General features: G+C 37.4%; 3 protein-coding genes and 2 pseudogenes across 7 annotated transcripts; 1 reads left to right on the top strand and 4 right to left on the bottom strand.

Moving 5' to 3' along the window:
- Positions 1-24,108: 24,108 nt before the first annotated feature.
- Positions 24,109-24,543, bottom strand: LOC113325047 (uncharacterized mitochondrial protein AtMg00240-like). Its single transcript, XM_026573287.1, has one exon. It carries the CDS (start codon positions 24,541-24,543, stop codon positions 24,109-24,111), a length of 435 nt encoding a protein of 144 aa, XP_026429072.1.
- A 5,721-nt stretch (positions 24,544-30,264) lies between these two features.
- LOC113325046 lies at positions 30,265-44,818 on the bottom strand (annotated as a pseudogene).
- Positions 44,819-45,068: 250 nt separating this feature from the next.
- On the top strand, positions 45,069-50,605 carry LOC113320852 (DNA-binding protein BIN4-like). Of its 5 annotated transcripts, XR_003346320.1 has the most exons (14): positions 45,069-45,254; positions 45,774-46,002; positions 46,090-46,212; positions 46,313-46,374; positions 46,480-46,530; positions 46,998-47,115; positions 47,612-47,658; positions 48,022-48,048; positions 48,570-48,645; positions 48,813-48,940; positions 49,058-49,167; positions 49,691-49,749; positions 49,883-49,952; positions 50,387-50,605. XR_003346320.1 is itself a non-coding variant. In XM_026568749.1 (13 exons), the coding sequence occupies exons 1-11, from the start codon at positions 45,096-45,098 to the stop codon at positions 49,154-49,156; spliced, it is 1,119 nt and encodes a 372-aa protein (XP_026424534.1). In that variant the 5' UTR covers positions 45,069-45,095; the 3' UTR covers positions 49,157-49,167; positions 49,691-49,717; positions 50,387-50,605. The 5 variants fall into 5 exon arrangements, 2 of the variants coding, with proteins under 2 accessions (XP_026424534.1, XP_026424533.1); XR_003346318.1 differs by lacking the exon at positions 49,883-49,952; XR_003346319.1 differs by having other exon boundaries at positions 49,883-50,605.
- A 120-nt stretch (positions 50,606-50,725) lies between these two features.
- LOC113320853 lies at positions 50,726-51,768 on the bottom strand (annotated as a pseudogene).
- Positions 51,769-52,035: 267 nt separating this feature from the next.
- LOC113320854 (30S ribosomal protein S16-2, chloroplastic/mitochondrial) lies at positions 52,036-54,173 on the bottom strand. Its single transcript, XM_026568750.1, has 4 exons — positions 53,887-54,173; positions 53,672-53,717; positions 52,566-52,708; positions 52,036-52,359 (listed from the first exon to the last, which is right to left on the bottom strand). The coding sequence occupies exons 1-4, from the start codon at positions 54,017-54,019 to the stop codon at positions 52,349-52,351; spliced, it is 333 nt and encodes a 110-aa protein (XP_026424535.1). The 5' UTR covers positions 54,020-54,173; the 3' UTR covers positions 52,036-52,348.
- Positions 54,174-72,089: the final 17,916 nt, after the last annotated feature.

Raw genomic sequence — 72,089 nt, 5'->3', positions numbered from 1 at the left:
TGACAACCTACCACCCAACTCCATCGATTCCTACAGCTAGCTCACTGAGAAATTATTGAGAACTTACATGTATAACAAGGCTGTCAACACCGGGATAGACAAGCTCTTTTCGCTGGCAAAAGTTTACAAGGAAACGATCAGGGAATACACTGACATATGGCACAAGATTTATCAAGCTATAGGGAACGTAGACCTAGTGGTCAACATCAATTGTTACAAATGGGGTTTAGATAGGATGAGCCCACTATTCATCTAGATCCATGGAAGTGTACCAACAACCGAAGGAGATCTTCGAATCATCATCGAAAAACACGCCCGTTTGGAAGAGATTCAACGAGAAAATCTGAGGGCTCAAACGCAGAGATCCCATCGAACCAACTCGGTGGAACAAGCCAGCGGGTCAACAAGGAGTAACTCAGCGGAACGCCCACATGAAGATAGAATAGAAAGAAGAGATGATCGTCGACGTGATGATCGGAAATTCGAAGACCAAGTCCTCAAAAAATTGAGTACCAACTACACTCGCATCCTACGAGAAATCAAGGATCGAGAAGTCTTGGAATGGCTTTAGTCTAAATGAAAGAATCCCCCGAGGTCAGAGAAATCAAGGGATTACTGCGAGTACCGCTGGTTCAACGGGCACCAGACCGAGAAGTCCAAGAACCTCAAGATAATGATCCAAAAGTTGATTGACGCTGGAGACTTCAAGAAATACGTATACAGGTAAGAAACCGGAGAGAGGACTAAACGAAGCAAGCAAGTTCAACTTCCCGAAGGAAACCGAAGCATCAACACCATCTTATGGTCCGAAGTTACTAGACCTTTGTTGACCGCAAAAATATGAAAGAGATTAAGAAAGAAATTCGAAGATTATTGTGAGTTGTACAAGATCGAAGTGGTAGAAGTAGAGGAGCACGAAGAATGGATGAACGCACCTATGACATTCGATGCCGAAGATATCGAGGAAGACATGGAAGACCACAACGATCCTTTGGTCCTTACCCTACCAGTAGCTGGGTGAAACATCAGGAAGATCCTCATTGACAGAGGAAGTTCTGTTTTATGACACGTTCAAGCGCATGGAGTTGAATGACGAACAACTCATGCCTTCGTATTACACCATCCACGGATTTAATGGGGCACCAACGAAGCCCTTAGGGGATATAATGCTTCAAGTAGATGCAGGACCAATGAAGGTGGATACTCGATTCAGCGTAGTGGATGCTCCTTCCCCTGCAACGCTATTATCGACCGAAGAAGGGTACACAATCTCAAAGGAGTAGAAACGACCTACCATCAATATTTTAGATTTCCAACATCCAAAGGGGTAATGGAAATAAAGGGAGATCAAGTTACCCCCCGGGAATGTCAAAATCTACAAAACCAAATCAATAACGAACAAGAGGAGCAGCGAAAGTCCCGAAGAGATAAAAACAAGGCGGCTGCCAAGGAAAAGGCGATTGATTTTTATCTCGAAGAAACCTCAGGAAAAGTCCTGACGAAGGAAGTATTGTTCTAAATACCGAAGCAGGTACCTCCAAAGCTAAGGGGACTGAACATCCCACCAAATAGACGTCCCTCTCCTGGGGGAACCGAAGCCTACCTTCACACCTATAGAACCCACGAAGGAGATCAGTGTAGGGACTCGAGAGAACCCGAAGATGATCAAAATAGGCACCCTGATGGACAAGCAATGAGAAACGGCCTTAATGGAGCTACTAACATAGTATAAAGACATTTTCGCTTGGAAACTGGGAGACATGCCAGGAATCGATCCGAAAATAATCCAACACGAGCTCCGCATAAAGCCAGGGACGATCCCCTTCAGACAGAAGATACGAAATGTGGCACCAGAATACCACCGAGATATCGAGAAAGAACTCTACAAACTACTGGAGACCGGATTTATTAAAGAAGTAAAATACCCAACCTGGATTTCGAACATGGTAATCGTACCAAAGAAGAACGGAGGTGTGAGGATATGCATCGACTTCACCAACCTCAACAAAGCATGCCCAAAGGATAGTTATCCACTCCCGAGCAACGACCAATTGGTGGAGGCTGTTGAAGGATACGAAGAGCTATCATTTATGGATGGATATTTTGTTTATAATAAGGTAGCTCTGGCAGAAGAAGATCAACAACATACAACGCTCTATACCCCTCACGGCCTCTATTGATATACACGAATGCCTTTCGGATTAAGAAACGCAGGGGCAACATACCAGAGAATGGTCGATGCTATCTTCAAACCATGGATAGGGAATACTTTAGAAGTCCATGTCGATGACATGCTCGTCAAGAGTAAGCTGCGCAAGGACCACCATCAAAATTTGAGAGATATCTTTGAATCCATGAGAAAGCACAACATGAAAGTGTACCCAGATAAGTGCACATTCGGCGTGACATCAGGAAAGTTCCTCGGATACCTTGTAACGAAGAGAGGCATCGAAGTTGATCTTGCCAAGATCCTGGACATCGTTGAAATTCCATCTCCAAAGAACCCGAAAGAAGTTCAAAAGATCAACGGATCAATGGCAGCGCTAGGGAGGTTAATTTCTAGATCATCAGACAAATGCAAGCACTTTTTCAACATCCTCAAGAAAGGAAGTAAATTTGCATGGACCGCCGAATGCGAAGAAGCCTTCCAGAAGATTAAAGAATACCTGGCCACGATACCGATCATCCAGAAACCTGACCCCGAAGAAGTATTGTCCCTTTACATAGAAGCAACCAAAGATGCAGTCAGCGCAGTCCTAGTCAAGACCAATACGAAGGTTGATCAACCAATCTACTACGTCAGCAAGACTCTCAACCCGGCGGAAAGAAACTACACGAAGATTGAACAACTTATACTAGCACTTGTATGGGCAACTCAAAAGCTGAAAACCTACTTCTTAACTCATCATGTTCGGGTCCCATGCAAGGCACCGTTGGAAGAAGTCCTCAAAGGCGCGAGGAAGGTAGGAAGAATAGAAAAATGAAACACTCATCTTGATCAATTCAACATTATCCATGAGATCCAAACCGCCCAGAAGTCACAGGTCTTGGCGGATTTTTTAGCAGACCTACCCTTGGACAACGATGAAGAAGTAAAGGATATCCCGGAAACAAAAAAAGACAATAAAGATTCGATCGACGTACTCGAACCGTCCAGTCAGAGACGATGGGAGGTATTCGTTGATGGATCAAGGAACAAAGAAGGAGCAGGCATATGCATCGTTATTACCACCCCAACCGGAGACAGGATCGTGCATGCACTAAGGATAGAATTCAAAGGGCACACCAAAAATATCTTGGAATACGAAGCCGTGGTGCATGCCCTTCAGCTGATAATAGAAATGGGAATAACAGATGTAGATTAACAACTGATTCAAAACTAGTCACTCGACAAGTGGAGCTGAAATATAATGTTTATGATGAGACTCTCTCAGCGTATATGGCCCTGGTCCAGACCCTTGCATCGTAGATTTCCAACATCAAATTCCGACATCTATGTAGAAGGGACCTTAGGCACGTCGACGCTCTTGCATACATATCATCAATGCTAAGAGACAAAAGCATCTGGGAAATCAAGGTAACAAGCGTATACGAACCTTCAATTACTCAGCAACAATCCTTCGCTACCAATCATGAAGACGATGTAGGGGAGGATATCGAAGATGATGTTGGGGAGGATATCAACAATGACTTCGACGAAGAAGAAATCTTATCAAAAGCAAATCAAGACAAAGACTTCACCAACGAAGAAGACTGAAGATATGATCTTCCGGACGGAATTATTTACAAGAAGTCTTTCCTCGGACCGCTATTACGGTGCTTATCCATGAAAGAGGGTCATTGTATCCTAAACGACATCCATTATGGAGACGCAAGGAACCACAACGGAATGAGATCCTTAGCGTACAAAGCTAAGATGCAAGTCTATTACTGGCCATCGATGATACAAGACGCATCCAGGATGTCTCGAAAATGTGAGGAATGCCAGAGGTTTGCTAAGAAGATTCATGCTCCAACAAAAAAGCTGAATTCTGTAGATAGTCGTTGGCCAATATCGAAATGGGGCATAGACATTATAGGACCCCTGATCGAAGGTTCAGGGAAAAGAAGATTCTTAATTGTATCCACAGACTTTTTCAACAAATGGGTTGATGCCAAAGCCTTATCTAGAATCCGAGATGTGGATGTATTCACATTTATATTTCAGAACATCATTTGCAGATTTGGCATTCCCGCAGAAATTGTCTCTGACAACCGCAAGCAATTACAGGGGAAGAACGTAGATATGTTCTTTTATACTTTCAAAATCATAAAGAACAAATCAACCCCCATTTATCCCCAAAGTAACGGCCAGGCGGAGGCTACAAATAAGACCCTTGGTCTTATCCTCAATAAACAATTGGACGAACACAAAGGACGATGGTGCGAACAATTGCACAACGTGCTATGGGCATAAAGAACAACACAAAGATCCGCCACAGGTGAATCACCGTTCCTCCTCACTTACGTGGCCGAAGCCGTTTTACCGACAGAAATTATCATGCCAACAATGAAGACTGAAGCTTGGGAGAAAAACCTCACAATAGATATGATGCTGGAAAAGCTTGATGACCTAGAAGAAAGAAGGGAGACAACGTTACAAAGAATGGAGAATTATCAACGAAGATTAGCAAGAGAGTATAACAAGAAGGTCAAGCTTAGAAATTTCGTAAAAGGACAGTATATGCTAAGAACCATACCACAATACCAACGAGAGAAAAAGTGGGGCAAATTAGCACCATCGTGGGGAGGGCCATTTATAATACATGACATTGCAGGAAACGGGTTCTACTACTTGCGTAATCTAAAAGGAGAAGTCCTCAGGCACCCGTGGAGTGCAAAATATCTAAATCCATACTACCCATAAGGCAACGCAGCTCTGCATCTGCGTGAAGAACACTAGAAGAACAAGAAGGCAGCGTATCCGCTCAGCATGTTTCTATCTCTGGACAAGGACTTGCAGGCCTCACTCTATCAATCAAACAAACATTTTGCGGAATTGCCATTGGGGAAAGTTATCATATACAATCTCTAGGGACTCCTTATCAGCGTCTATAAGTGGAGGACCATGGGGAAGGCTTCCAGCAGAAAGACATACCCAACCAAGCAACAAAATAATGATTCAGCGGAGCGGGTGCATATAAATATTTCCATAACGCATCACACGCCCGGGAACACTGCATTAACCCTCACCGCCCGGTAATCCTCTGTCCAAGGGTTAACCGGCGGTGTGACAGGTCCAAAGTCAATGACGAAGGTGCTTACCTTAGGCATTGCCATCAAGCACTTTTTGTCCCTTTATTTACGCTTTTTAGTCAGTATTCACTAATTATCTAAAAGCATAACTGAACTGATAATGCAGGAAGAAATCAAAGTTGTACACACCCAAATCAACGATGATCTATTCCATAAAAGTTGATTACAAGTACGGGGAATCAAACAAGGAAAACAATCTAAAGAAAAAAATGTCCCGAAGCCGAGTAATCAACGAAGATCACCTCCATAACATACATGGAAGTCTAATTTCCCTTGGAAGATTCGACGCGATCAACGGAATTCTTCGGTTGATACTAAAGGACACTTCCTCCTGAAGAAGGATCAAAGTGATAGGTTATAGGATCAGGTACAAGACGACGTGTATACTTCTTGACAATACCGTGTTCCTTCAGAAGGACTTGCTCAATATTGGTCAACGTCTTGTTGATATCCTCGACAAGATGACGACGAGATGCGTGCGCGACCACAACGACTTTAAGCTTAGATTTCGATAACGAAGACTTCAATTGAGATACTTCCTGAGCTGCCTCCTTTACTGCTTCGTCACGAGACCCATCTAGCCCTTCATAATACTTAGCTTGACCCTGCTGGTGCACTAAGTCAGATTGAGCCTTTTCAAGCCTTTCATTTGCAAGGTTAAGCTATCCCTCGAGCTCTGAAAAAGAAAGTACAAATGAGTTAGGAGATTAGAATGAGGAAAGGTCTCACGACCAAACAAATGTATACCTTAGACATTAGCCGAAGCTATTTCATACTCATTTACTACAGCGTCCCGGGAATCATCAAGAAAATCATACTCGTCGGAAATTTTCTTACAATCCAATTGAAGATTTGTGAGAGCAAACTGATACTCATCCAACTCTACCTGCTTCATGGAATCTAAATGTCGAAGGTGGTTGACTTCGTCATTAATTTCCTCTATCCCTTTATTAATCCTGTACATGTTAATCTCAAGATTTTTCTCGAGCCAACTAAGCGACAAATATCGGCCCGAGAAGCAGTTAAAGCATTACTAAGAGCATGAGCCTCATCCCTAGCTTCGTCCCTCTCCCGGACAAACCTCTGTATATAATCCTGAACCTCAGGATCGATAGATGAACGAGTCTGACACAGCTCCTCTTCTAACTTCATTATCTTGGTTTCTAAACGGTAAATAATCTCCCGAGCTTCGTTTAGACTTTTTTGGGTCCGTTCTAGGGTCTCCGTGAACTGCTGACGATCAACATTATAACGTTTTTGCATGTAAACGGCCAGCTTCCGCTGCTATTGATAATAAGCCATAAATTTATTATGTTCATCTTCTCGAGCATTCCACTTATCAGCCTCTTTTTTGATTTTCTCCACTAATTACTTAATTAGAGAAGCTTGGCGAGTTCTCTCATTCCGAAGCCAGGCGAACTCCCGGATATCGACCGCTGAAGATAGGGCTGGGAGACTCAGACAGAACACTAAGAAGACAAAAGATAGATACGAAGGAAAGAAATAAGACGAAGACGAACCTTTAAAATATGAAGCATCTTTATGGGCCTTCTCTAACTCACTCCGGACAAGAGCCAGTTCGTATGAAGAATCTCCTCGTTAGGACCAAGCTGCTCATTCCTCTTCAACCGATCCTTCAATTCCAGAATCTCCTTATCCTTAGTAGCAATAAGAGCCTCAGCAGAAGTCATCTCCTCCTCCATATGACGCAACTTACCCTCCATCTTAAAAGCCTTCACCTTCAAAAACTGATAGAGAGTATGATTACAATGCTCACTCCTCACCAGTTGCGTAAAAAACGATCGTATAAAAATCACTAAGAAACGAACATCAAATCCCATGATGCCGAAATCACCTACCTCAAGCATACGTTGCTGAGGATAACCATACTGATACCCATCGGCTATAGCCATCATCTGAACAATATAATAAGGAGGATCCACCAGAAGACTAGAAAAAGCGGTCCCAAAATCTTTCTTCCAAACCTCAGAAACCTCGTCAGAGGAGGCCAACTGCATCTTTCGACGAGTAAAGGTATCAAAGTCTTTTTCATCAGGTATCACAGGGGAAGGATTGGACACAAACATTAAAACCTTCTTCATCAGCCACTCACAGGTTGCATCATCCCCATCATGCATCACATCCATCTCAAAGCTATCGGAATAGGCCCTTGCAGAGACGCCATCACCGGCAGTGACACCAGAGTTAATAACGTTCTCCTTAGCCCTGGCCTCCTTAATAGCACGAACCTCAGCATCTTCACTTTCAGCATCTTCATTTCCCTCAGCCACTTTTTCACACTCAGCTACTTTCTCACACTCCCCCCAGAAAGAACATCTCAGTCATCGTTGGGCGAGCGTATGGAGAAGTCCGAAGCCATCCCCATAGAAGCGGCCATATCGATCGGGTCTCCAACAGAACAAACTTTGCCAAAAAATAACTCTTGATTCGATCCAGTAAGGACGATGGATTGTAAAGCATCATCAGGAATATCTCTTCCACCACCAGGGGAAACCTCCTCTCCAACGACCAAGTTACCAACATTCTCAACACCATCGTGATTCTGCGAAGACGTACCAGTACGTTCCTCACCATCGGTAAACTCCTCTTCTTCCTCAGCATAATCATCATTCACAAGACTAATAACTTCATTAGGAATCTCAGTTTCCTCGACAACTACGGTGGAAGATTGAACCAGACCTATCTTTTTATTCTTCGTTATCTAAAGACATAGTATGGTGTTATCACAAAGGTAATTATCACGGAGGTATTACCAATAAAATAATAAACGAGGATAATTCTCCACACTCTGATCAAATCAAACTTAGAAGAAAATGGGAAAATATACACATTACAATCTTACAAAAAGTCATACCTTGATAGCAACATCCTTCGGAGGAAGAGGAGCGTTGAAGCTTTATTCTTCGTATGCATCAGCGGCACCGAAGGCATACTCAAAATTCATACCATCAAAATTCAACTGCCAAGGGCAGAAGTTACCATAACGATCCGAGCACTGCTACGAGGCTGACTACCTACAACATGACGCCATCCATGAGGACCAGGTACCCAACCATAAGGCCACGGACCGATGACCTCAATAACGGTGGCGTGCAACTCATAATCATGATCACGCTTGAGCCGCTCACGAGCAGGGAAAAGTTTTCGCTGAGAAGCTCCTTCAGTACCAGGTACGTATGGAAGCTTCTAATCACTCAACTCATTTAAGAGACGAACCTCACAATGAGGAGCAGGAATAGTACGAAGACCGACACTCCATGGTTTACGATTCATACTATTAATGTAGTCACCAAAGGAAATATTGAAGTTTTCAGGAGTGTACCAACTTCTCTCAGCCAGATTAGGAGCGTAGTAGGTCATCATCGTCTCCCCCTTGCTCCGAAGGTAACACTCTTTAAGCGTCCGAAGATAATTCTCGGTCAGCTGAACCACCGAACGGCTATGGGTATGTGGAGTTGATCCCTCACGATGATCCAAGACATCATAATAGAAGGAGTCACGGGATTTGTATAGGGGCAACATGAGGCCAGCTTCGAAGGCTCCCACGGTTGTCAGCAGGTGAAAATCATCGTACTTATAATTCTTGATCAAATCATAAGTAAGATCATATTCAGGAGCATAAAACTTAACATCGAAAGCTTCGAGCTCATGCTTTACCTTAAATGCCTCGAGGTCTATGTGCTTGAAAGTAACCTTCTTTTTACCAACCGTGACGCTTCGTATAACTGGGGAAGCGTCAGAGTCATCAACTTTATCCAACGAAGGACTCTCCGGGGGACTCAAATCCGAAGCCTTCCTCTTAGTAGAAGGATTTCTCGATGGGTCAGCCTTCGGCACAGTACCTTTGAAAGATTTCCCCTTCGCTGGAGCAGTAGATGACGAGACCGAAGACTTCTGAGAAGGCTTCGTGATAGGGGCAAGAGAACGAAGAGGTTGTGCAATTAGCGACTCAGAACGCTGAAAAGAAGGTGATGGCACAGTCGTTGGCTCAGCATGTTGATAAGCAGAAGGGCGATTAATGGCATACCGAGAACCCTTCGGTGGATCCCCCCTACTCGTAGGTATAACCCGAGAACCCGACGCAGACAGAGTCTTATGGGCTCGAGGATCTGGCTGGGAAAACCGAGGAGGACCACCCTTCGGTGGAGATACATCAGGACTCTTGGGCGGAGGAGATCTATAAGGGTTCGATGGGGGAGTTCGGTACGGGATTCAATGACGATCACCCATATCTGCAAGGGGTAGCGGAAAGAGCGAAGGTCAGAAGACAGATCCTTCAAAATCATGCCTCATCGGGAAACTCATCAAACCACGGGAAAAAGATCCAGGATAAAGCTCGTAAAGTTCCAAAAACCTAATTTATTCATGACCACTAAAGAGAGATTCTAACAATCAATAGAGAAGGTATATGTTTTATAATCAAGAATAGGGGTAAGTATATATATTGTCGTGTTCTGTGTTCTTCATCACAAAACCTATAAACAGTAACAGAAAAAGAGAATTGATCAAGAATGACCAAAAGATGGAAGAATACCATACCTGAATCAGAAGCGTTACGGTGGAAGCAAAGTTGATCCGCGAACGCCCGATGAACAGCAACAACTGAAGACTTCAGATGTTTATGATTCTGAACATCACCAGCAAGAGTTAATGGCTAAAGAACAAAAAAAGAAGAGAGAAAATAGGAAGGAGTTCAGAGAATGAACTGACAAGAAAATGAAGGAGGAATAAAAGTTATTTCAACAGCATCCTCTCCCCTATTTATAGCATGCAGGAAGCTGAAACCGTCCCATGATTCAAGAAATTATTACTAATAGTGGGAAACATACCCTAAAATCTAGGGGAAGTTATTAAGGAGAGATGAAGAATATAAGAAGATAGTTTTCTTCTAGCTTTGACCGACACCCAAATCAGAAGAAAAGGAGAAAATTGTATACACATAATTCATCACTCGCCACGTGTCTAAAGGATTGCACGTGGAAGACGCATGTCTAAAGACATCAAGGAACGATGCCACGTATCCACACCCAAGGGGCATCTGTGATCTATACATTGTCATCATCGAACTGATCCAATGGCTAAGAATCATGGAGCACCAAAAGAACGAGCCACCGCGAAGTACTGAAGAGCACCCAAAGATCTGCTTTATCCCATCTCGAGGAAGATCCAAGATCAACGGTAAGGATTGGTCTAACTGACATGGATGGGACAAGGGAATCCGACATCTATCTGACGCGTGCGGACCTTCCCAACCACCCACATTAAATACCCTAAACATAGGATATGTGTCAACTAACCCATGGAGGAGACAGAGGCGACCCATCGTTACCTTATGTGACCTCTGGGGGCATCGGTCAAGAGCGAAGACACCAGCAGGATCGACACGAAGAACGAGAAGACAGGGTTGCAACGGTCTCTGACAGTGGACCCCATGTTCATCCCTATAAATACCCCCTCCACTGAGAGGAAAAAGGGATACTTTTCGAGTGAGTAAGAAAGATTAGGAGAGATAAATTGTGAGAGTAAGTATGAGTTCCATTTCTTCCCAGCTTTGTTGAACACTCAAAGTCATTGGACTATCCTTGTAACCTCTGAATACATAATGAAACCCCAACCCTGTGGATGTACGCCTCAGTGCTGAACCACGTAAATCATAGTCTCATTTACATTCAACACTTTACTTTCTGTTTTGTCATTTTATTTCGATTATATGCGTCGTTTCATTTTCCTCCCATGGCCAGATAATGACGATATCGAAGGCTCATAATCTGATAGCCTTCGCATTTATCATAATTCTCATATTTCACCATTTTTATTGATTCATTACGAAACGCGGATGCTATTTGTGAACACGTAGATCCCATCGTAATAAGCACAACTCTTGAGACATGATGCATATTATCGTAATAAAGTTAAGAGACTTACCATATCCATGGAAGCTGGGAATATTGCAATGTCCAATCCTAAAGCCTCATTCTCAAACCTTTCAGAAGCAGAAGGACAATCTTTCACTATATGAAGTACCGCAGAACCATAAACATAATAACCCAATTTCTTCTCATCCTGTAAAATTTTAATCATTGCCTCGACTCCTACGGCATTGATAAAATGCACTTTATTCTCCAGATTTTCTAACAAATAAAACAAACAATCAAACAAAGAATGTTGGTTGTTACTGTCGGCAATTGTTGCTACTGCTGCTGCTCCTTCAAAAACCATCTGCGCAATAACTTGTACTGCTGGAACATCATCGCTTTCAGAAAACTTACCAAGTAATTCTAAAGCTCCCATGTTCTTCAGTAGAGATTGATTCAATAAGGTAACTTGTCTTCTTTCTTGAACAAGAGCTGAAAAATCCACATGAATTAGCTCTAAGAATGTTGAAAGAATACAACTAGCTAAACGCTTTCCACAATTATCATCTTTTAATAATTCAATCATCGATGGAAAAGCCCCCTTAAGATTTACTAACTGGGTAAATTCTTTAGTTTTGACCTTTCTGAACTGTCTGATTACTTTAATAAGATTCTGTGTACAATCGGCGAATTCAGGTACCCAATCCTCCTTATTATTACGAGATGCTGCTTCGGTGTAATCTTTGAATATTTTCATGAAGGATGTCTCGAGTTCATCTGGTGTTTTAGCTTTAGGAGGATATGTAGTTGCAGGAAATCCTACAACCACACCCTTGATGAAATCTATAGAACAATTCAAGTAATCATCATAACATTCATAAGAACATCTACTGGATCTTTATTTGAATACAAAATAACAAGAAAACTCCAACTTGGAGAACAAAAAATCTTTCTCTCTCCTAAATTTCTTGTCTAAATTCTCCAAAAAGATCCCTCTCACTACGAGGTCGCCCGGTCCCTTATATATGGTTTTACATAGTGGATGACAGGTAATAAATCCTTCATTTTCGGATCTGGTGTGCGTCATTAACGCACGCTTACATTGACTCTTTTCTCACGTGCTCTATAACATCGCATGGCTCTTCACACTTTTCTTGTGACTAGGTTGATGTCATCTGCTGCGTCATTCTGGATACACTGTATGTGGTTGCCTTCGCTCAGTCTTGATGGTCGTTACTTCGCATGACTAATAGGTGTAGTATTTTACTCCTATATTTTGCCTATTCTCATGTCGTTTCTTTGAAAAAGAGTGTGATATGAGAAATTTCAATTTATTCTATCGCACCCATTCACCCTTTCATATTCTTGTGTACCGACATATCTCTGTGATTTCAGTATAACCGTCTACACGTGCTAATTTTATCTCCTTTTTACTGGCACGTTCGAATTTAACCGGTCACCTTTTTCATCTATTTATTAACCAAGCTTGAAGAGATATAATTTTTTCCTTTTTATTTCGTCTTCCCTTTTCGTTTCTGTGATTCCTCTGCAAATCTTCATCTTCTTCAAATTTCTTCATCTTCAACTTTTGATATCTCAGATTTGATTTTGCTGCTGTTTCTATGGATTCTCATCAAAGGTTTGATTTTGATTTTACTGATCTTATCTCTCTTTCTGTTCTGATTCTGCTGAAACTGATCTTATCTTTCTTTCTATTAAAATCATAGTGCTAAGAGCAACCACAGTCACGACCAAATTTGGGGACTAAACCCAAATTTGGTCTCAAAATGTGGCGCAACGGAAGGGACCAAACCCAAAATTGGTCGCCAAAATTAGGGTTTGAGACCAAGTGCGGTCGTCAACCCAGACTAAACGAAGATATAGTGGGACGAAAGTATTAATATCGTATGAAAGCAGGCGAGATTTTAGTGACCGTATGAAATCATACGAGAGTATAATTACCGTTTGAAGATGGGGCGTTGATACAATTAGCGTATGAATCAGGCGCATCTATAAACTCCGCCTAACCGAACGCATGTAATACATACGCCCCAACATAGGCGTAGTTATATTGTACGCCCCAATGGGACGTTGGTATATTGTATGCCCCAATGGGACGTTTTTTTAATGTACGCCCCAATGGGACGTTGGTATATTCACTCGTTTAGTGGGATAATACGTTATTAGAAGAAGATTAGTGGGCTAATACGTTATTAGAAGAAGACTAGTGGGATAATATTTCTGTAAATTCACTAATCAGGCGGTCATTAAAGTGCACCTGAATCAGGCGGTCATTAAAAGTGCGCCTGAACTGGGGCGTTTGTTATACTTCCGCCTGAATAAAAAATAGTCTTCTATGACTGTGCTTGCTCACTATAAATGCCAAATTTTTTTTTAGCTTTTGGTCTGCTATTTGGCATTTGGTCGACTTCATGACTGTGGATGCTCTAATCTGTTATATTAATTCCATATTGGTTCTGTTTCAGCAAAATTTTTTCCTCTGGCCATACCAAATTTACAATTCCAAATCCTAATTCTTCTTCAACTTTGAAAGACAAAGAGTCTCTCAAGATAAAATCATTGCATAACAAAGGAGTAAGAAATACTTTTTCTTCTATGAAACAATATTGTTTCCTCTGTTTCTTATCTGCGTTGTTATTCACAGGATTTCGAATGCGAGACGGTTGGTGGTAAGAAGTTGAAGATTAAAAGAGTTTGCAAATCCCCCACGCTCAACAAGAGTCTCATCATTCTTGAGTTTGGCCATTAGGAAATCAAGGTCCCTTCTCGCGTTAATATTGACACTCGTCCACAAGGCTTGATTGCCTCTGCTACTTTACATATAACTGCTTCTCCAAACGAAGTTTTCGCTGCCAAGGAAAACGTGTCGATTGATCATGTGTTGAAGGAAATTTCTGCTCCTTCAGCTATGACCGCACCATCAGTTAATCAAGCTTTCTATACCTTTGTGAAGGTTTCGTTGTTTTCGAACATTCCCGCTTCTGTGGAGAACATCACACCTGTGGAAAATATTACTCTTGTGAAGAGTATTACTGCCCCTGCATCTATGAGTATCGCTTCCTTTGCTTATATTTCTTGTTCTTATAAATTTATCTCCCCTTCGCTTGAGTCCATCTCTATTTATAAGGGAGTCTTGGAGGGAGTAGATCCTGCTTATCAAGCTTTGTCTGATATTATCAATGTCGCTCAGTTGTCCATTACCGACCCCTTTAAACTTCATATCTGTGATGCTCTGAGTAAGTTATTATGCGGTTTTCCGCCTAACAAGGAAACAAGGAGCGGGATCTTCTCTTATTGACCCAAGTGTCCATATCGCTCTTGGGCTCCTGGTGAATGTTCTTGTCCATATATATATATATATATATATATATATATATATATATTGCTTAGATCGTTTTACTACATATTCACGTTTGACTTGTTTCCCTTCCAGGAATCTCATCGTCAGATGATCTTAACTGGGGGATATTTTGAATCTAACAATTCTGCGCTACAACTCGCTTTAGAGAAAGAAGTTAATAAGTTGAAAGGGGAACTCCATACTGTAACTATAGAATGTGAAAGTCTTCATAGCAAGAATCAAGAACTTATAAGTGCAATTCTCTTCACTCTTACATCCTCTTTAAAAGTAATTTATATTTTTTGTCTATGTTTTTTGAATTTCCTCGTTCGCACTTTAAGATTTAAATCAGAAGCGCGTTTTGAAGAGATATGATTTTCAGTTTTCCGCTGAAGATGCTTGTGCTGATAATGAGAAGTTGTTGAACCAAATAAACCAGTTAAATAACGAGCATTCATATTCGCTTGACCATATTGAAAATCTAACAAATGAGGATGTCCATTTATCTCAACAGTGTGAGACATTGAGTTTCCAGATTTCCCATCTATCTAAATTGTTGTGTACCGTTGATTTAAGGCATCAAACTTTGTCAAATGACAAGGTCTATCCATGGAGAAGTGGTCTTTCTTAAAGAAAGAAGCGATGTTTTCACATCAATATATTGTTCTTCAGAAAATTTGTGATAACCAAGAGAAATCTCTTCACACATTAAGGAATCAGCTCGATGAATCAACAAAGACATTGACCGTTCAAAATGAAAAAAATATTCAAAGTAAGATAAATTTGACGTGAAGATGAACCAACTTCAAGATTAGCATGCCCAGTTAAAAAAATCTCATGATTTCCTTATGAAAGAGAAGGCTCTTCTTTCTTTGGATTAGAAGAAAATTCGGTCTCATCTTAAAGGTTTAGATGGTGATGATTTTCATAAGGCTATGGAAAATATGAAGAATAATGGTTTTGCATTAGCTCAATATCTCATTTCGCAGAGGGAAGGTAGTCACATGGAGATGGATGCCTCAATTTATTTGCCCTTTATTATTTAAATATTTTCTTTACGAAAACTTCGCTATGGTTATAATTATGAAAACTTCGCTCTTGCAGAGTCTGAGAAGTTGCATCAATATACCATCTCTCGGTTGAGATCCGATCAGGCTAAGGCTCACAAAGAACGTACGAAATTCTCAATTGTTGTTACTTATTCTCGTGATCGATCAGAGATGAGATGCTCGTATCTTCAAAGCTTCATGGAAATTGGTACAAGAAATTGTGAGAAGGCTATCGCTCGTGACGCTCATATTACGGCTCAAACTCTTGTGAACAACATTCTTCTTGAGAAATCACTTCCTTTGGTGACTGTTCCACCTCTTGATAGAAGCGATGACGAGCAGCTTCTTGATCTGACAGTAATTATGAGCATGTGAGCGATGAGGAGGAAGATCTTGAAGTTCCCCTTCAAGAAAATCAACTTGAAAAGGATGGATATGATGAAGGTTTTTCAAAGATCCTAACAACGAGATCCACGCTGAAGCTTTTGTGGTTTATCAAGGTGTGCCTTCCAATGATGCTTAAGTTTTTCTTTTACGTCTTTACAAGTGTATTTTGGTGCGCTCGAAACATGTCCCCTTTTTTATCGTTCATTTCTTAATAAGGAAGATAATATATTATTTAAGTTAATTCCCATACTTTCCTCTTATTATATTCCTTGCAAGAAATGTGTAAGTGATTCTGTGCGTCTTACTTATTTTTTAATTTGTCCGCAAAACAATGTTAGTGCGAAATATAATTTTCTCATGAGGTCTTATCTTGCCTTCCTAATTAAAGGTCTTATCTTGCCTTCCTAATTTGTCCTGCAGGTTTTATTCCCGCGTAAATACGACAAACCGTAATACTCCCGTGAGTAAAAAGCCTCATGATATTTGCGTCTTTTGACACAATTCAGCTCCCTAATGAAGGGTGTCGTCCTTATATTTCCCCTGATTCCCTTTCAAGGAGGCTTACCCCTACCGGGTTAGGGTGGACTCCTCCCATCCAGTGATGCAACAACCAATTGTGTTCGCGGCCTCTTATCCATCTGCCAATATGAATTATGGTTACAAGACCGCACCCTAAGTGGGTTTTCTTCGGACTGATTGCATCATAGTCAAGAGTTGTCAAGAGCGGCCAAGTACGCTCCAGACGCCCCAGGCACTCTTGACTCAACCGTGTACCTCGCCGCCTTGATAGAGTTTATGCACTCCTTAGAAGAGACCTTATCACCTTAATATTTCGACTTAGGCACATCTCCTGGATGGGCTTTTATTTCATCCCAAATCTCCATGACTCAAGCTCCAGGGTCGATGTAGCTTTCACTTGAGCCATGCTAACTAGGTTTTCCCAATTGTTATGCGCGTTAGGTCTTATTATTGCCTCTTGATGTATGCGAACTAAGGTGCACGCCACAATTGGATACCTAGCCTCCCTAATTGGAGTCTTTACTTCTGATGCCTTCTATTAAGGTCTTATTTTTTCCTTTTTGAGAATTATATTTAAAAGAACGAAATCTTCAAATTTATTCATATGTTTGAATATCATAATTCTGTAGAATCTTTATAAATTCGCATCTTTCATTTCGTACACTCTACTCTCAGTTACATTGGATTGCTTTCTGCTTGTGTGCGACCATTACCGCATGATTTATGGATAGTATTTCTTTAAATATAATGTGTTCCATGGATGTTCAAGCTTGAGACAAGTATTCTTCCCTTCAGGGTCCATCAACTTGTACGCTCCATTCCCAACTATTCTTTTTATTATTACGGTCCATCCCATCTTTTTTCCATCTTTCCATCTCTTCCTTTCTGATAAGGCGGTATTTCTCGCAACACTAGCTCTCCTGGTTGAAATTCTCTTTCTTTAACGCGCTTGTTATATTCTCGATCTATCCTTTGATAATTTTCCATATGTTGCAAAGCAATTTCTCTACTTTCTTCTAGATCATCAAGTTTTGTTAAGATCAAATCTGCACTTAAAATCTTTTCCTATGCTTTTTTCTTAGTTGTAGGAATGATAACCTCAGTTGGTAAAACCGCCTCAACTCCATATGTCAGGCAAAAGGGTGACATTCTTGTATCTTCTCTCCTGGTTGTTCTGTATGCCCATGCTACATTATGCACTTGTTCGCACCACCCTTTGCTGTGTCCTTCCAATTTCTTCTTCAGTGTATCAGCGATTGTCTTGTTGGTTGTCTCTGCTTGTCCATCACTCTGTGGATACAAAGGGGTGGATTTTCCGCTTTTTATTTTGAATGCATTAAGTAGCATTTCTATGTTTTCTCCTTCAAACTGTTTTCCATTATCGGAAACTAGTTGTGCGGGGATGCCGAATCTACAAATGATATTCTCAAATATGAATGTGAATATATATTTATCTCGAATATGCTGCACCGCTTTCACCTCTACCCATTTTGTAAAATAATCTGTTACTACTATCAAATATCTCCTCTGCCCTGTTCCTATTATGAATTGACCTACAATGTATAAGCCCCATTTTCCAAATAGCCACACATTTGTTGATGAGATCAGCGCCGCTCCTGGTGCATGTATTTTCTTTCCATGACGTTGACATTCTTCGCATAGTCTTGATACTTCTTTCGCGTCTTCGTGCATGTAGGACCAGTAATATCCTTGTATTTTTGTTCTGTATGCCAAAGATCTGCCTCCACTATGGTTCCCAGCATCGCCATAGTGTAATGTATTCAAAATTTCCATCACCTATTTTTGCGTTAAACACCTAAGCGATGGTCCATGGAATGATCTTCGATGTAATACACCATCTCTTAGTTCATAGTTTGTCGCTCGACTCTTTAGCTTGCGTGCCTCCAATCTATTTCTTGGGACTTCTCCCTTTTCCAAGTATAAGTGGAGTTGGGTTCTCCAATCTGCGGCTTTGTCCGCTTGCTCTTCTTCTGCATTTTCTATTATCATGACATATGCATAATTTTCTTCTTCTTTTTTTGATAGAGGGTGAAAAGAGCGTTTGTAATTATACACCTTGCGGTTGGATCTACCATCATAGATGGAATAAAATGCATATGCTAATCTATTATCTTTCCTTGATATGTGTCTCCAAGTTATTTTTGGAATTTGTGTTGATAGCTCTGCGACAAGTTTCTTGTACTTCTATAAGGATGGATCATTGGTGTTATATATTCCTTCTATTTGGCGGATAACTAATTGTGAGTCACTAGTTATCCGCGCATCTTCTAACTTATTTCAATTTCCAACTGCAGCGCGTGCACCACCGCTTCATATTCGGTTTCATTATTGGTGGACGCGAACTCCAACCTAAATGAGTTGCCATTCTCACTCCCGCTGGTGAGATAAAAACTATTCCAATTCCATGCCTTCTCCATTGGATGACCCATCTACTAATATCTCCCACCTTCTATGATCTGTCAACAGGTATTTAGGATTCCCATGCCCTTCATCTACATCCATCATTTCTTCCACACCTTCGTCCTCTTCTAATAAGAATTCTGCCAAGAAATCTGCGATAACTTGCGACTTTGGTGAAGATAATATTTCATACTTGATCTCAAAGGGCCCTACTTGTGCATTCCATCTTTCGATTCTTCCTGATCTTTTTGAGTTTTTCATTACTGACTCAATTGGTACTCTCGTTAATACCTTAATCTTGTGGGCTTGAAAATAGATACGAAGCTTTTATGTTGCATAGACCAGTGCGAGGATTAACTTTTCAATCTTTGAATAATTTTTCTCTGCTGCATTATATGTTTTACTTATGTAGTATATCATCTTTTCCACTCCTTGGTCAAAACGTAGCAGTATATCACTTAATGCGTGTGATGTTGATGCCAAATATATCAGTAATTCTTCTCTGTCTCCGCTTTCTGCAAGATAGATAAATTCATTAAGTGGTTCTTTATATTTTACAGCGCTTCATCACATTCATCTGTCCATTTGAACTTAGTCCCCTTCTTTAGGATGTTGAAGAAGTGTTTGCAGTTATCTGATGAACGCGAAATAAACCGCCCCAATGAAGCTAGGAGTCCATTCAATTTTTGTACATCTTTCACAGTTGCAGGTGTTGGCATATCACGAACCTCTTGTACCTTTTCTGGGTCGACTTCTGTTCCTTCTTTAGATACAATATACTAAGAATTTCCCTGATGCGACTCCAAAAATACACTTCTATGGATTTATCTTTATGTTGAATTGCCGCATCTGCTCAAAGATTTCTCTCAAATTGTCAACATGATCTTCGGCTTTTTTGCTTTTCACCAACATGTCATCAACGTATACTTCTAATGTTGTATGTATCCACTTTGCAAAAACTTTTTCTACCATTCTTTGATATGTTCACCAGCCAAAAGGCATTTTCTTATAACAATATAATCCTCTGGGTGCGAAAAAAGAAGAATAATCTTGATTTTCTTCCGCCAGAGGAATTTGATTGTAACCTTTATATCCGTCCATCAGTGATAATCTGTCATTTCCTGACGCCGCTTCAACCATCTATGGTATATCTGGTAATGGAAAACTGTCCTTTGGACATGCCTTGTTTAAGTCACGGAAGTCGATGCAAATCCTTATGCCATCATTGTTCTTCGGCACATCACTGATGTAGTTTTTAAAGTGGAAGTAAGAATTCGTTACTCGGACTTTTATAAAGATTTGGTTTAAGAAAATACTAAGAAAAGGAAAAATACTAAACACAAATTGGTAAAATAGACCAAAAGATTGATATGGTGATTTTGTATTCAAATAGGGTGCTAGGACTTCGAGATTCCACCGCTATTATGTATACTATAATGTTAAATAATTTTCTACCAATAATCTCGAGACGATTTAGGACACAAAATACGTCTCGGAAATTTATCTTTTAAATCAATGAAAATTCTTAAATGGCTAATAATTATCTTCACTTAAATGATGGTCTCCAAATTAGATAGATAAATTGTTATTCAAGCACGAGGACACATAAAGATTAATTATTATTGTTAATGCACAAGAATGTAAAGGCAATGGAGAATTGCTAATATAGAAAATAATTTAAAGCAATCTAGCATACATAATAAGGCTTCCTCTTTAATCATAGAAAAAGATTTAGCTACTCATAGTCGAAAGAAAAGACACATAAAAAATTATGGAATTCATTGTTATTCATTGTTGTTCACAATTTCTTGTTTCTTCTCTTTCAATTACACCAAACAATAAAGTGGAGAGCCAAAATTAATAAAACGGAATACAATGTTCTCTGGACCCAAAACAAAAAGATCCCCCTTCCACGAACACCACACCCCTTTATATACTCACCACTTCCTCATACTTCCCTGATTAGAAAAGTATGCATTTAACTCCGAATCTTGCGTACACAGCAAAATAATTCTTATGATGTCGACATACTAATCTTCATACCCCATAGAAATGATGTTAATATTATATTCTTTCCTTACAAAAAGGTCATGCCTTGGTTGTAAATGAATTTGGACAATTGTGATTGGCATCTCCATTCAAAACTTGACTTAATTATTTAATCCACCGAATATTTAATTCAATGCAAATAATTGAGTATGTATAGCCTTCCAAATTTGTCTGGCTTTGGATTGCATGTCTTTGTAGATTTGAGAAGAATATATTCTCACTTGACTGTCCAATATACTATTTCTTTAATTAGTTTTCTCATTTCATTCTTTAGCTGCATGATCAAGCTGGTGGACCACAATTGGCTGTGAGAGCTCAAGCTTTGAACGATGGTTGCACACGTTCGCATCTTTCTACATTAATCTCATACGGGTGCCCGTAGTAATTCCAATTTTTCCATTCTCATTATGCAATTCTGCAAAATTCAAATAAAATTATCAAAGTGTACGAAATAAAGAACTAAACAAATATAAATTAATATGTAAAAATGACCTGTTTGCACACTCATCAAATACCCCCAGACCTATATTTTGTTAACCTTTCGGAAGGGTTTAACAGAGGTGTACCCACAAAACCATTTACTCCAAATTGGTCATAAGTATTCAAAGAGCTATGATGACATACATATTCTCAACCTATCGCCAAATAACTAAAATGCTAGAGAAATCAAAAATATCCGCTTTAAAGCTAAATAAAGAAAAGGGGAGACACATCCGCTACACAACTAGATAAAGAGATATCCGCTACACAGCTAGATAAACATTGTAAGATGCATCCGCTTTACAGCGGGATAAGATTAGGAGAGAGATAAAGATGAGAGGGACATCCGTTACACAGCTGGACAAATTACGTTGATGAGTTGAACCAGTGCTATAAAGATCTTGTGCCAGATGGAAAGCGGACTAACAGAGAAACCAATATGCATCTTTTCGAATCTTTCATAGTGCTCAGTAGAAATTCTTCGGCTTCAACTGTTGATGATAAACTCTTGAACCTTGTAGAACCTTGACAATTAACTCTTCTCTTTAATTCTTCAATTTCTTGCTTGAAACTTCCTTAAATATTTCTACTTCCCTATGGCCTTTTTGGAAGAAAAAAAAACTAACAAAATATATATATATATCTTTTCATCATTTTTTCTTCTTTTTCATACAATAATAACAAGACTAAAATTTACATGGCCAGGAGAGAAGGACTTTAGCACTTGGGTCTTTTCGACTTGTAATGTCTTGGTATCATGTACTTCAACAACTTTCATCGTTTGATTTTCTTTGCTCTTGTAACTAAGTCTTCAACTTTGATTTTTGAATTCTTCTTCCTATTGTTTCTTCTAAACCATTAACTCTTCAACTTTCTTCATATATTTTGATGTCGCTCCGCTTGTTGATGATGATAAGTTTCTATTGAGAGAGAGTCGTAATCCAGTAACTACGATTACACGGGAGGTTGCTTTGTCTTTCTGGCATTTCCTTCTGGCTTATTGTATTTCCATCATGGATGGTTAAGTACATCACGATTACCCTCTAAAAGGTACATGTTCTCTCCTGAGTGTCAATGATCTCAATGTCTTTTTCTCTAATGTCTCAATAGAATGTTATCCCTAGCAATTCGAATTTCTATCTTTTAGGTGAGAAACAATATGTAAACTTAACTAACTGAATACTATGTGACTCTAAATGTTGGAGATTCTTGGTACAACTAAATTTTTTCTCCCTTACCCCTAAACCTAAATTGAACATAGTCCCCGATGTTCCAGATATAAATATATGAATGCATGAACAAAAAGAAATGATAATCAAAAGGAAAGAGATAGGGAAAGATGTTATCAGGACCATGTACCACAAAGATGGGTTTCCTCCCAGAAAGCGCTAAGTTTAATGTCTTCAGCCAGACATGAATGTACCTGCAGAATATTAGTCGTGATAAACGGGATCTTGTAAATTTGTATTTTCCACTTCAGGGTTGGTCAATTCGATGAATGGTTTCAACCGCTGACCGTTGACTTTAAAAGTCTCTCCACTATCATGGTTCCTAACCTCAATAGCACCGTGCGGATACACGGTCTTGATATAAAATGGGCAAGTCCAACAAGATCTAAGCTTACCAGGAAAAAGGTGAAGACGAGAATTATACAAGAGAACTTTCTGTTCTGGTGTAAACGACTTTCGAGGAATCGATTTATCGTGACAAACTTTGGTTATCTCCTTGTAAATTTTCGCATTTTGGTAAAAATCATTACAAATTTCTTATAACTCATTGAGTTGAAGTTCTATGGTTATCACCAGCAGTAGGTAGGTCAAAGTTTAGCCTTTTAATGACCCAATAAGCTCGGTGTTCTAATTCTATACGGAGACATCCCAAGTGGAGTCTTAAAAGCGGTTCTGTAAGCCCACAAAGCTTCTATTAAGCGCAAAGACCAATCCTTTCGGGTAGGGTTTACGGTCTTCTCTAAATTTGTTTGATCTGCCTATTAAACACTTCTACTTGGCTAAAAGTTTGTGGGTGGTAAGGTGTAAAAACCTTATGGGTAATGAAGTAGTTTTTCATGAGCGTCTCGAAAGATCGTCTACAAAGATGGGATCCTCCATCACTAATGATTGCTCTAGGCATACCAAATCGAGAGAAAATATTGTCTCTAAAAAACTTCATCACAACGTGGCGATCGTTTGTCTTGGTAGCTATTTCTTCAACCCACTTAGACACATAGTCAACAACTACTAAGATGTAAAAGTTTATGTAGGAATTGACAAAAGGACCCATAAATTCTATATCCACACTACTGTATCAACAACTCTTGTTGATCCCTTCTGTCTTCTTCATAGTATCTTGGTTTATTCTTCAACATCCTCCCTTAAACCAAGATACTCTTTGCTAATCATCCCCAACTTTCCACGCAAGTAAATGAAAGTGTTAGACTTCAAAAACTTGGTGAAAATATCTGCCACTTGCTCTTCACTCTCAACAAACTCAACATCTATCTCCTTATTGCTTACAAGATCTATGATGTAATGATATTTGTTATCAATATGCTTACTTCTTCCATGAAGTACTGGATTATTAGTTAGTGAAATTGTTGTTGGTGTCTTTTGTTCTTGAAACAATGACTTCAGCATCATTCTCAACCATAACTTGTATAGCACAGTTGTAGCATCTATATACTCAGCTTCCGTTGTAGATAATGCAACAACTGTTGCTTCTTAGATGACCAAGAGAAAAAACCAGTTCCCAACTGAAAACCATAACCTGATGTACTTTTTCTACCTTCTGTATCTCCATCCCAATCACTATCAGTGAAACCAACCGACTTTGGATCTTCTGAAACAGTATAAAATATTTCCATGCTTGTTGTTCCTTTTATGTACTTCAGAATACGTTTTGCAGCTTGTAAATGTGATTGTCTAGGAGATTCCATAAACCTACTAACCAACCCAAGTGCATACATGATATCAGGTCTTGTAGCAGTCAAATATATTAAACATCCAACAAGACCTTTAAAGTCTGTTGAATTCACAAGCTCTCCTGATCCATCTTTTGTGAACTTCAGTCCCTCTTCTACTAGTGTTAAAATTGTATTACAATTATCCATCTTGAAACGCTTTAAAATTCCTTCAGCATACCTTTGTTGATTAATAAAAATTCCTCTCTCAGTTTGTTGTACTTCAATACCTAGAAAGTAAGACATCAAACCAAGATCTGTCATCTCAAACTCCTTCTCCATATCCTCCCTGAATTAATTGATCATCTCAGAACTGTTTCGAGTAAATATGAGATCATCCACATATAAATATACTATAATATGATTTCCAAGACCATCAACTTTCAAATACAAAGTATGCTCATGTGGATATCTTGTAAAACCTTTCTTGAGAAAATAAGAATTATTCTTGTATGCCAAGCTCTTGGTGCTTGTTTCAAACCATACAAAGTTTTTTTTAGCTTGTATACTTCATTCTCCTTCCCCTCCATAATGTATCCAGATGGTTGCTTTACATAAACTTCTTCTTCCAATACTCCATTCAAGAATACTGAATTTACATCCATCTGAAATATCTTCCAATGCTTTTGTGCAGCTAAAGTAATGATCATACTTACTGTATCAAGTCTTGCAACTGGTGCAAATACTTCTGAATAATCAACTCCTTGTCTCTGTCTATAACCCTTAGCAACTAACCTTGCTTTCAGTCTATTTCATCATTTGACTTGTATTTTGTTTTGTAAACCCACTTAACACCAATAGGCTTCTTAACTAGTGGAAGTGTTGTTAGTTTCCAAGTATTATTCTTATCAATTGACTCCAATTCTTCATTCATGGCTTGAATCCAACCTTGTTCTTTAGAAGCTTCTTCATAAGCTACAAAATCACAATCTCCAAATAGTGCAAAATTCACCACTTCATCATCAATATCTTTATCATATCTTGATACAACATAATCATTTAACTAGAAGGTATGATATATTTTCTTCTTGGTCTTGTTTTCTTGTTGTGTTATTGCTTCTGCTCTGCTTCTTCATATTGTTCTTAAACATTATCTCGAGCTTGTACTTCTTCTCCAACCACAATTGGAATAGTTCTGATAGTAGTAGATGGATCAACATTCCTTGTTGAACCAATATTATGAGGATCAACATTCATTGTTGATCCATTATTCCGATTCTATTGTGAATCTTCATCAAATATCACATCTTTACTTATAACTATCTTTCTAGTTTCTGGGTTATATAGCTTGTATTCTTTAGTCACTGAACTGTAACCAACCATAATACATTTTTCACTCTTATCATCCAGCTTCTTCCTTAATTCTTTTGGCACATGTGCATATTCAATGCACCCAAAATTCTAAGATGTCTTACACTTGGTCTTACTCCTCTCCATGCTTCTTCTGGTGTCTTGTTATTCAAATTATTTGTAGGACATTTGTTAAGTAGATACACTGCTGTATCAACTCATAACCCCAGAAATTCTTTGGTAAATCTTTTGTTCTTCTTATAGTTCTTTCGTCTCCATTATGGTTTTGTTCTTTCTTTTGGCTACACCATTCTGTTGAGGTGTATATCTTGTTGTTAGCTGATATAAAATACCATGTTCTTCCATGAAACTATCAACAACGATATATTATGTTCCTGTATCAGTTCTTAATATCTTTAAGTTTTTACCAATTTGTTTCTCAGCATATGCTTTGAAACTTATAAAAGCATGAAAAACATCACTCTTTTGTTTAAGCAAATATACCCATGCTTTCATACTAAAGTCATCAATGAAAGTTATGAAATAGTTATTACCTCCATGTGATGGAACTTCTATAGGACCACACAAATCACAATGAATGATCTCCAAATGTTGTTCAGCTCTTCTTGCTTTGTTAACTGGAAATGGATCTCTATGTTGTTTGCCAAAGATACAATTCTCACTTCTTTATTCTGGAATTTGAATGAAAGGTAATCCTAACACCATCTCTTTCTTTTCTAAAATTTGCAAACTGTTAAAGTTCACATGTCCCATTCTCTTGTGCCATAACCAAGTATCATTATAAACACTGCTACTGTAACATCTTTCCTTTTGATGTTGAATGTTCAAAGGAAATAGTCTGTTTTTAGTCATCTCCACCCTTGCTATCAATCTTCTTCTTCTATCTCTGATGAAGCATAAACCATTGTAAATATTTATAGAATATCCTCTTTCAGACAACTGACCCATACTTAGCAAGTTCTGATGTAAAACTGGAACATAAAATACATCAATGATGTATGCTTTAGAACCATTCTTGAGAACAATTCCTATTCTTCCTTTTCCCATAACTGGAATAGTTGAACAATTCCCAAACTTTACTGTGGATCTTACAGACTCATCCAAGCTTTCAAACAAATCTTTTCTGCCACACATATGATTGTCGCAACCTGTATCCAAGTACCACTTAAGTTGAGGTTGTTCTTCTGCTGTATGACATGCTAGTAACATGTTTTCAGTCTTCTGCTCTTATGTTTCTTCTTCTTCTTGACTTTCAGCAATATTAGCTTTGAAATTTTCTTTATAGTTATTAGCAACTGTCTTTCGTGGTTTTGAATACTCAGTAGCAATGTGTCCAAAATCTCCACAATTATAACATTGTATCTTTCATCTATCAAATGGCTTCCTATAACTCCCATTATTTGATATTCCTCCATTATTGTATCCTCCTTGAGAACCTCCATCATTAGATTTCCTTGATTTTTCTCCAACTAACTTGACTTTGAAGTGCTTCTTCAACTTGTTTTTCAGCAACTGTATTCTCTAGCAATCTGTGTTCATAGGCATGTAATGAACCCAATAACTCATTAAGAGTCATAGTTGCAGCTGTGTTGTATTCATCTATATCAGTCACCTTTGATTCAAATTTCTCAGGCAAACTTCTTAATATCTTCTCAACAACTGTTGAATCTTCTATAGTATCACCATTAGACTTCATCTCATTGACAAGATTCAAAGTCTTTGAGAAAAATCTGATATAGTTTCAGTACTTTCCATCTGCAATAATTCATACTTTCTCATTAGGGTTTGCAATATAACCTTCTTGACCTTGTCAGACCCTGTGTAGTAGCTAACCAAACCATCCCATGCTGCTTTAGCTTGCTTAATATAGATAACTATGTACATGAGAAATTCGTGAACACCTTGATGAAGAATATATGTAGCTTTAGAATTCTTCTTTTGTTTTCAGTTAATAGAGTTTGCGCAGCTCCTTCAACTACAGCTCCTTCTGCTGGTTCTACATAACCATCTTTCACAATATCCCATACTTCTTAATATGTAAAAATTCTCCATCTGTAACCTCCAATGTTAAAAGTTTTTGCCTTCAAACACTGGCACCTTGATTGAACTTAAACTTGTCATCTTCTTCAACTTCTCATACCCACATCCCTATAATCTGATACCAGTGCTCTGATGCCAGATGTAGAAAATATGATATCAAAAACTTAAAAGAACACAAAACTAAACTCAAACAAACTTCTCTTAATTGATGTAATTAAAACTCACGGCCTTAACAGCCTATTTATATGCTTACAAACTTGACTCTCAAGTAATAAACACTTTCCTAACATAATCAAACTCTAACAAAGACTCTTCTAGAAAATACTCCTGTAAACAAACTCTAAAACCAGCTATATACTTGCAACCCAAGTAAACTTCTAAAAACCGTACCATGCGTCAAAAACTCTTGTTGATCGATTCACTTCATATCAACTATATCAGTTGATCCAACCATACTCTGTCAACTCTCATAGTTGATCCACACTAATGTATCAACAACTCTTGTTTATCCCTTCTGTCTTCTTCATAGTATCTTGGTTTATTCTTCAACACATATGACACTCTTGTTTTTCTTGACGAGTTCAGGGAACAAGCGAATAGTTTGAAATACTTGCTTCTTTTATTTGAGTTGGCTTCTGTTCTTCGCATAAACTTTGCAAAATCTAGTATGTATGGGTTGCATGAGCAACAAACTTACAAGATCTATCCAGCATGTTGGGGTGTTCTTTTGATTTCTTACCTGCCACTTATCTGGGCCTTCCTCTTGGGGATCATGCTTTGGGGGTTAGAAAGTGGGAGTTGATTATTGAGAAGATCAAGTGAGATTAGCTTCATGAAAAAGATCTATCCTTAATAAAGAGGGAAAACTCACTCTTAAAAAGTGTCTTGTCGAGTATCCCCATCTATATGTTCTCGTTGTTTACATCTCCTATTAAAGTGATAGAAGCGATTGAGAAAGTGACGAGAGATTTTCTTTGGGATCCTAACGAGTTTAAGAAAGACCATGATGCAGTTCGTTGGAAGAAAGTTTGTACTCCCATTTCCAAAGGAGGCCTGAGAATCAAGTCACTTCGCACATTCAAACTAAAAGTAATTTATGATGTTACAGGGCAGTATGCTAAATTGCTCATTCTATGTCTTTGTGCAGGGCGTCAAAAAGAAGGAAAAAACAACCGCTAAGCCACCAGCTAAGAGAGTAAAAAAGAAATCCCCAGTTTCTAAGAAAGGCAAGGGCTCCAAGAAATGAAAGTCAAATATGTATGTATCCTCATCCGTCTGATTTAGCTTTTGATTGAAAACTCTATTGCTGAACTCTGAGATATTGAACAGTGTTAAGAAAGACGTCACCCGTCATAAATTGATAGAAGCAGGCCAGAAACACTCCCACAACTTTAGGTTGAACTTAGTCCCACACGTTGTTTCACATCTATTTGATACACTGGGCTATGGTTACATGTAAGAAACGGACCCATAATTTGATGGGTATCGCCTTAGTGCTAAAGTCAAAGGAGTTGTAATTTATTCATCGAATATTAACTCGACTCTTAGAACTCCACTGCTTAGAAATTTAGTTCTTATATTTGTAGTTGGGTTTCCTTTTCCACCAAAGAGTACTGCATTTGGTGGTGAGGAATAGGAAATTCCAAATCGACATCCGAAGCTAAAAAATGAAGCAGATAGAACGGGAAATAATTAGAGTCGGCATATTTGTATTTTTCTTTGTGGTCCACCTACTTGGTTTTCAGGCATTGTCCAACTCAACTGGTGTGTGTTACATAGGTCGCCGCATCGGACACTCTGTACAAGGTCGGATACCTTAAACGCTCGTATGTGAGCCATTTACAATGAGTGTTGGTTGTTTATCCATTCTGGTAGTAAGTCAGGTCAATAAAGTTAAAACTTGAAATGTTAGAGTTCTTTGTAGGAACTTCATATGATCAATAATCAAGACCCATTTTATATCTGTCAATCATTCAGTTGCATTGTTGTCGGGCAAAAGGCTTTCATATGATCTTTGGCATCTTTGATCGCCTAAGTCGTGCTAGTGGTAGGTCAATAAAGTCAAAACTCCAAATGTTAGAGTTTCTTTGTGCCTTCTTGGGACCTTGTTATCAATTTTAATCTTCTTCAAACAAACAAAAAATGATCAGTTATGAAGACCCATTTCACATTTTGTCAATCATTCAGTTGCATTGTTGTCGGGCGAAAGGTTTTCATATGATTTTTGGCATCTTTGATCTCTCAAGTCCTTAAATTTTATACTTTTGTTGTCAGTATTTTTCAAATTAAGCACAATTTTGTAGAACAATAAATAAATACTTTACAAAGAAACCAAGATATTTACTTATACCATTTTCCATACGTTACATCGGCTTCTTACATTCTCCACATATTTACAAGAAGGATTACGCAATCCACTCCTTTGTCTCTATGTTAGATAAATTTGATTTATGTGCTAATAAGATTCTTTATGAAATGCAGTTCCTATAACTGCAATGCAGATGTCAGAGCTCGGACGGGCTAGAAAAATGTAAGGATGAGTAGAAGAATGATCGACTTGGGGAATGCTAGATTGTTCAAAGAGGAGGGAACCACTGCCATAACCTCTCCATAAATGTTTTCACGTATAGGCTCAGAATTGACTCCATCATCTTGCCTCCCCACTCTGCATGGGAACAGAAAAATATACAGAAATTACAAGTTATAGTTAGGCAAAACCCTTTTTCATTTTTGGGTTCTATTTCATAGATGATGATAAGAAGAAAATTACATTGTATTCTATTTCAATGAAAATAATTATGTTTATATTTTTTTTCCAGAAAAAAGTCCTATTGATCAAGATTGAACCTTACCCAATCTGTGTAGGGCAGAAAGTGATGTTATATTCGATTGCTTTGCAAGTGAAAGTATTGGTGTCGTCATCAAAAGCATAGCTGTATGTGTTGGTAGGATGGTCAAGGACTAGATTAGGAAATCTAGTTGGTTAAGGAAAACAAGTACTTGTGTCCTAAGTATAGAATCTTAAGAGGTTTGTTCTTAGAGCTAACATTAGGAAACCCCTATACTTGTAGGAAAGTATTCCTTGTTAAGGGATGTGTCCACTCCTATTGATGTGTATAAATATCCATAAAGAGAACTAGAGAAAACACACCAGAACTAAGTAAGAGTTCTCTTCTTATCGTCTAAAGGATTTGTATATTCCAACCTATACGGTGATATATAAAATTGCTTATTCCTTCCCGAGTATTAAACCTCGTTAAAGGCTTGTTCTTCTTGTGTATGTGATTGTGTTCTTGGCGATATTGAGATACCTCGTAGTAGTGCAAACCTAACGCTTCTGCAGGCTTTGGCGCAACAATTGGTAATAGAGCAAGGAGACGCTCTTGGATACGGGTACTCAAATTGAAGTTGAAGTGAAGGTATTTTTTTTCTGAAGATTGTTTGAGGTAATACTAATCTCAAAGGTTCTGTTTTTTATCTATATTTGGTTGTTTAAGAATAATGGTTGACGGAGATAAACCAGTTGATCCTAAAGATCTTTTAGGAGAACATTCGGAGTCCACAAGTAAAGATAAAGAAACAAAAGAAGAAATACTTCATTCACATAGATCACAACTCAAGGTAGAAAAGTTTACAGGAACCAATAACTTTGGTTTATGGAGAACAGACGTAATGGATGCTCTTGTTCATCTTGACCTAGAAGAAGCTCTAGAAGGTCAGCCAGTGGAGATGTCTGATAAGCAGTGGAACAAGATGAATAAATTATGTCTTGCTTCCATACGAGGGTGTTTAGCAACTGCAGTAAGAGTTAATTATCAGCACGAGACTTCAGCTAAGGATCTCTGGGAAAAGCTAGAGAAGGAATACCTTGTGAAAAACGTGGCCAATAGGATACATCTTAAAAGGAATTTGTATCGCTATAACATGAAGAGAGGTGCAACCCTAACCGAGCACCTAAATTCATATAATAAGCTTCTTGCTGAGTTGGTTAACTACGATGAGAAGATCAACGACGAGGAACAAGCTTTGTGTTTGATAAACTCTCTTCCTGAAAAGTATGAACCCGTGATTAAAGCTTTAATGCACGGCAAGGATAAGATGACATACGCTGAGGTCACTACAACATTGCGTAGTGAGGAGTTCAGGAAGATGGATCGTGAAGACGTTGCAAGTGAAACTAATAATGATTTGCTTCTTGCAAGAGGTCGTTCATCAGATAGGAGAAAGAAGAATGGTGGTTATGGTCAAGGTAGATGACGTTCTAAGAGTAGAACGCGACTGCAGAAAGATGAGTGTGTTTGGTGCCACGACTTTGGTCATTGGGCTAAGGATTGTACCAAGCGTAAGGCAAGAGAAGGAGATAATAGTAATACCGAGGTGAACATTGCTAAAGGTAATGAAGAATCAGATGATGCTTCTGATTTCTCGCTAAGTGTGACACCATCAGCTTGTACTATTACATATGGTACATGGGTATTAGATATTGGAGCAACGTATCATATATGTCCATATCGGGACTGGTTCTCAAGTTTTGAAAAGCTTGATGGAGAAGTACGTATGAGAAACAATCATACTTGCAGGGTGATTGGGATTGGTAGTGTTCGTATCAAGATGCATGACGGTATGGTTAGAGAACCGAAGGAGGTAAGATTTGTTCCTCCCATAAAGAAGAATCTGATTTCACTCGGAACTTTGGAAGCTAAGGGCTATAAGATAGTCGCTGAAAATGGTGTTCTAAAGGTAATCTTTGGATCTATGGTAGTTGATGAGTGCCAAATATTGTATATATTTATCCCTTTTTGTTGGCATTTAACTCATCTTTTGCGCATTAATTCTACATTTTATCCCATATTCTGTATTTTCATTGTTTTCAAGAATAAATATTTTTATTAATTAATTTTGCATTTTTAGGTAATAAATAAAGTTCGGATGAGTCGCGGAGCGAAAAGAGCAGAAAAGTAGTGAAAAGCCGGGAGAAATTACGCAAGGAAGCCGCGAAGAATGGTGCGCACAACCTCATTTTCTACACACAAAACCGCCTCCATCTTCAGCCGTCGGATTGGATCCATCTCATCATCCGATGGTCGCTCCTTCATCGCGCATCAAAATCTGAAGCTCCTGCAAAACACCATAGTGCCTAAATTCCAAGCCTTCAGATTAGATCACATTTAGATCCTACGGTCGTTCCTTTGCCTGCGCATCAAATCTCGATACTTTCGCTTAACACTACAGTACCTAACTTCATCTAACACCGTTGACTTCGTTGTGTTTCAAAATCTAACGGTTGCATCGATTCATCTCTCGTCTCACCGTTAGATCTACCAACCATCTTCGCATCCCGCAGCTCAGAGTCACAGAACATCAAAATTTGATGAAGCCGCTCAACACCCGAGCACCCAATACCTATACCCCATCGCCAAACAACCCCTCCTTCCCATTCTATCGACCTCCTCCTTCTTCTCCATCCCTCTGCAGAGAAAACCCATGTCCGCCATCACCACCACCTGCTCTGCCTATACCGCCATCACCACCACCTGCTCTGCCTATACCGCCACCACTACACTTCATCATTCCCCTATCCCCTAGCCACTCATTACATCAACCCCTCAACCTATTCTTCCCATTGAAACCCTAGTTTTAGGGGTTGATGAAATTAGTGAGCTAGAAACGCAATTAAAGGTATGGGAAGCATCAGGAGACCATAAGGAAGCATGGGTCAAAGCTGTCAAGTGTTTTCAGTGATTAGGTAAAACTTAATTTCAATTTTTGGTAAACCCTAATTTCACTGTTTTAGGGGTTTTTGGGGTAAAGTTGTTATATGTATAAATTGACGTCTTGGGTGTGAAATTGGGCATGCCTGGATTAGCCAGAGCACATTTCAGGAGGCCTGGACTAGCCAGTGCACCACCAAGAGGACTGGGCTAGCCAGTTTCTCATATGTTTGCCCTGTTTTGTTTGAACTTCAATTCATATGTTGTTTTGTCTTAATTTCAGTTTTATTATGTGTTAGTTTCTTTTGCTAGGGCTTAGAGGAAGCTCTTGATCATATGCTAGGATAGTAAATGTATATGTATTGTCTTGAAATGCTTTAACTGCCTTAGGATTAATGAAATGCCATTTGAGTTACTTCACTTGTGATCAGCTGTGCTGTTAGAAGACAGCTGATGCTAGGAGTGCAGCTAGGTCAGTGTGTGAGAATTTAATCCATTAGAGAGATTGCATCAAGCTCAGTTAGCTAGTTGAGCTAAATACTTGTGATCAGTTGTGCTGTTGAAAGACAGCTGATGCTAGGGGTCATTTAGCTAGGTTAGTTTCTCTATCCTTCTTTGTAACCTTTCATGAAAAAAACAAGACATACATTGCATCACAATTTCCTTAGCCTAGGGTCAGGTAGTGAAATCAAAAGCCTTAGTACCCTCCCTTGAACTCAGATAACTTTAGAAACTCCCCAAAGAGAACTGTAGCAAATCCTCCAAGTCCCTGTGGACAAACCCCTATTTACTATTACTTGCTTCAACTTCCCTGTATACTTGCAGGTTAGTTTGTAGGTTACTTTTCCCTTCATACCAAGTTTTTGGCGCCGCTGCCGGGGACTCGGTAGCGGTGCCATTGTTGCTTTCTTTTTCTTTACTTTACCCTGTTCCTATTTTGTTTAGTTTTTCTTTTCAGTCATTGCTAGTGTAACTTAGTGTAACTTCCTTTTGTATCTCTAGCTGTAATTTTTGATTTTTAGTTTCTGCACTTTGTGACTTAGTGTAACTTCTGCCATTTGCATATTAGTACCACCTGCCATATCACATTGTTTTCATAGTTCAATTTATTTTGTAGCATACTACTGCAACTGTGTAGTTCTGCATCATTTGCATACTACTTGTATATATGTGTTAGCTGTACTGTTAGTTGTAGTTTTAGCTTTTCAGTCAATTGCATCATTGTTTTATCTCACATTTAGTTTAAGTCACCTGCATCATAAGTCATGTGAGTATCTTTAGCATATCTGTTAATTTTTCTCGTGTTTTCTTTCATCTTGCATCTCATGCTGTAGATTTTAGTAAAGCCATTGTCCTGTAACATATCCTGTAAGATATCTCATGTTGTAACCCTGAGTTTCCATGTCCTGTAACACATTGTTTTCTTAGTAGTGTTAAAAGTTGTGAAGCCATTGTTCTCTTACGGCCTTGGCTGCCAAGCTGCTGTGCTGCTGCAGCTTTCTTTCCAGCTACCTCAACTGAGCTGCTTCTCCTGCTCTTGCTTTTGCCAAGCTGCTTTGCTGCTGCTGATGCTCTTGTGCTGCTGTGGTGCTCCTGCTGGTGCCAGGCCAAGAATCCTGTGAGCTGTTGCACCTGTTGCTGAACCAAAGCTGCTGCACCTGGTGCCAGGCCAACTGACCCTGTGCACTTGCAGCTTTGCTGAACCAAAGCCCAACTGGGCTGTAAGCTGCAGAAGGTGAAGAAAGTGAACCAAAGCCCAACTGGGCTGTAAGCTGCAGAAGGTGAACCAAAGCCCAACTGGGCCTCAGAGAAGCCAAAGCTTAGGATGATCCAAAGCCCAACTGGGCTTTTGCAACCTAACTGAGCAGCTGGGCTGTGCTTAAGCAAGTAAGCCTAAACCCATTAAGAGAACCCAACCTGTGGGCTTCCATTTTTAATTTGTGGGCTTGTAATAATTTTTGTTTTTCTTTATTTTTTTTATTTGGGCTTGTAATAATTTTTCTTTTTCTTCTTTTTCTTTCTTTTATGGGTTTGTAGTTATTATTGTTGTTTTTATTTTCTTTTATGGGTTGTGCTAGTTTATGATAGGATAATTTAAAAAAAAAAAAAAAAAAAAAAATTTACTTGCTCCCAAATTCAAAAAAAAACCAAATTTTATTCTGCTCCCACATTAAAAACCAAAATTTTTCTTTTTCCCATCAAAACCAAATGTCTCCTGCCAAAACCAAATTTTTCCAAAAAGTCCAATCCCTTAAAAACCAAATTTTGAGCTTTGTAAACTCTTTACTTAGCCTTTGAGCCCAATCATGTATAGATCTTTTTCTACAGTTGGGGAATACAACGAATCCCTTAGAGAACTTGCGTATGGACAAACTTCACGTTATGAACCTCCCATAGACCATGATGTCAATAGTCATAGGAATTATTATGGACATTTTCAAAGTCCCGAGCCTCAATACATGAACCCTAATGACTATTCACACATGCATCATTCGCCACAACGTGAAAATGAACATTTTGCTAATGCCTCACTCACACAATCATCTCTTGTGGATCAATTAGAAGCTCGAATCGCAGCTTTAGAAATGCAATCACATGAGGAATCTGTCACATCTAATTTTCTTAGGCAACCTGAAATCTATGCATGTCCCGCATGTGGTAGTTTAGACCACCCTGTTGAGAATTGTCATATTTTGCATAATTTTAGGCAATCTAGAGAAAATCCAAGGTATGAAATGCCCATAAATTGTGAGAATGGTAGTCATTGGGACCATAATCAATCCTTTGAGGGTTGCGATCAATCTTTTATAAACCCTAATGACCATGCACACATGTACCAATCACCACAATTTGAACATGAAGAATTTTGTACTCCCATGAATTTAGACTCCACCACAGAAGCTTTCAGACTCAGTGAGAAAAACTTCGATAGATCTACATCACGAATTCAGGCATATTTAGATCAGATTTTGCTTCACCTACAAAAGGAGGAAATTCATGAGGAAATGTATGTTGTCCCTAATGAAGTGTCTAGTCCCATTCATGTAAATGATGTTGAATATGAACCTAATTTAGAGGAACATGAATCGACTAACGACACCACCACTTTTAATGAGGACCAATATGCATGCTACCATGATGATTATGATGATTATGATGATGTGTTAGAAGAACATGAAAATATTGTGGAACCTGTTAGTTCAATAACATATGGCTTCTCGCCCTCGACCTTCATGAATGTTGTTTTTTCTAATACTCATTGTAATTCATATGATTTTGATATTGACATGGGATTCGTACAATTATTCTGTGAAGATGAACATGACATAGGAATAGTTGAATCTTCTGTAGACACTAATATGCATGAAAATATATTTGATGTGTCTGATTCTCTACCTAGGTCACATTGTGATATTTCTCCTGATTTGCCAATGCATGAGAATGAATCTGTTAATGATGTTGATGACTCTGATTGTGATCTTGCCAATTTGTTTGATGATTGTGAGCATGTTGTGACACTTGTAGAAGACTTAGGAGATGTTGATTTGATTAATAATGATGTGCCTATCCTCCTACATGAGTCACAATCTGATGGCCTTCCACCCAACCTAGATTTGGTTTGTACCAATATTGTAAAACCAATTTTTCTGAGAATGCCCAATCTAGGATTGGAACTGTGTGCTTCCCAAGTCCTCTTGGACTATTTGCTTCTAAGTATAATCTCTGAGGAACCACAGTTGGAAATTAGCATGTTTGCCCGTCCCTAGCACAGTTCATTTCGAGCTAGACCTTTGCATGACACCCCCGAACACTGCGAGTTTTTTTCCAACAAAAATATATATCTTCTGTAAAATCCAGGTTTGGGGTAGCTCATTTTGTTTCACAGTTTCACTTGCATGCCTATCATATTATTATGTGTGAAGCTGTTGAAGTCTTTACACTTTGTCTTTTGGGTTGATCCTCAACTCTTTAGATTGTTAGTGTATGGTGAATTTTTTGTATATAATCCAGTAGATAAAAATTTTAAAAACCCTTTTGTTCCTTTTGTATATATTTTGCTAATCCAATATGATCTCGGCTGAAATATGTTGGATTTTTGCCTTGAATAAACGGAGTTTTAATTCTGCTTTCGCCGAAATCGGGTATTCTCTCTCCTTTTACTCTACTCAGCATGTCCATTTCCATATGTTGCATTTTAATTCTTTCCATATTTTGAAACATTGAGGACAATGTTTAGTTTAGGTTTGGGGGTATAGAGTAGATGCCACGATAATTTGCCATAATTGAAAACGAACTCCTTCTTCTTTTTGAAAAAATTGAAAAATTCCAAAAAAATTAAAAAATCAAAATTCAAAAAAAAATTAATTAAAAAAAAAAAAAAATTATTCATAAAAATGGAGCTCATTTACCTTGAAATGTTGACTCTTGTGCAAATATGTATTTTTATTAGGAGTCTTAGTCTAGATATTTAGGCACCCTGATTCTAGCACAATTCACATAGTGATAAGAAATTTGCACGCGCACGATCTACCAACACATGTATGGCCTCGATCTTAAAGGTGTTTGATAGGAAGTTACGATTGCCAATCACTTTAGAATACTGAACGAAACTGGACTAGCTTGTTCTTTGGTTGGTTGGGATAGAAGGTGGAGGTTACATTAAGAAAAACAACCATCGAATTTAACTGGGTGCATCAAAAAGGGCTACCTCTTGCAAAGTGTCATGTAATTTTTTGTTTCCTTTTGTACATGTGTCAAAAGTGTTTCCAGTCAAAAAAAAAAAAAAAAAAAAAAAAAAAAAGTCGATGTATATATTCAGAAAAAAAAAAAAAGAGAAAAAAATATCAGAAAAATACAAAAAAATCAAGTATTGTTCAATTCCATCCTCTCTTGTTCCACAAATAAAAGAGAGTAGTCAATGTAAATAAGAGTCATGTAAATAGTCATCTTTTGTTGTTTCGTTGTAATAAGCAAGGAGGGTGTATGCCATTGATGTACAACGCGAGAAATTGTGAAATACCTCCAACTCATTCACAATTCTCGTAAAGTCCGGACAGCTAGCTAGATTTCGACCTCAGTTCTTAGCCTGAGAAACTATCTCTTGGTGATTAGTAGTCATGACTTCAGATCTTTCTTTACACATGTGTAGATACACTTTACACTCTTATCACATGTCTTTGTTTTGTTATCAGTGCTAGGATTGTGCCTTCGATAGCTAGATTGACATCTCCATTTTGCTGTGAGCTTGACTGTTTTGCACATGTCACGTTTGATGGAATCTGAGCTTATATTTTGTCCTTAGGTTTTGTAGGCACACCTCTGGTAAACCTTCACGAGACTTCAACTCGTCCACTAGGGACACTTAGTGGTTTAAAAGGCTTAGTGCATACGCTAAATGCATTCGAGAGACCAGCGACAGTGGTATAGTTAGGATTTCCTTAGTTTTGTTTTACTTGAGGACAAGTAAAATTCAGGTTTGGGGGTATTTGATGAGTGCCAAATATTGTATATATTTATCCCTTTTTGTTGGCATTTAACTCATCTTTTGCGCATTAATTCTACATTTTATCCCATATTCTGTATTTTCATTGTTTTCAAGAATAAATATTTTTATTAATTAATTTTGCATTTTTAGGTAATAAATAAAGTTCGGATGAGTCGCGGAGCGAAAAGAGCAGAAAAGTAGTGAAAAGCCGGGAGAAATTACGCAAGGAAGCCGCGAAGAATGGTGCGCACAACCTCATTTTCTACACACAAAACCGCCTCCATCTTCAGCCGTCGGATTGGATCCATCTCATCATCCGATGGTCGCTCCTTCATCGCGCATCAAAATCTGAAGCTCCTGCAAAACACCATAGTGCCTAAATTCCAAGCCTTCAGATTAGATCACATTTAGATCCTACGGTCGTTCCTTTGCCTGCGCATCAAATCTCGATACTTTCGCTTAACACTACAGTACCTAACTTCATCTAACACCGTTGACTTCGTTGTGTTTCAAAATCTAACGGTTGCATCGATTCATCTCTCGTCTCACCGTTAGATCTACCAACCATCTTCGCATCCCGCAGCTCAGAGTCACAGAACATCAAAATTTGATGAAGCCGCTCAACACCCGAGCACCCAATACCTATACCCCATCGCCAAACAACCCCTCCTTCCCATTCTATCGACCTCCTCCTTCTTCTCCATCCCTCTGCAGAGAAAACCCATGTCCGCCATCACCACCACCTGCTCTGCCTATACCGCCATCACCACCACCTGCTCTGCCTATACCGCCACCACTACACTCCATCATTCCCCTATCCCCTAGCCACTCATTACATCAACCCCTCAACCTATTCTTCCCACTGAAACCCTAGTTTTAAGGGTTGATGAAATTAGTGAGCTAGAAACGCAATTAAAGGTATGGGAAGCATCAGGAGACCATAAGGAAGCATGGGTCAAAGCTGTCAAGTGTTTTCAGTGATTAGGTAAAACTTAATTTCAATTTTTGGTAAACCCTAATTTCACTGTTTTAGGGGTTTTTGGGGTAAAGTTGTTATATGTATAAATTGACGTCTTGGGTGTGAAATTGGGCATGCCTGGATTAGCCAGAGCACATTTCAGGAGGCCTGGACTAGCTAGTGCTCTCCACTGTTAGTCTCAAGTTTAGATTAATTTTCAGTATTGTAATCATGTTCTAATTCAATAACTAGGGTTTTGATGAAACCCATAATCATATGTTAAGATAATTCATGTTCATGTTGTTGTCCTTGTTGTGCTTCATTGCTTTAGGAATGATAGTTAGCTAATGGATCAAATTAGCCTGTGATAGGTTGTGCTGTAAGAAGACAGCTTATACTAGGGGTGAGTTAGTGAAGTTGGTTGATAAGTCTTCCATTTGAGACCTCTCTGGAAGAAGAAATGTGCTTCATTGTTTTAGGAATGACAGGTAGCTAATTAAACCAAATGAGCCTGTGATAGGTTGTGCTGTAAGAAGACAGCTTATACTAGGGGTGAGTTAGGGAGATTAACTGATAGATCATTCATTGTAGCTTTATCTGGAAAGGAACAAGAACACAATTTGAATAGGTATTGCCTTAGTTTAGGATTATTGGGTGAATTCAAATGCCCTAGTGCTTTTAGTCACTAGAAAGATTTAGAATACAACACCAGCTCCCTCCTTGTCCCTGTGGACTTCCCCTTATTTGCTCACTCACTACTTTAGATCCTGTATACTTGCAGGTTTAGGTTAAAACATAGTTTTAGGACTTATTCCTTGAGCTACCAGTAATCATGAAGGGCACACGTCATCATAACTTGTAATACTTGATTGGGAGTACAACAACATGGGATGTGTCTATTTCTGAACACATCGAGAGTGCATCTACCGAGAAGACAAAGCTATGGCACATGAGACTTGCACATCCAGGTGAGAAGTCGTTGCATAGGTTGATTCAACAAGATTTGTTGAAAGGTGCTATTGCTTGCAAGTTAGCATTTTGTAAACATTGTGTTAAGGGCAAGAAAACAAGAACAAGCTTTGGCACAACTATCTACAATACTAGTGGAGTTCTTGACTATGTTCACTCAGATGTTTTGGGTCCTTCCAAGAATGCATCATTGGGAGGGAAACATTGGTTTGTGTAGTTCATTGATGATTATTCTAGGCGCGTATGGGTGTACACCATGAGGCATAAAGATGAAGTCCTAGAAATCTTTGTGAGGTGGAAAAAGGCAAATGAGACTCAAACCGGCAGAAAGATCAAAGTACTACGTTCAGACAATGGTGGAGAGTACAAGAGTGATCTATTCTTGCAAGTATGTAAGGATGAGGGGATAAAGAGGCACTTCACAGTTAAGAAGACACCGCAACAGAATGGGGTAGCTGAACGCATGAATCATACTTTGATGGAGAAGGTACGATGTATGTTATCTAATGTTGGATTAGGTAAGGCGTTTTGGGATGAGGTAGTTACGTATGCGTGCTTCCTCATTAATAGGTTGCCATCAGCTGCATTAGAAGGTAAAACTCCTATGGAGAAATGGTTTGGTAAACCAGCTTATGATTATGACTCAATTCATATCTTTAGTTGTCCTGCGTGGTATCATGTTAGTGAAAACAAGCTTGATAGCCATGCCTTGAAAGGAATCTTTGTGGGTATGAAGAATGGAGTAAAAGGGTTCAAGATTTGGAATCCAGTTGAGAAGAAGATAGTCATGAGTAGAGATGTCACATTTCATGAGATGTCTATGGTAAAGTCTTGGGGTTCTCGGTAGGTGGAGAACAGAAACACCAGTACTAGTGAGCCTTTGCAGCAGGTGTAGATTGATGCAACTCCACCAATTCCAGTTAAGTATGTATCTGGTGATAATAGTTCTGAAGACATTGGGTCCGCAAGAGAAGTATCTACTGAAGTTCCAAATGATAGTGACGTTGTTGAGGAAGAGGAACAAGAGTCAGTAGAACATATAGAAGCTACGGTCATGGAAACCATAGCAACCAGCAAACCAAGAAGATCAACCAGGAAGCCTGGTTGGATGAATGATTACATTACTTATGCATTACCAGTTGTTGAAGATGGTACTCCTACTTCCTATTTAGAAGTTGTACGTAGTGCAGAGTGTAAAGAATGGGAAGGTGCAATGTAGGACGAGATGGAGTCTCTTTACAAGAATGGCACATGGATTCTTATGAAGCTTCCGAACGGTAAGAAGGCCATAGGGTGCAAGTGGGTATATGCTAAGAAAGAAGGATCTTCGGTGAATCAAGTTCGCTATAAGACAAGGTTAGTTGCAAAAGGTTATGCCCAAAGAGAAGGGATTGACTACAATGAGGTGCTCATCAATCCGTATTTTGTTGGCCTTGGAAGCACAATATGATTTAGACCTAGTTCAGCTAGATGTTAAGACGACGCTCTTACATGGGGATCTAGAAGAGGAGATCTATATGACTCAGCCGAGTGGGTTCAAGGTTGCTGGAAAAGAAGATTGTGTATGTAAATTGAAGAGATCGTTGTATGGTAAAACAGTCTCCAAGACAATGGTACAAGCGATTTGACCAGTTTATGATAGGCCAAACATACACAAGAAGTCATTATGACCATTGTGTATACTTTAAGAAGATACGTGATGAGTCTTTCATATATTTTCTATTGTATGTCGATGATATGCTGATTGCATCGAATAACAAGAAAGAGATTGATAATTTGAAGAACAAGTTGTCATCTGAGTTTGAGATGAAAGATCTGGGAGAAGCTAAGAAGATTCTTGGCATGGAGATTCAACGTGACAAAGAGAAGGGTAAATTATTTTTGTCTCAAAAGGCATATTTGAAGAAAGTGTTACAAAAGTTTGGTGTCTATGAAGGAACTAAATCTGTAAGTACTCCCTTTGCTGCTCATTTTAAGTTGAATGCTCGTATGTCTCCCACTACTGAACAAGAGCAAAAGTATATGGCCCAAGTCCCATATGCTGAAGTTGTTGGTAGTTTGATATATACGATGGTATGTACAAGGCCGGACATTTCACATGCAGTTAGTATGGTCAGCCGTTATATGCATTGTCCTGGTAAGGGACATTGGCATGCTGTGAAATGGATTTTGAGGTATCTTTATGGTACGATTAATGTTGGCTTGGAGTTTGTGAAGGATAAAAGTAACAATCAGTTGTGTGTGGGGTATGTGGATTCTGACTATGCTGGTGATTTGGACAAAAGACGTTCAACTACAGGGTATGTATTTACCGTAGCAGGGAACCAATAAGTTGGAAATCAATCTTGCAGTCTACTGTGGCGTTTTCAACTACGGTGGCGGAGTATATGGCAGTGACTGAGGCATTTAAGGAGGCTATATGGTTACAAGGTTTGCTAGATGACTTAGGAGTTGTGCAAGACCAACTGCCTGTGTATTGTGATAGTCTAAGTGCAATTTATTTGGCTAAGAATCAAGTGCATCATGCTAGAACCAAACATATAGACGTACGATTTCACTTTGTGAGAAATTCTTGAAGAAGAAGACATTCTACTTGTGAAGATCAATACCAAAGACAATCCAACTGATATGTTGACTAAAGTAGTATCTGGGATCAAGTTTCGACATTGTTTGAAATTGATCCACATCCTTCCAGTTTGGTGAAAGGCCCTATTTGGGGGTAAAGGTTCTTATGAACCTGGTGGAGGTCTTCTAGCAAGGCCATTTAAGAGAACTACGGTTGGGTTTGATTCCTATTGAGGATATGTAGGCAGCCAATGATGGTTCAATCGATGTTGGAAGATGGAGGTGATTTTTTCTATTGATCGTCTCATGCATGAATGCATGTTCCAAGGTGGAGAATTGTTGGTAGGATGGTCAAGGACTAGATTAGGAAATCTAGTTGGTTAAGGAAACCAAGTACTTGTGTCCTAAGTATAGAAGCTTAAGAGGTTTGTTCTTAGAACTAAAATTAGGAAACCATATACTTGTAGGAAAGTATTCCTTGTTAAGGAATATGTCCACTCCTATTGATGTGTATAAATAGCCATAGAGAGAACTATAGAAAACACACCAGAACTAAGTAAGAGTTCTTTTCTTCTCGTCTAAAGGCTTTGTATATTCCAACCTATACGATGATATATAAAATTGCTTATTTCCCGAGGATTAAACCTCGTTAAATACTTGTTCTTCTTGTGTATGTGATTGCGTTCTTGGCGATATTGAGATACCTCGTAGTAGTGCAAACCTAACGCTTCCGCAGGCTTTGGCGCAACAATATGCTCTGGGGCAAGCCCTTTTGAAGATTGTGGAGTATACAAAAGGTCTGCAAGTGTTTGGATTTGCAAACTCACCAGCACAGCAGTACTGATCTAATCCAAATGCCTCACATGCACTCTTACAACCAATAACACCAGCCTCATTCAGACGTTGCAGCTCTTTCGGGCATCCTGAAAGCAATACAGATTTTGATATAAGATGTTAGTTGCTGATCTTTAAATTTTGAAAAGCAGATTCAGAATTTTTCAAATAGGATACGCTAAATGCAATTGAGATTTAGTTTTATATTCAATGGATTATACAAAATTTACCTAGATTGAGATCATAAACACAACCACTTGCATCGCATCCACTTATGTCTGTCTGAGGTGTAGCAATGAGAGGCAGATTATATCCATCTACGGTGCTAACTCTTTGTCGTCTCCCTTCCCCATAGTTATCTCGAAACGGGATGCTGGAGGTGTTGCACCAGCTCCGCTGCACTATATAGCCTTCCGCCGCAATCTCCTGTTTGACAGACACCAAGTCCTTAGAGAATGCCAAATCCGTTGGACATTAACGAGACTTTATAATTAAATGAATGTGTGATAAATTGAATGAAAATGGACTATGTGAAGAACGCCCTTGGAACATTTTTATCTTTGGAACGACTGAGCCGGCATTTCAAGAATATTACGCGAAACATGCTCACTTTGTCGAAAAAATGCTTAATGGTGCAGAAGCAATTACTGGGCCTAATGTAGCAAGTAGTGGGCCTAATGAAGCTGGTGGTTCGACCGTTCGAGTACTGCTGAAATGGTCGGGTCGGATAGTGAAGACCCGGATCCGAGATTCGGGAATTGAAGATAATTATGTCCTCCTCGACACAATCTCTTCCACTCGAAACCCTAATATCAACTCTCACTCTTGTATGATGGTTAACGGTAGAGGAGATCATTCCGAGATCGATGTTATGAGTCAAGGTGGTGGTGATTTGAACATGGTTGATGTAGAAAATGGAATTAGAGAATCAAACTATTTGGTGTTCCATCCCCCTGCTACAGATCAATCTAGGAGTGCAGCAAATCAGGTTCCTTTCTCCACTCTTTACTTGCCTAAATCTTATTTACAAATTAATTCCCTTGATTTGCCTTCTGTTTCTATTGATTTGTGTGTGAATTTAAATTTTAGGGCTTTTCAAATTTCTGTAGTTCCAAACATTATTTCCGATAAAAACACTATAGAGACTCACAATAAGCATCTTGTCTGTCTTGGTTTGCATAATTGGTCTGTTAATTGTTATTTGAATACCCTGTCTCCTTGCTATTGTGCTCAGTTTGATTTGTTCTGGTTCCATAAGCTCAATTTTATTTCTTCTTGTTGCTTTCATTTAAACATTTCTGGTAGTAAACTAAAGCTCTGCTTTACTTCTCATTATCCTATAATGAGAATTCTGTCGTGGGCTTTTGGGAGAGCAAGATGTGTTCTTCTATACATCTGATCGTTGGGTGTAATGTAAATTATGCAGTTCAGTATATTGTCACTTATACTATGAGTAGCTCATATACTTAAACTCAGTGATGGCTGATGTGTTGCATTTAATGAACAGGCTCCCAAGCAACCGCATATAGCATTATCATCAGATGAGGATGACGAGGATGATTTCCGTCCTATAAGCGAAACTTTGGGTCTATCATCGAAATCACGAAAGGAAGATAACAATCAAGATGTTCTTCTCATTGACGGTTCAGAAGAACCTTTGGTTAGTAAAGCTTCCAAATCTGTGTCCAAGACTAAGAAGGCTCGAGCGGAAGTGGAAACTCAAGTCCTAGAAGAAGGTAAGTCAGACCACTAGATAATGTTTCTAAATTACAGGATTTATAATCAGATAGTAAGTCTCAGAAACCTTATTATTAATCATGCGGCCGGAGAGAAGAGTCAAGGGGCAGATGTTGACAAAAACTTAGAAGATTCAAAAGTTAAAAAGTCTCCCAAATCGAAGTCTCCAAAAAAGAAACTGAAAGTAGAGACTCAAAGCCATAAAGAAGGTATGTTAGATTGCTTGATGGCATAGTTGAATTGAAGGATATATAATCAGATAAAATAGTTGATGATTTTAATTTATCTATTCCTTCGTCTTCTATAGAGAGACTGATATTGAAGAGGAAGCTGTGAAGGCAGAAGTAACTGAGAAGAGTGCAATACCTCATGTAAGAAGTTCTAACAGATTCTATGTTCCCATCTCATACTCCTAGCTAGTAACTCACCTGTGAAACTGGACCTTAATATGTTGGCTTTTGTTTCTTTTTTGGCAGGGCTCTTCAAGATTGCCTTTGATGATGGCAGAGAAAGTCCAGCGGTCAAAGGTACCTTATTCTTTTTTTGGTAGTAAGTTAAACTGTATTCATGTTCTGTCCCTAGAAGTATTTCACTGGCCAGTCAGTTGAGCTTACACACGCGACTATCATCGTGGTTGTTAATTTTTGCTGAGATTGTCGTAGACCTGATCATGTTGGCTTCGCATGTAAAAAATGCTACATAACTAAAACGCATACCAAATTGACTAGAAATAGGGATAATTGTTAAAGAAATCAATAAAAGTGTAAGAGCTAAGGAGAAAGGATGTGTTCATCTTACTCGACTTACCTTATACTGCAATAGCGCATGGTTGCATTTATGTATTAGCTTCATTGATGCATCAAATACAATTTTGCTGGACTGCATTTCAAAGGAACGATTTTCACTGGTTGTTATGTTTAGTGCCGTTTAGGTACCACATGTCTTTAGTTTTCCTTGTAGAAGACTTAATTTGTTGGTGTATATGTTAGTGCAGGCACTTGTTGAATGTGAAGGAGACTCCATAGATATGAGTGGAGATATTGGTACTGTTGGACGATTAGTAATTTCAGACACGCCATGTGGTAGCAGTGAACTGCTTTTGGATTTAAAAGGTATAGCGAATCTTGCTGCTTTCAAATCATTCATGCTTCTCACTAAAGATATAAAACAAATTAAACTTTCCAGTCCTCCATATAATATTTTATCTATCTATTCTGAGTTTTTACTCTCTAGGCTTTAAATTTATATAGGTTAGACATCTGAGTTCAACTTGTTAAATTACTACTTTTTGAGCTTAACAACTCAAATGCTTGTACTGTTTTTTTCCCTACCTGGAGTCAGCATTTCGAAGTGGGCAGTCTACTAAATGATTAGTCCAATTGTTATCTTAACGACTTCTTAAGCTCAATTATCCCAGACAATTTAGTGTCAATTTCCCAAGAATCAGATTCAGGCCCCCTAGAAGAACCACAGTACCAGTATGCATGGATTTACATTTTACAGCAGTTGTCGTTAGTTAGAAGATATCTGTCCAAGCTTGTCAATATTACTATCTATTCTGTAGGTTTTTGTATACTGTTGTTTATCGATTTTGTTTTGTTTTTTCAGGAACCATATACAAAACAACAATAGTTCCATCGAGAACATTTTGTGTTGTATGTCCTCTACTCCCTTTTTCTCCTTCCATTTCTCTTGCTGTGTAAATAAGTGTTCGGCCCACTAAATTTGTCTAAGACAGACTTTGAGATGATATCTCAGAATGAAGATTATTCTCACTGAAATGAAACTCAGAGACCTCTAACCCTATTTAATGGACCATATTTTTCCCATCCACTGTTTTATTTATTCATTATTGTGATGCACTTGGTAGAGTATCATGGTGTTAAAAATTGTTTACCAGTAATGCACTCGAACCGAATCTTTATACAACCTTTCTTTGTTTGGTGTTGTAAATTTTAGCACATAAATTGATTTTAAGTTACCGCAGATTTGAAAATAACACTCCTCTTCTTATTCAGGTCAACTTTGGTCAAACGGAAGCAAAGGTACGTTCATGACTTACTTAGGCTTTTATTGCTGTCAAGCTAAGTATATATATATTTCTTTTGCTTTGATGTCTAGTCTTAGCGATGAAATTTGTTTTGATTGAGATATAGGTCACCTCAACTTTGTTGAATTTAGCATATGATGCTTTCATGTAAAGGATGTGATGTCAACACTGTTACACGATATGTGATTCCACCACCAGTAGGTCCAGCATTTTTGGTGGTTTTGGAAAAAAAGTGATTAGAATTGGAAGACATTGAAGTCCTATTCAGGATTTGAATTGGAGTATCAAGTAGGTAGCTGGTAGCTTGATTGACGAAAATATGGAATTTGACCTTGACATTTTCACAAACTTGCAGTAACCGAACTTCTTAACTCAAAAGACTTGAGTGTATCGGATTTGAATCCCCTATGCTTGTGGATATTCTGTTCTATCTGCTATACTGATGAGATTCGTTTTGCTTTATCTTGCTCTCCACATTTACTTAGTTTGTTGATTCAAGTTGTGTTTCATGACCAGATAGAAGCTATCATGGATGACTTCATTCAACTGAAACCACACTCCAATGTTTATGAGTCGGAGACAATGATTGAAGGTTAAATTTCTTGCGGGATATATTCTCATCATGATTTGAACTCGTTTGATCTTTTGTGTTTGGCATTCGATGTTAACTTGAAGCAAGTCATATTGAAGCTTCTATGAAGTACCAGTATTGTGCTTCTGATTACTGTAACATATTTTAATTTCATCTACCGCGAGCAGGGACACTAGAGGGATACTCATTTGATTCTGACGAAGAGGCAGATAAAATTCCAAAGCCTAAAATACAAGGAGAAGAAGGTGAAGAACAAGCCAATGGAAAGGTCAAGGGAAAAGCTGATAAAGCATTGGTAAGTTCATGAAGCCTATTTGAAAAAAATAATAATAATCTCCCACATTCAAACTTAAAGTAATTTATGATGTTACAGGGCAGTATGCTAAATTGCTCATTCTATGTCTTTGTGCAGGGCGTCAAAAAGAAGGGCAAAATAACCGCTAAGCCACCAGCTAAGAGAGTAAAAAAGAAAGCCCCAGTTTCCAAGAAAGGCAAGGGCTCCAAGAAATAAAAGTCAAATATGTATGTATCCTCATCCGTCTGATTTAACTTTTGATTGGAAACTCTATTGCTGAACTCTGAGATATTGAACAGTGTTAAGAAAGACGTCACCCGTCATAAATTGATAGAAGCAGGCCAGAAACACTCCCACAGCTTTAGGTTGAGCTTTGTCCCACAAGTTGTTTCACGTCTATTTGATACACTGGGCATATGGTTACATGTAAGAAACGGACCCATTTGATGGGTATCGCCTTAGTGCTAAAGTCAAAGGAGTTGTAATTTATTCATCGAGTATTAACTCGACTCTTAAAACTCCACTGCTTAGAAATTTAGTTCTTATATTTGTAGTTGGGTTTCCTTTTCCACCAAAGGGTACTGCATTTGGTGGGTGGGGAATAGGAAATTCCAAATCGACATCCGAAGCTAAAAAATGAAGCAGACAGAACGGGACATAATTAGAGTCGGCATATTTGTATTTTCTTCTTTGTGGTCCACCTACTTCGTTTTCAGGCATTGTCCAACTCAACTGGTGTGTGTTACATAGGTCGCCGCATCGGACACTCTGTACAAGGTCGGATAACGCTCGTATGCGAGCCATTTACAGTGAGTGTTGGTTGTTTATCCATTCTGGTAGTAAGAAAGGTCAATAAAGTTAAAACTTGAAATGTTAGAGTTCTTTGTAGGAACTTCATATGATCAATAATCAAGACCCATTTTTTATCTGTCAATCATTCAGTTGCATTGCTGTCGGGCAAAAGGCTTTCATATGATCTTTGGCATCTTTGATCGCCTAAGTCGTGCTAGTGGTAGGTCAATAAAGTCAAAACTCCAAATGTTAGAGTTCCTTTGTGCCTTCTTGGGACCTTGTTATCAATTTTAATCTTCTTCAAACAAACAAAAAATGATCAGTTATGAAGACCCATTTCACATTTTGTCAATCATTCAGTTGCATTGTTGTCGGGCGAAAGGTTTTCATATGATTTTTGGCATCTTTGATCTCTCAAGTCCTTAAATTTTATACTTTTGCTGTCAGTATTTTTCAAATTAAGCACAATTTTGTAGAACAGTAAATAAATACTTTACAAAGAAACCAAGATATTTACTTATACCATTTTCTATACGCTACATCGGCTTCTTACATTCTCCACATATTTACAAGAAGGATTACGCAATCCACTCCTTTGTCTCTATGTTAGATAAATTTGAATTATGTGCTAATAAGATTCTTTATGAAATGCAGTTCCTATAACTGCAGTGCAGATGTCAGAGCTCGGACGGGCTAGAAAAATGTAAGGATGAGTAGAAGAATGATCGACTTGGGGAATGCTAGATTGTTCGAAGAGGAGGGAACCACTGCCATAACCTCTCCATAACTGTTGTCACGTATAGGCTCAGAATTGACTCCATCATCTTGCCTCCCCACTCTGCATGGGAACAGAACAAGATACAGAAATTACAAGTTATAGTTAGGCAAAACCCTTTTTCATTTTTGGGTTCTATTTTACAGATGATAAGAAGAAAATTACATTGTATTCTATTTCAATGAAAATAATTATGTTTATATTTTTTTCCAGAAAAAAGTCCTATTGATCAAGATTGAACCTTACCCAATCTGTGTAGGGCAGAAAGTGATGTTATATTCGATTGCTTTGCAAGTGAAAGTACTGGTGCCGTCATCAAAAGCATAGCTGTATGCTCTGGGGCAAGCCCTTTTGAAGATTATGGAGTATACAGAAGGTCTGCAAGTGTTTGGATTTGCAAACTCACCAGCACAGCAGTACTGATCTAATCCAAATGCCTCACAGGCACTCTTACAACCAATAACACCAGCCTCATTCAGACGCTGCAGCTCTTTCGGGCAACCTGAGAGCAATAAAGATTTTGATATAAGCTGTTAGTTGCTGATCTTTAAATTTTAAAAAGCAGATTCAGAATTTTTCAAATAGGATACGCCAGATGCAATTGAGATTTAGTTTTATATTCAATGGATTATACAATCTTTACCTAGATTGAGATCATAAACACAACCAGTTGCATTGCATCCACCTATGTCTGTCTGAGGTGTAGCAGTGAGAGGCAGATTATATCCATCCATGATGCTAACTCTTTGTCGTCTCCCTTCCCCATAGTTATCTCGAAAAGGTATGCTGGAGGTGTTGCACCAGCTCCGCTGCACTATATACCCTTCCGCCGCAATCTCCTGTTTGACAGACACCACGTCCTGTCTGATCAAATGTACAGCCTGTTCTTGCCCAAATCCTACCTGACCATCCTGGAGTCTAGGGGATCCTGACATTTAGGCCAGAACCTAGTTCAAATCCGGTAGTCGGCAGTTGTGGTGTTCTTGCACCAGCCAGTGTACCAGGCCAAATTGTATAAGGGCAGTTGTTTGTTAAGGTGAACGTACAAGAATACGAGTGAGAAGAGAGGAGAACAACAAGGATGGCGAGAAAGAATCGATAGGGTACAACGATTTTCATTTTCAGAATACTGGTAGTTTTCGGTTTCGTTGGTTTTCAGGTTACCCAGAGTTTGTGTATTTGAAGGTTTTCAAAATGAAGAGAGAAGAACTTACCTTCTCTTCTGTATATTGACATACTTGGGTTTAGCATTTTGTGGTTTGTCACATTTTGATGGCCTCAACAAGAAGTAATCCCTTTCTTTGCAATGTCACATAGATGCCGGTAGGGTTTTTTCACAAAATACCAACCTATGATTGAATCAAAATCCATAAAATATATGGTTAACAGATTTGCCTTTAAATCTACAAAAATTTATAAGAAGAAACCAGAGCAATCTTTTCTGCAAATAAGAAAAACCAGAAACGAAACATACAATTATTCCTCACACATGGCCATATCCTGTTATGAATCAACATGACAGTTCAAAAGTCAGAAAGATTAAACCTTATATATGGAGGAAGGTATCAAATTCTTGCTAAACTCCTCTGCATAAAATGCTCATATGTGAGCTAGATTCTCTTTTTAAGAAACTAGATTACAATTTTTCTCCACCCCGACAAAAGTGAAACTAAATGAGTCAATAGCAGCTTCATTTTCTTGTAGCATGAGCAGGAATAATTTGGTTTTAACGCCCAAAATAGGACACGAAGACATGATTTTCTTGAGGTATTCATGGATTTAACTTTTAAACCTCTGACTTGTTCTCAGCACTTTCGGAGCTTGTAGATTGATCACTATTGTTACAAACTACCAGTCAAAGGATCAACAGTGAAACTAAATGAGTCAATAGCAGCTTCATTTTCTTGTAGCATGAGCAGGAATAATTTGGTTTTAACGCCCAAAATAGGACACGAAGACATGATTTTCTTGAGGTATTCATGGATTTAACTTTTAAACCTCTGACTTGTTCTCAGCACTTTCGGAGCTTGTAGATTGATCACTATTGTTACAAACTACCAGTCAAAGGATCAACAGGGCGAGTTTCACGGGGTCCTCCTTTATGTGCCATGGCAAGCATTGGCGGTGGAGGTAATACTCCAGCTCTGAAGAGAATACGTTGAACAGGATCAGATGGTTGGGCACCAACTGATAACCAGTATCTGCAAAATGCAAATAAGAGACGATATAGGTTGATCAGTAAAGAGATAACTTTCCATCTCAAGATAGAAATGTGGAGGTAATATCACGATAAACAAGTTTATACAAGGTCAAAGCTTATATTAAAGTATGATAGAGATTGCGCGGATATAAAGAGCAACTGAATACTGAAGTAACATAATATTTTCAATGATAGATCAAGCTAACAAAAAACCACATGAAAAATTCAACTATTTGCCAAAATGGACAGAACAACCTACAAGAGAGCAAAGAACATTTCTCAAAATCATTTCCTAGAGTTACAATGTTCATCCTCTAAACGTGACACGTCGTCTTTCTTATATAAACAAGTCTCCCCACACTAACAGACAATCCATTTCCTAAATCAAGATATATTAGAGTGAAACTACTCTGAACCTATGTAAAAAATAAAATAGAAAAAACAGCTTTTGATGCCTGTTCGTATTCATTTTTTCACATTACTAAGAATAAGAAATAAGCTAACTGCAAATACTTCCCCTACCTAAATAAGCTAAATGTATCTGTAAACCCTATAATCTATTGATTATCTGAGGATTCTTAAGATATGTTTGCTCTAACTGAGATGCTTCAAAACTACTACTGTGTCAAGGCAAAAGAAGCCGCATCAACTACAAACATTCTGGCAAACTCATATCATATAAAAACAAGCAAAAATCAAAACTGCAAACAAGGCACATAACATTTTCATTTGACATCTCCTGTCTTCTTCCCTAGCATTGCCATCTATAAGAGAGAAAGCCATACTAACAAAAGTGAAGAACATATCCCACACGACGTATTAAAAATGTGGTTGATAAACAATACCGAGATTATAAAGTTTACCTAAAAGCAATGTCAACTAGTTTTTATAGACAAATCATACCGAAAGAAAGAGACAATCAGTGATACAGTAATGGACCAGTTAACACAAAATTAGTACTTACTTGACTCTATCAAAACTGAGACCCATTCTCTTACCACCATCCTGCCCTAGAAAAAACCAACATCACAAAATCAACTAACTCATTAAAATTGAGAATTTTTCACTGTGAAAAACAAAAATCAAACGAAAGGGTATAAACAAAATACAAAATTGAAACAATTGGAGTGACAAAATAAGATTATTGTGTTGTTTTTTTTTATGAAAATGAATACATACCAGGTAACGGATTGTAATAACCTAAAACTTCAAGATGTTTTCCATCTCTTGGAGATCTACTATCAGCAGCAAGGACTCGATAAAATGGCCTGTTTTTACAACCAAACCGAGCTAATCTTATTCGAACCACCATTTTCACACAAATTCAGGTACTCAAATTTGATTTCCTGGAGATTTGTTAGAGAGTGGAACTTTCTGTTTGAGTTTAGGGTTTTAGCTCAGTTTTACAATCGAAGAGGTATTGGACTGTGGTGTGGCCTGGGTGGGATGGGAAAGAAAACATTTTGGCTATTGGCACCAATTTTTGACATTAGAGTACACGTGTTTCTCTCCGGTAACCATTTAGGTAGTCCATTTTGTGTTTTCCAGATCACGAGACTTGGTTTGAAGAGCAATGGTTGGTCGAACTCACAGGTTTTGGGACCTTAAATTTATTGTTAATATTAGGGATCACATAAGTTTAATATTATAATATTAGTAAAAATTGCGTAGAGGTTGGTTAAGGAATCTAATACCCTTTGAACTTAGATAGTTTCAAAGTATTTTAGGAACAAATCTCCGCTTAGAACTAAAAACTCAACAAGGAGTTCCTGGACTTAGAACTGTATTAGACAAAGATATTATATCTTGTTCAAAAATAAAGTATATGGGAATTAGGCAACGGCCAGAATATTAATGTTTGGAACGATAAATGGATATTGGAGCTAGGAGATACTATTAAAAATCTAAACAACACTAGTAATATCCATCTAGTTTGGATCTCAGACTTAATTAACCTAGAAACTGGCTCATGGAATCATCCTTTACTCATATCTAATTTCCCAGTTGATATTATGTAAAAAAAATTAGTCAGATATATCTTTTTAAGGATAAAGATCGAACTCTTAGAGAAGGCCAGATCCTTTGGACATTAACTAGATCAGGAGACTTTATAACTAAATCTCCATATGATAAATTGAATGAAAATGGACTCGACATAGTTAGTTTATCTATGACATAGTTAGTTTATCTATGACATAGTCATTCTTGAAATCTATGTGGAATTTAAATATATCGAAGAGAATCAAACTCTTTTTATGGGAATGTTTACAAAATGCGTTGCCTAGCAATGCTAAATTTTTCGGGAAAGTTAAAGATGTAGTTCCTAACTGTACCATGTGTAAAGTAGAAATATAAACAACTAAACATCTTCTTTTTTCATTGTCATTATGCTAAGGAAGTATGGAATTATCATCTCCTAACCTTGTTTCTTTATCTTTCGATACCTCAAGTACGATCTTAGATCTCTGTAAAAAATGGACTGCTAACCCTAGAATAGACATATTTGTAAAATAACTTCCCACTAAAATGTGGTTTATCTGAAGGAAAAAAAAAAGATGTGATATGGTGTTTGAAGATAAAGTTAAATCTGCTAATAACCTAGCATTGGAAATTCAGAGACACATTGATTTTTGGTTTAGAAGAAAACGAAAAACTACCGAACCTAAATAGGTACAACGGAAGAAACCAGCTCCCAAATGGAAGGCTCCAAGTGAAGATACTCTAAAGCTCAATGTTGATGCAGCATGGATTTCAGAATCATTATCATCCAATTATGCTTTAATTTTGAGGAATGATGCAGGAAATTGTGAAGGTAGAAGAGAAGGGCAGTCAACAGGCTCAGACCCACAAGAGGCAGAGGCTATAGGAGTGTTGCAGGAAGCAATCTGGGCCAAATAGAATCAGATGCAAAATCAATATTGAAGGGGACTGTGAGAGTATTTTCAACTTTTTCATGGTCATAACTCAGATATTTCTTGGCGTGCCAAATCATGTCTCAATGAGGCAAACAAAATATCTAATAGATTTTTTGGGATTTCATTTTGTTTCTAGATTTGGAAATCAAGTTATGCATATTTTAGCCAAGTTTGTTAGACCCTTAAACTCAATTGTAGAATGGGAAACTTCACCTAGCTTATGTAATTTAAAACAACTTTTAGTAGATAAATCTAATATTGGGAACTCCCATCATCCCAGATTAGATGGCTATACTCCTTTTAACAGTGACTCACTTTGAGTCTTAGTTCTTTTAATGAAATATCTTATTTACAAACAAACAAAAAAGTTTCTTGTCAATATTGGATGCGCAAAATTATATTTTCATTTATAATCAACTAGAGTCAAGTCTCGGACTAGGAGTAAAGTATGGTAGTTGAGTATCAGACATCACTGATTAATCCTCGAAGATTGTAAACTAAAGATCAAACGAAGATATTTGTAGAACTTCATCAACAAAAAGGTATGTGAAGATTGAACCATCCTATTTAGTCACGGCATTTACCATTTTATCTTTTGAGACTATGTCCTGTGATTTAGTAGATTTTATATCGCAAAGAAGAAATTTTGAGTCAAGCTTGTCTTGATAAATCTCTCAAAATATGATTCAATCAATGGATGCTCTAAATCCTTGATAATTTCGGTTAAGAACAATTTATTATTCATGAACTATTTTTGTTTCAAATTGATCATTTGGAAATTTCCCAAGCAATGGTATTCATTATCTATGAGGATTGGGAATGCTTCATACTATCTAAAGAGAGTTTTAAGAACTATTGAAATTCTGGACACATGGTAGGTATGCATACCAAGTACGCGTACCCTAGTGGTCCGGGTTCTGGAATGTGCAAGGGTACACATACCTAGTACGCGTACCCTGAGGTTCTAAGTTCATGAATAGGAAGTACATACACATACCCAGTACGCGTACCCCAAGGACCTGAGTTCAAGAACGGCTAAGGGTATACATGCCGGAGTCCACGGACTGGCGTACCCCTGCACATACCTACCGAGTATCGAACTAAGAAGATGATCATAAACTATTTTACAAATATGTTTGGCATTGCTACAACTCTCATAAATACGTCGGGAAAAAATCACTGAATCACTATGTCTTTGTGAACCATGGTTTAAGTCTTGTGTTAATGAACACGAGCTATGCTTGAAAGTTCATAACGCATTTTTGTCAACACAAATGGTTCTAGTACCCTGTTCTATAGCGTATATTCTTCTGTGTTTCAAGCGAACTTTGAAAAAGAAGGGGTCTAACAACCACACCCAATATTTTGTTTAGGCAATCTGTATGGACTAACTCCAATATATTTCCAAGAGAAACTAGACAGTTAGACTCAATCAAGGAAAATATATCCAAAAGTTATATCTCTGTTTCTCAATCTAATCAGCAATTAAACAGATAGAAATCCGCGGGCCTGATTAATATGAGAAACAACTTGAACGTACCAAAGACCAATGTTCAAGTGTCGATCAATTTCAATCAACAACCAAAGGTTGTATTTCCCAATTGATTAACTACGCACAACCTGTGATATTTCAATTATATAAACAAATATAACACGGAAAATAAATAACACAGACACTAGAAGTTTTTTTAACAAGGAAACAACAAATGCAAAAAACCTCGGGACCTAGTCCAGATTTGAACACTACACTGTATTAAGCCGTTACAGACTCTAGCCTACTACAAGTTAACTTCGGAAAGGAATGTAGTTGAGCCCTAACCAATCTCACACTGATTAAGGTACAGTCGCGTTCCTTACGTCTCTGAATCCCAGCAGGACTCTACGCACTTGATTCCCTTAGCTGATATCACCTACAACTAAGAGTTTTTACGAAAAGTCAAAGACTTGATAAACAAATTTGTTGCCCACAAAAAAGTCTATTAGAATAGATAAATATGTCTCCCACGGAAATACCTACGAATTTTTTGTTCCATCTTTTGATATATCAAGGTGAACATGAACCAATTGATAATCCGGTCTTATATTCCTGAAGAACAGCCTAGAAATATCAATCATCTAAAAATAACTTAACTATATGGTAGTAGAACAAGTTATTGTGGAATCAAAAAGAATGAAAGTAAGAGCTTTGTGATTACTTTTTATATTTTACCTATCGGAGATAAATCTCGAGCAAATCTTAGAGAAGATAGTACTCAATACGAGAGAACAAAGTAAGATCAGAACACGGAACTATAGGAAAATAGTTGGGTCTGGCTTTAGCATCCCAATGAAGTCGTTAAGTCGTTAACCTATAATGGTTTTAGGAAAAAACTAGGTTAAAGGAGAATCGACTCTAGTCGCAACTAGAATCATACAGGAGGTGTGGGGATTAGGTTTCCCAGTTGCTAGAGTTCTCCCTTATATAGTCTTCAAATCAGGGTTTGATAACTTTGGAACAAAGCAATCAATATTCACCGTTATATTAAACCTGATTTCAGATTCAAATTAATATCTTTCCACCGTTAGATGGTCTTAGCTTGTTACACACAAATCAAATATACTTTCATTTAGATATGGGTAACCGTACCTAAACGTGTCTATTGAGTTGGCTCAATAACAGATAACCGAAGTTATCCATATAGAAACTTTTGTATTAACCATGTTCATCTTAACACTTCTTGACAATTGATAACCAAATGAATCTAATTTTATTACTCATAGAGTTGTTCAATTGTTTATATCTCATAGTATACAAGACACAATTGAACCAAAAATCGGATTGATTCAAAAGAATCAGTTCATGAACATTTTAGCCACGGTTTGCGAAGATTGCACTCCTTATTATATAAATGTATTTTATCATGAGTATGAAATCATTTTTAACCGATTTAAGAACTTGAACCACTTAAGTTTGCAAACGGGTACACAAACTTAAGTTCTGGATATTGGTCACAGGCAGACAGTTTGTAAACGGGTACGCAACTTTAGCTTCGGACTTCAACAGTTAAATTAGTTTGTGAAAGGGTATGCAATCTTAAGTACCATGACTTAACAGTTGAATAAGTTTGTGAACGGGTATGAAAACTTCCGGTCCCGAATTCCATCAAAACAATTCGTACACTAAGTACACAAACCGTAATGTATCCAGACATGGGTTTTAGCTCTTAAATCCCATTTGAATCATTGAAACATTTTATAAGAAGACAATAGCTGTCTCACACAAACTATTAACTTATAAGCAATTCTCAAGTCATCGAATGATCAATACGAAACATTCTGAGTCTACATCAAATAAATGTCTCACACAAATCATGTAAGATATTACCAGGTGATTTTCACATGATCATCTTTTGACTTTCGTCAAGAATAATGATGAACGTAGTTAAAGCAGAAATCTATCTAACACATATTTCGAGAAAGATATAAGAAAGTTAAACTCAGCTCGAAATATCATATGTGTATAATGTAAAGTCTATATAGCTATACGAATTTGTCTCAATAGGAGATAGAAAGATTAGACTTATGAGTGATAGATGAGTTCAACTCTCCACATACCTTTTGTCGATGAAGCTCCACAAGCTCCCCTTAGTAGTTCTTCGTCTTCAATCGATGAACGCCGTGAAGTCAAAAGCTCAACTAAACATTCTATCCTAATCCGAGACGTAGCTATAAGTAGACTAGAAATCAAGACTTATAGTTTTGGAAACTAAACTTGACAAACAAGCTTGAGATAGCAACGCTTGCGATTTCGACCGAGCAGTGCTCTAACAATCTCCCTCTTTGTCAATTTTAGTGACAAAACTATCAATACATATGGATTACAAAATAAATAAACTCTGTAGCTTCTCATCCAAATGCTTGATTTCCTTGGTTCTTCAACATTTCTTGAATTCTTCGTCACTCCAAGTACTCCAGTGATTTTGAACGTGTTCAACTCAGCATCATAGTTGTTGAAGATCCGTAGCCATAAAAATAAGAAAACATCAACAATTGTTAGTCATAGTATTATTACACAACATCAAATTCAATTGTATGATCACTCCCCCTTAGTCAATACTTTATCTGACAGTGAAAACCACTCTCCCTTACATAGTGATCCGTAAACCATATGCATATGTAGTGTGAACTACAAAATAATTCTCCCCCTTTTGTCAATATAAATTTGAAATGGTAAGAAAACTAGCGGGATCATAATGAAATTCTCAAAGAGATACTTCATGACTAAATGAGAACATATCAACTTTGTTTCGATGACTTCACATAGTCGAAACTTAGTGTATTCATAAAGGAGTTTATAAAGATACAAGATAACTCCTACAATATTCCACAGCCAGACTCCCCACAAAGATTTGGCAATTAAGCACAAGTTCGATTAAGAACTCTCCCCCATAAAATGTCATTCCTGAAAGAAAAACAAGAGCGACCTTACTTTTACAAGAAAAGAAGGATTTCTTTGGACATTAAAAAATCACTTGAAACATAAATTTGTATCCAGAAAACTCAATCAAATTAACCACAAGGAACCTCAATGATTAATTTAATCGGAAATGCTCAACATAAGAAAACTTACGGATCCCTACAGTACTTTCACATAGAAGTGGATCAGGGAAAGATCAATACTGCGGAATATTCAAAATTTCAATATATGTTTTATCAATATTTGCATAATTACATAATAGACTTAACTTTTGACATATATGGAACAATCATAATTCACGGACGTAAACACACATATCCCATAACATTTTTTGAAATATATGAAACCAATAAAGATTAATACTGCAAAATCATCTTCCAAATAGCTTTAGAATTTAAATAAATAAATCTATAACATTGCAAGATGAAAATCGTTGACAATAGCTATGTGTAATCACAATAGATGCAATTCCAAACCCTAGTTATCCTTCTTAAAACACAAGAATAAATTCTCATAAGAAGTTTCCTAGACATTAAGACCTTTGAAAAATTATGTATTGTCCCGAATTCCTTATCGTCAACAACCATTGGAGCATAAGGTTCATGAGGAAAAGAGTCAATTCCAACAAACCTTCTTGACTGATGCCGAACCAAGGCCTTCTGAATTTAAAGAGTCCTTAGAACAATAGACTTTTTTTGTTGAATCTCCTTTTTTGTTTCCTTCAACTCTTCAAGAACACCAGAAAACTTCTGAAGATAAGAGGGGATAGCCCTTGGTTTATTCATATTCTTCCCTTTTCTCTTTAAAGTTATAGAGGAATGAGATTTATCTTTTTCCTTCATGATTGATGGATTAAAAAATCATATTAAAATCTTTTCCATCAGAAGATATGATGCTTGGAGTCTCCATTCAAATATGAAATTGTGAGAGAAATACACAATTAAAGCTCTACAAGCAATCCTGTGATAAAAAGAGTTGTCATGGAAGGAGGAAGGAATGTAGCGTTACGGAACCTATATACAGAGTAGGATTCACGTTCGACCAATTCATAACCCTAAAAAAGGTTGAATTATCGATTTTAACCCTCTTTTAATGAAACAAGGAAAACCTTTTCAATACCAATTTATGATATGAAAAGATCAACAAAATTCCAAAAAAAAGGAGAAAAATAAAACAAGAATTTTCTTTTCTCAAAGCCTGATTTGTGCACATCTCTTGTCTCTTTGAAATCAGGCACATGAGACAAGATGCACCTTCAACCCAATTAAGCTGTGTTAGGGTGAACAATAATATGTCCACCATACACTTCTTGTATGGAATTCTTAATATCATTTTGACATAATGTTTAGACCTTTTCATTTCTGTGGAGGTCTAATTTTTTTTTAGAAATTAACTTTTTCGGAGAAGTATTGAGTTTACATACCTCAGATGAATTAGACTTCTGAACAAGTTTGAGCTTGTTTGCTAATCGATGTGCTCTCCGTTAAAGTTTGTTGGCATATATTATTTTATGTTTGTACTTGAAACACTTAGAGAGTTAATGAACTTTAAAAGTACAATAAGAAAATGTCAATGTGGAGGATGGTTCAGACACCATAGTTGAGCATGCTGCTAAACAAATTGAGGTACCTGAAACATGTGAGACAGAATTTTCAGTAGACAGGGAAAAATCCATTTTATCCTTCAAAGTGGTTGAAGAAGTTTCTCCAGGAAGAATATCAAAATTGATGTACGTATTACTACAATTATCAAAATCAATATTTTCACAAAGGAGCGCAACACTTGAATTTTCATCTTCAATTGAATCATAGTGATAAAACATTTCATCAAGAGTGCAGCAAGACCTTTGTTTCCAGTGTATTTTCTACGATTTGGACACTCATTAGCAAAATGACCAAAACCTTTACACTTATGGCATTGTGACATATCCTCATCGTCAGTATCGACGGTGTCCCTGTTTTTAGGAGGTGCAAGGTCATGAGTTTTGACAGATGACCTAGGTATATCTCTGATGAACCGTTTACTTGTCTTAAAAAGAATATCTCTAAACTGTCTTGTGATCAATGAGACTGAACTGTCAATATCTTCATTTGATTAATCAGTCTCAATAGGATCAACAACATAGGTGCCAACACTTTTACTTGTGTCAAGCAATTTAGTGTTCTTTTGTGCTTTGAAACTAATATCCTTTCCAGTTTTGAATGTATGCTCATGAGTCATGATCAAAGATCTTTAATTCCCCAACAAGAGTGTTTCTGGAAAGTATATCAAGGTTATTTCCTTCAACGATGGCATGTTTCTTAGAACCTTATCAAGCTAGCAACAATCTGAGAATTTTCATCACAATGTCTTTTTCAGGAATAATCTTACCCAATGCAAAAGATGCATTAACAATTTCAGACAATTTGTGATTAAACTCATCAAATGAATCTTTATCAGCCATACGAATGTTTTCCCAATCAGAATTTAGGTTTTGAAGCCTAGCTTCTTTCTCAGAGGAATTTCTTTCGAATACAGTTTCTAAGATATCCCAAGCATATTTAGACTTAGTGCACGTAGTCACATGGTGCTGAATATTTGGGGTAATGGCATGAATGATAGCATTTAATCCGTCAGAATTTTTCTTTGCAGCGAGAATCTCGGCAGGATCATATGCACCAATATCCTTAGGAACAATTACATCGCCTTCTATAACAACCGGAGGCTCATAGCCATTAACTACCCAAACCCATGATTGAAAATCACGTGCTTGGAGAAAGGCAAACATAGAAATTTTCCACCACAAGTAATTTGAGCCATCGAAGATTAACGGTAAGTTTATAGAGATAGTATTTCTGTCCATAGTCATATTACTACAAACACATACTTATGAGGTCTTAAACGTGTTTGCCTGCTTTGATACCAATTGAAAAAGAGGGGGGGTCTAACAACCACACCCAATATTTCATTTAGGCAATCTGTATGGACTAACCCCCAATATAATTCCAAGAGAATCAACTATACAGTCACACTCAATCAAGGAAAATATATCCAAGAGTTATATTTTTGTTTCTCAATGTAACCAACAAATCAAACAGATAGAAATCCGCGAGCCTGATTTATATGAGAAACAACTTGAACGGTACCTGATGTAGTTTTTACAGTGATAAGTAGGGAATTCGTTTCTCGGACTTGGGAAAATATTGATTTTAGACTTAATAAAATAAAATATTAAAACTAGCAAAAATATGCAAAATAAGGTAACAAGATTAAGAGTTACTAGGACTCAGAATTCCACCAAACTCATATTCTATGGTTCAATTATTAATTCTTTGACCATTATAGCTCCAAAAATAATAATTATTGACTCTAAATCTTTGCCAAGGTAGATTTTATAAAACATGAATTGTAAAAGGTAAGCATGAGTTACCAAAACACCTAAGCTAAGCATAACCCGTCAAACTAAATCACAACTAATTAATTTAAAATCATAATTCAAATTATATTAATGCAAAAGTCGTAAAAAGAATTTAATAAAATTACCATGGTGAAAACACGCTCAAGATATTTATTCATAGATAAAAAGTGTGTTTACAATGGTGAAAAGAGAGAAGAATAATAAAAACAGGAAACTGCAACATTTATAAGAGTTGTGAATTAATAGTTACAATAAGTTACACTGTAGCAAGAACGACAGTTCTGATTTGTAGCAAATTGCGCGACTGTCTTATGCAGGCTTTTGTTCTTCAGCTTCTTCTTCACCAGCAGCAGCAGGAAACTTTTCCTGCGAACTATGGTTTCTTCTCTGCAACTCTCCGTTCTATTCCCAATCACTTGCTAGCTCTTCTACAGCTCCACAACAAACTCTTTATACATAACAGCCTCCTCAAATCTTTGCAATTACTGCAAAATCTTCCTCCTTTACTCGGGAATATTTTTTCCTTTTTTTTTTTTAACTCAACCATGCGTCTGCAGCTATAGAACATGAGCACTGTCTCCTTTTTTTTATCTCTTCCACGATTTTACTGCAGCTTAACACACTCCAAACACGGTTCTTACACGTTTAATCTTCTCTGCAACACACGAAATCACAGCAAATCCCGTGTCTATCTTCCCCCGTGAACATACATCCATGTTTTATTAATCAGTGATTATCCAACCCAATTCTCTCGAATCAAACAATAAGAATCAGCTATTTAATCTCACTTAAACCGCTTAAAATCTCAACCCTAATTCTGCCTGTTTTAACACCATTTTCCCGTCAAAATCCAGAATTTGAATGTGGGTGGGTGCACCTTATCCTGCACATGTGTCCCTTTAGTAGATAGACTGGGGTGGATATAGAATTTTCTGGGTGTAAATAGTAATTTTCATGGGTGCCGATATCAACTCCTCCGAGTGCCTTCAACATATTTCTGGGGTGCCTTTAGTACATCTGCTGGGTGCCTTTAGTGATTTTCTCCAAAGGGTGCAAATATAAATTTTCGAGCCAATTTCTCCATAAAAGATTATTTCTTCAAAAACACCTACAAATACATAAAATAGCAAAATAAGCATAAAATCGAGTACTAACATTACAGAATATTGAGAACAAAATAGACACATAAATGCATCTATCAGTACCAAAGACCAACGTTCAAGTGTCAATCAATTTGAATCAACAACCAAAGGTTGGATTTACCAATTGATTGAACTACGCATAACATGTGATATTTAAATTATATAAACAAATATAATGCGAAAAAGAAATAACACAGACATCAGAAGTTTTGTTAACAAGGAGACCGCAAATACAGAAAAACCTGGGACCTAGTCCAGATTTAAACACCACACTGTATTAAGACGCTACAGACTCTATCCTACTACAAGTTAACTTCGGACAGGAATGTAGTTGATCCCTAACCAATCTCACACTAATTAAGGTACAGTCACGTTCCTTACGTCTCTAAATCCCAGCAGGACTCTACGCACTTGATTCCCTTAGCTGATCTCGCCCACAACTAAGAGTTGCTACGACCCAAAGTCGAAGAATTGATAAACAAATATGTCTCCCACGGAAAAGTTTATTAGAATAGATAAATATGTATCCCACAGAAATATCTACGGAGTTTTTTTTCTATCTTTTGACAGATCAAGGTGAACATGAACCAATTGATAATCCGGTCTTATATTCCCGAAGAACAGCCTAGAAATATCAATCACCTCACAATAACTTAACTATATGGTAGTAGAACAAGTTATTGTGAAATCACAAAGAATGAGACGAATAGCTTTGTGATTACTTTTTATATCTTACCTATCGGAGATAAATTTTGAGCAAATCTTAGAGAAAGTAGTACTCAATAGGATAGAACAAAGTAAGATCAGAACACGTCACTACATAGAAAATAGTTGGGTCTGCCTTCAGAATACCAATGAAGTCTTTAAGTCGTTAACCTATAATGGTTTTAGGAAAAACCTAGGTTAAAGGGATTAAGTTTCTCAGTTGTTAGAGTTCTCCCTTATATAGTCTTCAAATCAGGGTTTGATAACTTTGGAACAAAGCAATCAATATTCACCGTTAGATGAAACCTGATTTAAGATTCAAGCTAATATTTTTCCACCGTTAGATGGTCTTAGCTTGTTACACACAAATGAAATATACGTTCATTTAGATATGGGTAACCGTACCTAAACGTGTATATTAAGTTGGCTCAATAACAGTTAACTGAAGTTAGCCATATGAACACATTTGTATTAACCATGTTCATCGTAACACTTCTAGATCGATTGATAATAAATTGAATCTAATTGTGTTACTCATAGAGTTGTTCATTGTTTATATTCTCATAGAAGTGTACAAGGCACAATTGAAACAAAATCAGATTGATTCAAAAGAATCAGTTCATGAACATTTTAGCCTCGGTTTGCAAAGATTGCATTCCTTATTATATAAATGTATTTGTTCATAAGTATGAAATCATACTTAACCGATTTAAGAGATTGAACCACTTAAGTTTGCAAACGGGTACGCAATTCCGGACATTGGTCACAAGCCGACAGTTTGCAAACAAGTATGCAAACTTTAGCTCCGGACCGAACTCAGTTGAAACCGTTTGCGAACGGGTATGCAAACTTGGTTCTCGGACTTCAACAGTTAAATTAGTTTGCAAACGGGTATGCAAACTTAAGTACCCTGACTTAACAGTTGAATAAGTTTGTGGACGGTATGCAAACTTCTGGTCCTGAATTCCGTCAAAACAGTTCGTACACTAAGTACACAAACCGTAATGTATCTAGACATGGATTTTAACTCTTAACTCCCATTTAAATCATTGAAACATTCTTAGAAGACGACAATAGCTGTCTCACACAAACTATTAGCTTATAAGCAATTTTCAAGTGATTGAATGATCAATATGAAACATTCTGAGTCTACATCAAATGATTGTCTTGCACAAATCATGTAAGATTTTACCTGGTGATTTTCACATGATCATCTCTTGACTTTCGTCAAGAATAATGATGGATGTAGTTAAATCAAAAAGATTTCCAACACATATTTCAAGAAAGATATAAGCGAGTTAAACTCAGCTCAAAATATCAAATGCGTATAATGTAAAGTCTATATAGCTATACGACTTTGTGTCAATGGGATATGTAAAGAATAGACTTCTGAGTGATAGATGAGTTCAAGTCTCCACAAACCTTTTGTTGATGAAGTTCCACAAGCTCCCCTTAGCAGTTATTCGTCATCAATAGATGAACGTCGTGAAGTCTAAAGCTCACCTATACATTTTATCCTAATCCGAGACATAGCAATAAGTAGACCAGAAATCAAGACTTATAGTTTTGGCAACTAAACTTGAAAAACAAGCTTGATATAGCAACACTTGCGATTTCGATCGAGCAGTGCTCTAACAAACTTCTCACATGCTTACATGAATTCCTAATAAGAATTTTATCTAAACAGAGAAAGTGTTTGCTTGAATTTTAAGTTATCTTAGCTTGAATTCAAATCTACCTAGAGTCTTGAAAGTCTATAAATAAAAGAACTCATGCAACATGACTTCTTAATCCGTAACATTTCTATGTGCCAGTTGCTTACTAGATTCCTTTATTAACCTAGGTTTCCTCCGTGAACAATAATTAGGTTTACGCATCGAAGACTTCACCAAGGAATTCTTGAAGCCAAGTCCGGCTATCTATACCTGATAGTTCGTGTATCCTAGTCTTGTTCTTATTGATCATTGAGGTTTTAGTTAATCTTCGATCATGAGCGAGATAGATAGAAATCGCAAAGTTCTGTTCGTCTCAAACTTTGTGATTCCTCAAGATAGATATCTAAAACTCTTCTCTATTAACACATTTAGATTATTCTTGAGAGGTGATTAATAATCCAGTCTTCTCAGCTGACCGAGTTACTGTTCTAGATTCGTGAGATTTGCTAGCTTTTGTCTATTCCAAACAAATTTCCAATATCTAAAGATATAACGGGAAACCAAATAGAATTTCCTGTTAGAGCAATATTAATATCAAAGTCTTCACTTAGGTTAAAGAAACTCTTGGGTTGTAAAGGACATCAACTAAGGGAATCAATTTCCTAGAGCCTTGCCAGGTTCAAGAGATGTAAGGAGCACGACTACAGCTGAATTTCTTGGAAAATTAATTCGGTCTCAACTACATTCCAGTTCGATGTATAGTAGTAGGCTAGTGTATTTAGCGGCTTAATATAGTTTGGTGATCGGTCTTGGAGTTTTTCTGCAGGTACAATTTTCCTCGTTAACAAAACTTTAGGTGTCTCGTATTCTTCCTTTTCTGTATTATATTATTTTATTATATAATAGGAATGGCCAAGTAATATGTATTCAATTTACGTAGGTTAAGTTCTTATTCAATAACGAGACTTAGTTTTGTTGAACTCGTATCTTGAAAGATATATTACAAGTTACATACTTGTCAGAATTCGGATCCTCTTGATTTGGATACGACTAGCTTGATCTTGGGTATTGATTTGTGAGATCGTCCAAGAACTACTCCACACAGTAAGGTTCACGGCCTTATCAATCTAAACATATTGATTGTGGAAGAGAAAGATAAAAACTTTATATACATATTGTTAAAGGATCTTTAATTTAAATATACTTGTAATGGTTTTAGGTTTTGTCCATACATGTAGCCGAACAAAAACGTTGGTGGTGTACTTGGTACCCTCTCATTTTCAATCTGTCAGAGCCAGCAATCATTGTTAGACCTAATAACTCGGTGTTTTTATTGTTCCTAAAAGTATTTTCCTAATGGGTGAATATATTTGGAGGCTTTTTCCATTCGCCGATAACGTATACCAAATTACCTTAAAGATTCTCCAGAGCCTTCTTCCTAGGGTATCAACTGATTGTTTAGTCTCTCTAGATGCTCTCAACTCAACCAAGATTTCTGATCTGATGGTTGGTAGAAAGAATCTAAATAAAAAAAGTTCCCTCAAAAAGGGAAAAAGTCAAGAGTACTAGGCTTCATTTTATTAAAATGTTGTCTTTCAATCTTCTTAAGGTATGCGGTAAAGGATAGTGTATAGACGAATATCTCTTTAAAGCCATTAAAGATACTCTTGAACTCTTGCAACATCTGGTCTTGATCAAGAACAAGGTTAATTCCTTGTAAAGTTTTGACTCTGATAAAATCTTTTATCATTACGGGAAAATTGGACATGTTAGGAAGTCCTGCACAATCCCTTCAAAGGAAGAATGCAAAGACGTTGACTACTCTGGTTATGGAACTCCAAGCACGGGAGAAGAAAACTATCATTTTGATATGGTTCATGAGCATATTCTTTCTCACCCAACTTATTGGTAACAAGAGTTTGGCACAACCGCACCATGTATATAGCTTGAGATGGGGCAAGTAACAGATAAATAGTTCTTATTTAATTTTGTGCTTATTTTGGTTTATTGTGACCTTTCTGATTTATCTTTTATCGAGTGTCTCTAGTGGGATCTAATTATTTCTTACTATTATACAACAGATAATGAAGAATGTGAATTCTTTTGTGTAGTGGATATTAAAAGATCTGCCTTGTCATGTTGAGCTCTGCTCCATAAAGATGTGTTTTACGACATAATTCCCTGTATGGTGTCATGTGTGTCTCATACACATGTATCTGCAAATGAAAATCAAATACGACTTGGGTGGTACCATATCACCAAAAGTGAGTAAAAAATGTAATGACTTGATATGGTATCAACAAATTTTATGCTCTTAAAAAATCACTATCCTTACAATCTGACACCTAAGAAAAAGACGAGAACATGATCCATGGGAATATTTGTTAACCAACCAATATGAGATATGGTCTTAGATATTATCTAATCATAATGTTGATATTTCAATTTAGGTTTGTGTTTGAAATAAAAACCGACCTTCTCAACGTTATCTCAATTGTTTATCAGAATATTCGGGTAACGCCGTTCATCTTGGTAAAATACATACTATTGTCGGATTATGTATCAACTAACCAATTCTATATCACAATTTTTTTGAGTTTTCACTCATCACTTAAGACTTATTAGTGAGTCTCAGTGATATCATCTAAATTTTCTTATCGATTTTTATCGAGAAGAGTTTCCTCAAAAAGGGTACTTTTTATAGAAAAATTTAGAAGTTGTAGTTATTTTCCCCAAAATAGAATTCGTTCCGCAACCGGATAAATCCCATGAGGAAAATATATAGTATCCACTGGTTCACGAACTACTTATTCATCTTCCTTTTCAACACTTCACGAACGGCTGGAGAAAGGAAACTTAGGGTTATGAAACTAGTTGTACTTTTCATGATCTTGAAGTTGATTTTCTTCAGTTTTGATACCATCTTTCTTGGAGTCAAAATTATTCTTCAAGGAGAGTGTGAATTTGGGTGATTTCCCTCTAGTAGGTCTCTTCCAAGTAAGTTCTTCCCTTTTTTCATTCTCAATTTACTATTTTAAGCAAGTATGGTTGGAATCGAAGGGATGCTAAATAATCTAAGAAAATGCCTGAGGTCTTTTCTCAAAAGGCTATTACCCTTAAGGAAAAAGGAGAATCAAGTAATAAAATATCTTGTAGAAAATTACTTTTGTTGATGAAGAATGCTCCAAAACCTATGATAAAATTCTCTCTAGAGGTTTTATATTTGAAAAGAATTTGGTCAAGGAGTATGTGGATATTGATGAATTATCTTGTTCTAAAAAGTACTAATCTTTGTCACATCTTTGATGGACATGGTGAAGGACTTGATGTTCCCACAAGATTTTATGCTAACATTCATGATGTTGATCTTGAGAAATTGTTCTTTAGAACTAATATTGGATAAAGAGTCATTTAAATTGATAGGGATTTGCTAGCAAGCCTTACAAGTATACCTATGGTAAACTTCTCCTTTCCTGGACAAAGGGAAGATAAGCCCTTCTTGTAAAAGTATTTCGTATAAGCTCATTGGTAGAAGTGTTGGTTGGAAAGATAGAAATTTTCCACTTTCCATGTCTTTGAAGATTTTTGGGAAAGTTGGGATTCCAAAGATTTGTCTTTCGACCAATGATTATTCTCGTTGGAGGTGAGACTTCGTGGAAATAGTTTACTTCCTTGACTTGGAAATTCAAGGTCTTGAAATTTGTGGTTGGATCATACAACAAATGACCACCATAACTCTTTATGACAAGAAATTGGGTTTTCCTTGTTTAATCGAGAGTATTTGTAAAGCCTTCAAGATTGCTCTAATTGATACTTCTCTTAGTAATCTCTCTTCCATTTTCAAGTCTACTGTTCGAGGGATGAGAGTGCATGATTATTAAAGGAAAATGAGTTCATCTCTGCCCTCGATCGGTTCTTGTGATCCTACCTCCTTGGGTTTTTCACGAAGTTCTCAGGAATATAACAAAAAGGTGCAGCAACAATTGGGATTGTTTGCTACAAAATTCTCGAGATCGAAGATGATACTGAAAATATTCGAGACTCATGGATTGACTCTGAAAGTGAAGATGATGCTTAGCTCCATTAATTACTTCTCCCTTTTATTTTCTAGTTAACTGCTTGTAGGAATATTTATTTTTATTGTTTTAAGGAGGAACACTAGCTTTTTTAGTAGCACATTTATGTGTTTTACATTAGTTATTCTAAATACTATTGATTAAAGGTTATATATTTAAATTTTATTTTGGAGATGGTTGCAATACCTAATATTTATCGACTATCATGTGTATTTCTTATTATGTAAGATTGGTTCTTTGCTAACAAGTTTATGGTAATTCGGACGAATATTTCATATTCTCTCATAGGTTAAGCTCTTAAATCTTCGTGTTTATTGCTAAAAAAGGAGTAAACTATTTTGAGAATTGAGATATTGATCTTCCCACGATTACACTTTGTGAATATTATAGGGACTCCATATAATATTCTTAGTTGTCGTCTTTCCTCCCTGAAACCATAACTGGGAGAGAATAAGATCGAGAACTTTAATCTCTACGTATGTACATGGATAAAGAGGATACCATCATCACATTGATTCATATCGCTAAAATTGTAGTCCTTGTTCATAACTGGCCCAGAGAATATTTTTGTCGATGATTATTTTTCTCACGAAAGTAATATATCTTAGTGCCTCTGACATTAAGATCGTTGGTTATAATTTCTTTGTTCATAATTGACGAGAAAAGAAAAAAATATATTTAGGAAAATAATTTTACTTGTAAATTTGTTAATGTCTAAGAAAATTATTTTCTTGTAGTTAGAGAAAGGTTGTTCATGTTGTTCTTTTAGGAATGACATCAAATGGGAGAGAGTTCATTTTGAACTTCTGCTTAATTGATATATCTTTGTGGTGAGTGTGGTTGTGGAATTGTAGGTGATGATTGTAACTTTATGTCTCCTTGATAAAGACGCTAAGTTTACTTGGTGAAATCGTCTAAATAAAGATCCGGTATGTTGTCTCTAGTCTCGATAATTCTTTTGTGTAGTTTATTATGATCCATTGTTATTCACCTTTGTCAATTTGTTGACAAAAATGGGAGAATCATTTAATACTAT

This window comes from Papaver somniferum, chromosome 11 (genome assembly GCF_003573695.1).
Source record: "Papaver somniferum cultivar HN1 chromosome 11, ASM357369v1, whole genome shotgun sequence".
Taxonomy (NCBI): Eukaryota; Viridiplantae; Streptophyta; class Magnoliopsida; order Ranunculales; family Papaveraceae; genus Papaver; species Papaver somniferum.
The sequence above is the reverse complement of the archived record's forward strand: the minus strand, read 5'-3'. Positions and strand labels throughout refer to the sequence as shown.

What these genes read in the sequence shown, in the direction of transcription:
- LOC113325047 (XM_026573287.1), bottom strand. Translation starts at nt 24,543, where the DNA reads ATGGATAATTGTAATACAATTTTAACACTAGTAGAAGAGGGACTGAAG.
- LOC113320852 (XM_026568748.1), top strand. Translation starts at nt 45,096, where the DNA reads ATGATGGTTAACGGTAGAGGAGATCATTCCGAGATCGATGTTATGAGT. An exon ending in AACTCAAGTCCTAGAAGAAG is followed by an intron (nt 46,003 to 46,089) that starts GTAAGTCAGACC and finishes TTAATCATGCGG; the next exon opens with CCGGAGAGAAGAGTCAAGGG. An exon ending in TTGGTCAAACGGAAGCAAAG is followed by an intron (nt 48,049 to 48,569) that starts GTACGTTCATGA and finishes TTTCATGACCAG; the next exon opens with ATAGAAGCTATCATGGATGA.
- LOC113320854 (XM_026568750.1), bottom strand. Translation starts at nt 54,019, where the DNA reads ATGGTGGTTCGAATAAGATTAGCTCGGTTTGGTTGTAAAAACAGGCCA. An exon ending in TTATTACAATCCGTTACCTG is followed by an intron (nt 53,718 to 53,886) that starts GTATGTATTCAT and finishes GGTTTTTTCTAG; the next exon opens with GGCAGGATGGTGGTAAGAGA. An exon ending in CTCAGTTTTGATAGAGTCAA is followed by an intron (nt 52,709 to 53,671) that starts GTAAGTACTAAT and finishes TGCATTTTGCAG; the next exon opens with ATACTGGTTATCAGTTGGTG.